Source organism: Delphinapterus leucas, chromosome 15, assembly GCF_059928025.1.
Source record: "Delphinapterus leucas isolate spDelLeu-1000000601 "Yukka" chromosome 15, BTC_Dleu_Yukka2, whole genome shotgun sequence".
NCBI lineage: Eukaryota > Metazoa > Chordata > Mammalia > Artiodactyla > Monodontidae > Delphinapterus > Delphinapterus leucas.
The window spans coordinates 15,289,853-15,358,173 of NC_143143.1; the positions used below are offsets into that span (position 1 = coordinate 15,289,853).

Below are 68,321 nucleotides of genomic sequence, written 5' to 3' on the forward strand. Positions count from 1 at the left end.
CACCCCTCGCAGGGCTATTTTGGGAAGCAAGCAGGTGTGGAGGTGCTCTATAAACGCTAAGGCCCCAGTGGGCTCGGAGGGAGGGGGTGTCAGTAATACTGTCTCCCCTGGGCTGGCCCTGGCTTCTGGACATGTGCTTGGACTCCATCCAGTTCTGTCTGATCTCACCCAGTCCTGGGAGCCCGGTTCCTCCTCTGAGCCTGGTGGGCGGTACAGAGGCTGGTGCTGGGCAGTGGGTGTAGCCCCTGGCTGGCAGCTGGAGTCGCACCCACCCAGAAGCTCAACAGTGGCTGGCAGGTGCTTTTTTTTTTTTTGCGGTACGCGGGCCTCTCACTGTTGTGGCCTCTCCCGTTGCGGAGCACAGGCTCCGGACGCGCAGACTCAGCGGCCATGGCTCACGGGCCTAGCTGCTCTGCGGCATATGGGATCTTCCCAGACCGGGGCACGAGCCCGTGTCCCCCGCATCGGCAGGCGGACTCTCAACCACTGCGCCACCAGGGAAGCCCCATGGCAGGTGCTTTGAGAGGTGCACTGGGGACGCCGGAACAGCATCCCCCCCTGCCCCAAGCCAAAGTCCCTCCCTCCCTCCCTTCCCTAGACATATTCCAGGAGGACAGGGACTCTGCATTGTCCCTGTTGAGTCCCCAGCATCCCACATGGGGCAGGTGCAGAACGCCTTGAGGAAGGTCTGATCACACTGCTTGGGTGATTCGCAGCTTCTCTTCCCTGGGATTCAGGATCACTTTCTGTTCTTTCTTCTTCTGTTCTTATTTCCTGCCAGTTCAAAATGCTTCTCTCTCTCTCTTTATTCCTAAATAATGTGGATTTTCTAAAAACAAGGAAATTATCAATGATCCAGTACTGTCATCTAATGAACAGACTTTATTACAGTTTCACCAATTATTCCACTAATAGCCTTTATAGCGTAAGAAAAAAAATTATGGTCCAGGATATAATCCTAACTAGATGCGCATATTGCATTTAGTTTTCATGGTTCTTTAGTCTCTTTTAATCTGGAAGAATTCTTTAGTATTTTAGGACAATTTCTTTGTTTTTCATGACCTGGAAAAATGCTTACATCTCTTAATGGCCAGCGTCCTCCTGGATCTGAATTAGGCACAACACATTCAAACCTCAGTACAATCTTTGTAAATTTAGAAACTCTTTGGGCACCAAGAAGTTTTCTGCAGGTTCTTCCAGCTCACCCGTACCAGCGTCTTCATACCACTCTTTGCCCACCCCCACTCCCCAATCACTTCCATTCTCTGGGCCTCAGTTTCTTCAGCTGTAAAATAAGCAGATAGGATGAGATGGTTTTCAGGGCCCCTCGCAGAGCTTTCTCTCAAAGAGTTTATGATTCTGCTATGTGTAGGGTGTATGTTTGCCAGCATGGGTTTATACCTGCATTGAAACTTGGCTTTCCCATAGTTTGGGATGTCATTTGACACCCAGAATCTATTCTCACTTCCTTCTAAAGAGGCTCTCTGGACTGTAGTTGTTGGAAAACTAAACACTACATTTCTTAGATTCCCTTGCATATTAGGTTCTTCCAAGGTCCTTGCATGAGATTTAGAAGGTGTGAATGAAATGGGCCACTTTCTTGCTGCTATTTTCTGATGACCAGTAAAGTAGAGGAGGCATGGGGGTTTTCTGCAGTGTTGCAGTGTCTAATCTTCAGCCTTGTGGGTGTCAAGAATCAGGTTGGAGGCAATGAAGCAGCTTCCTAATCCCCGGTTTGCAGCTATGATCCAAGTCTCCTCTAGCTTATATGACACCACGTGAAGAAAAAGTTGCCCCTTCTGGGAAGACACAGCTCTGGGGGTCAACAGAGGGCAAGGTGGAGCCTGACTGGCCCAAGGTCACTCAGGCAGCTGGTGGCTGAACTTAGACCAAAATCAGGGTCCTTTCCAGATGTAGTCCACTTCTGGGTGCCAGGGCAGATATGTGGCTCCCAAAGCTGAGGGGACTTGGCAGAGGGGCACTAGGGTTAGATGAGCGAGGCACCAGCCTCTAGTGCAAAAGTTAAGGGAGCATGAAAATACTCGCAATCAAGATAAATGATACATCTATGCGTACATATTTTTTTAAAGGTTTATTTATTATTTACTTATTTAATTTGATTTATTTTTGGCTGCGTTGGGTCTTAGTTGTGGCACGTGGGATCTTTGTCGAGGCATGCGGGATCTTTCCTTACGGTGCGTGGGCTTCTCTCTAGTTGGAGTGCGCAGGTCTTCTCTAGTTGTGTTGCGCGGGTTCTAGAGCGCATGGGCTCTGTAGTTGCTGCACCCGGGCTCTAGTTGAGGCACGTGAGCTTAGTTGCCCCGCGGCATGCGGGATCTTAGTTCCCTGACCAGGGATCGAACCCTTGTCCCCTGCATTGCAAGGTGGATTCCTTACCACTGGACCACCAGGGAAGTCCCCCTATATATACTTTTAAATCAGAAAGCTACCACCTGTGCCAGCTACCTGCTTTTGTAAATAAAGTTTTATTGGAACCAGGGCCATGATTAGGGTGAGTTGAGTGAGGCAGGGTGGAGAAAATACAGGGTTGATGCCTGTCTTTATTTAAATCTTCGATATTTTGATATTTTGTTCACCATGAATTTTTTGCATTCATTTTGATTTTTTGAAATATCGCGTTGCAATGTCTTCTCTTGATTACTGAGTTTGGGGGCGTTCCCTTAAATTCTCTGCCAGAGGCCAGCTCCTCACTCTCCGTCTTTCCTTAGCGAGAGGTTTTAGGTACCACCACACCACGTTAGGCCAGGTCACCTCCACCAGGGCTCGCTCGCCCGGGCGCCCCAGCCGGCTACTTCCTCTCACATTCTAGTTAGGGACTGGGATGTGGTTCCTCGGTGGCTCTTTATGGTGTGCTCACTGCTCTGACCGGTTCGGCCCATCTTGGGAAGGCCTGGGGACAGGTGGGGCGGGTTTTGGGGAGGAGAAGCAAGCAGGGCGGCGGGGGATGGAGCGCCCCCTGCCGGAGGTTGAGTAAGGATGCCCGGGACCCTCCGCATCCGGGTCTCGGCCCCTTGCGGGGACTACATTTCCCAGAAGGCGCCGCGGAGGCTGCCAGCCGTGGAGGTTTGGCTGCGTCCCTCGCAGCCGAGCTAGGCGCCGCCGCCGCCGCCGCGTTTTCTCAGCCTTCTCTCGGGTGTCAGCCCTCTCGGGATTGGGCCCTCTGCCACGCCACGGATGGCTTTCCCGGAACTGGGGTCTGGCCCTCTCCGGAACGTGGGGGCGACTGGCCCCGTCTCGGCTGCACCTCGGTTGTGTCATGCAGGAGACGCGCAGGTGCGGGGTCTCAGTGGGTAAGAGCTGGCGATGGGCAGCAGCCCGGCCCGCCGCCTCCACCTAGAGCAGGGGGCGTTTCTGAACACACGCCTCCGCCGAGCCCCTTTGAGGCGGCACCCCATGAGCCCCGAAAGCACACGGGTGTTATCCGGGGTTGAAAGGGCGGGACGAGCACCTCCACTGCCCTTTTCAGCTTTCCACCTTCCGTTCTCTTCCTGGAGTCCAGTTATTCTATTAACTCCCTTAAGCAACCACAGCCCCTCCCGCCTTAATATCCGGGCCTCTACTACTGTTCCCAAGGTGTCCGCTGCGTTCTGCCTTCACCACGCTACCCCACCCCGCGCACCCGCCTTCCGTCAGGTTAAGCTTTCTCAGCTCTCCACTAGGCCACTGTGTACCCCCAGCCCGGACACAATCATGTAGGCTTAGACGGTTTGGTTAAGTTAAATTTTATCATCATGTGACACTGAGGCCAGCTACTGAGGGCTGCACACACCCAAGTTCAGGACTCGATCTTAGTCTATTGATACCCTGGACCCATTGCTCAGAAGGGAAACACTGCAGTGAAGGAAGGAGTAACCTGTGGAGGTTACTGAGGATAACCTGAGATATCCCTTTAGTTCAAAGGTTCTCAACCTTGGCTGTACGTTATTGTTATTACTCTGGGGTACAGCCTAGGCAAAAGAATTTTGTAAAACTTCTGGTTAATTCTAGTGTGCAGCCAGGGTTGAGACCACTGCTTTAACCCCTAGGACAGATGGGTGGGGCCTGGGATGGCCAGAAGCACTAGGCCAGGCCCCTCCAGCTGGGAGCAGCCTCAACCCTTTATCCCAGTGTGCTGCACAAATCATTGTTAACATTTTCTATGTGTCCCAGGCTGTGGAAAAAGGAAGCTCTGCCCTACAGTAAGAAACGTATCTGACAGCCTTATGTAAGGCAGTTGGAAGAAAGAGACAATAATCTCAGGAAGAGGTAAGGAAAGCCCAGGCTAGACAGGGAATGAAGGAGGGGAGAGCTATGATAGTCACAGAGTGGTGGATTATGGTGGCTAACAAGATCGAAGTTTTTGGCAACCTGTGGCACTTTCAATTGTCACAAGGGCTGACTGCACTGACTGTGTCCCAGCTGACTCAGAGAGCATTGCCAGAACTGCTGTGGTTTTCCTAGGGCCCCCAAGACCATGAATGGGCCACGGTCATCAGGCTTGGCTCAGTCTCAGACACGAGCAAATTGAACTGTGGCCATTCAGATTTTCAGAAGAGTGTCTACTTTATGAAGGCCAAAGGCCCTTTCTTACATAGGGCATCAGCTGCACTCCTGAGGACGATTTCTACACAAGAGATTCAAAAAAAATAAGCTCTGTGCGTGGCCTGAACATGCTCATGACAGCATTTTCTGTAGTAATGACATTCCAATAATAAAAGAAATGAATAAAATGTGGGATTTTAAATAAAAATTGTATGTAGCCATTAAAATATCCTTATGAAAGAATATGAATGAGCCAGAAAATGTTCACAAGTGAAAAAAGAATGCACAAATTCTTTTTGGAAAGCAAAATTAGATTCATCTTTTGCTTGGAGTAGTTTTCTCTTGTTCAGTAGCTAAACTATGACTATAGAGTAGTCAGAATATGTAGGCATGTTGGCAAAGCCTGAAGAAACATGCAGACATGATGATATTATTCTTAGAAGTGGTGGGATTATGGAGGAAAGGTAGTTTCTTTTTCAAAATTGTCCTAATGAGATAGGCATTATAGCAGAGAAATTAGCAGGAAGCTCTCTTGAGCCAGACCGTTTGGGTCCTGGTTCTGCCACTTATCGTATGGATGAGCACTGGCAAGGTTAAAACCTTTCGGTGCCTCAGTTTATTCATCTGTAAAATGGGGTGATAGTCCCTCTCTTGGTTAGTTGTGAGGTTTAATCAACGTGCGGAAATTCTTAGAACAGATAATCTCATTAGTACAGATGTGTAGATGAAATGCACTGGACCCAAGTAAACAGCATTGTTTTTAGTTGCTTTTCTCTGTTATTGCTATAGAAATAACCATGATCTCATTGACTGGCGGGCAAAGTGACTGGGAAGACTTAGATTGGGTGTGGTCACTTTCATGGTCCCTTTGGTTAACTTTCCAAGTGTGTCCACATTGTAACTTGGGAGGACAACAAAGATAAAAGAATCTGAGTCTTAGCATAAGCAAACCTGAGCAGCCGGAAGTGGTTCCTTGATTCAGTTACCATTTATTGGGGGCCTACTGTGTCAGGCACTAGGCCAGAGCCTCTGCTCTCGCGGAGCTCAGTCTACTGGGGAGTCAGACATGTGACCAGACGTTCCTGATGGTTCTCAATGCCACTGCAACAGTCACCACACCAAGTGTGATAGGAGAATTTGGGAAAGCTTTCAATGGAGCTGGGGCTCACGTGATAAGTAGGACAAGTTTAGGTGACAGGAAAGGGGGAAGGGCATTCTGGGCAGTTGGAAGTAAAATAAGTACAAAAGCACAGAGGTGTGAAAGGCCATGGCGATTAAAGCTGCAGAGGGGGGGCAAAGCCAGGCTGAGCTCTGCTGTCTGTACTGAAGCATTTGAACTCTTCTGTAGGCCATGTTGTGGGTGGCGTTTAGGCACAGGTGCTTTGAAGCAGGGGAGTGACATCAGATTTAATGCTGGAGTCTGGGGTTTAAGGGAGAACTATCACTGGTGGATTATATGGATGATAAACCAGAATGCAGGGACTGGAAGCAGGGGAGGCTGATAAGGAGTCTTTTGCAATAATCCAGGCAAATGATGACAAGGATTTGCACTTAAGGCAGTAGAACTGGCAACAGAGAGGAGAGGATGGAGTTGAGAAATCTTTCTGAAGTAGAACAAAAAGGATGTGGTGCCTGAAGAGACTTGAGTTGGAGGTGCAGAGCTAGGGGAAAAGCGGAGTCAAGGACTTGGGTAGGGGAATTCCCTGGCGGTCCAGTGGTTAGGACTCCGTGCTCTCACTGCCGAGGTCCCCCGTTCAATCCCTGATTGGGGAATTAAGATCCCACAAGCCTCACAGCCAAAAATTAAAAAAATAAAAAATAAAAAGAGTACACATGAAAAGATAAGAATAATAAGTAAAAAGAAAAACAGGACTTAGGTAGCAAACCTGGAAACGGGATGGGTGATGCTCTGAGGCACTTCTATGCTGTTGGAGTTCTCATCGAACTCCACATTTTTTTTATGCTAATGGCACATGGTTGGGAAGACCAACAAAAATTTTTAAATAGTTTTTATAAAACACAAGGGAAATAATTTATTAATCACTGATGTTGAGACATCACTTAATATTATGCTTGTCCATACCAAGGATATAAGGATTTCTGTAACATACCTTCGCCTACTACCTCCCTAAATCCCTCTGTAAATTGTGAGATTTGAGGGACAGGAGAGAGGAGAAGTTGTTCCTTTTGAATCTCAAAATGATGTTAGACAAGAGAAGCCAGTCACGAAAGAATGCATAATATGCAATTACATTTAGATGAAAATTTACAATAGGCAAAACTAATTTATAGGGGCAGAAAGCAGATATCAGTGATTATCTGAGGCTGGGTGGGAGAGAGAGTGGCTGACTGCACAGGGGCGTGAAAGAACTTTGAGGGGTGATGGAAATGTTCTATACCTTGATTGTGTTGGTGGTTATGCCAGTGTATACATTTATCAATATGGGCTCATCAGATTTTCAGCAGGAGGGGTACTTGGGCAGGTGCGCCACAAGAGGGCAACAGTAACAGAAGATGCTGGCAACCCTCAGGCCATCGACAGAGTACCAGCTCAGTGGGAACTTCCAAGCTGAGGCTAAGGGATGGGAATCCCCAAGGAATTGTTTGGTGACGACCAGCAAAACTGAGTGGAGAGAGGGGCGCCTAGAACCTTTTCAGGTAAAAATACCCCGTTCATTTTTGTTTTCTCCAAGAGCCATAATCATTCAGTAGGGAGGGGGCTTGAGGGGACTGTGTGTGGACAAAGAAGCCAAGTAACTTTAACTGGAATAAGGTCCCATCTTCTCAGCAGCAATTCCAAAATACAACTGGGAAAAAGCAACTGTAGGAAGAATTCTGTTATAGCTCAGTGAGGGCGTGGGAATAATTTAGCAACACTATATAACATTTAACTGTTCAACAAGGTTACTAAAAACAAAACAAAACAAAAAGCTGAAGAAAGACATGTAGAACCAGTTTAGACCCATCAGGAGGAACAGGTATGGAGACCCTTCTTGAAAATATACCTTCCTCATTTTTCTTTCATATATTTAGATTAGGTATCAATACATAAAACTTATTTTTCTTTCATATATTAAATTCATATCAGGTACATCAGCTCTTGATCAAAGCTGGGGGCATCCTGTTGGACTGTAGCTCTGAAAAGGTGTTTCTATAGCGTTATCCAAAGTAACACGGTCCAAACATTCATTAAATACACCTTTTTAGAGCACCCACTTCATGCCAGGTTCTGTGCTGGTGCTGAGGAAAGAACCACGGACAAGGCAGACGTCAGCCCTGCCCTGTCTTGCAGTTTTCTAGAGCCTCTAGGGTTCACACAGCCCTGCATATTCTTTCTCCTTTTTCCTCCAAGTAGTCTGATTTTTCAGACTGAAATAACATACTTAGCAGTAGACACTTGTCAAGTTTGTGGCTGTCCAACATCTTTGGAATACTCGTCCTACATTTTCTCCAAGATACAATTCCTAACCTCCTGAAGGCAGAAGCCAGAACTAGATTTCCCAGCCTTTCCCGAAGCTATGGCACAGGCAATGACCTAGGTGTGGCCAGTTGGTGCCCACATGATTCCTTGATTGAGAAGAGAGCAACTGAAGGATGCAAGTTTCATGAAGAATCCATTTTCAAGAGGGGATGAGGGTGGAAGAATCTAGCTTTTGATGAAATAAAATGTTTAAGGCGGGACAAGGAAATTTTTAAGCATAAAATTCTCGGCCCGTTTGAGCCACTACCCCCTCCCCTTTAGTGTGCATTGTGTATCTGCCTTATACATTAACTAGATACCCTTAGACGACACAGGAATGCCTACTCGCTCCCCTCCACCCCCCAAAAATAGCAATTTCCTCCTGGTGCCAGCAAGGTAATTCCTTGGAGATAACATTCCTTTCTCAATCCTGTAAGGGGTCACAATAGCCCACTACATGCCTTGTTGGAGTATGTAAACTGTCAGTATGTTACATTGATGTATAACCCTTTGTCTCAAAAACCTACATAACTGTATCTCGACCTCTAACAGGTGGAACAACCCTCAGAGCTTTCTGAAAGACTGTCTGCCAGGTTATAACCCTCAGGTTGCCTCCAATAAAATTTTCCATTTCTTTTTTTTAAAATTAATTAATTAATCTATTAATTAATTTATTTATTTAGGCTGCTCCGGGTCTTAGTTGTGGTATGCGGGCTCTTAGTGGCAGCATGCATGTGGGATCTAGTTCCCCGACCAGCGGTCAAACCCGGGCCCTCTGCATTGGGAGCGGGGAGTCTTACCCGCTGGACCACCAGGGAAGTCCCTATGTCTTTCTTAGATTGACTACTGATTAAATTTTGGTGACACTTTCCATGGCAGCATTGATGACGTTTTTGGCACTCAGTGTCCAGCAGTGTGAACTATGTCTGCACAGCTGGCCCACAGAATGGTTTGTTTCTGGCGGTACCAGAGATACTGCGAGCTACCTAAGATTCACAATTGCGTATCTTTTTAAAGCTAGTTAAAGGGAGTTCTGCTCTTTGCAAAGAACTGTGACTAATACATATACTGAGCTCCTGTTCCGTGCCAGACTAGGCTGGCACAATCCTCTATTGCTTTACCTAAACTTCATAAAGATCATTTAAGGTACAAATTATTATACAGTTTACACCTGAAAAAACCTGAGATTCAAAAGGACACAATTCATTCTACAAATATTTATTAAAGGCCTACTGTGTGCCAGCCACTGGGAATACAGTATTGAACAAAATATTTCCCCACAACTATAAAAAGAATGGCATATTGTATTTTAAATGTCCCCTTACCAAAATAAGACGCACAGCACAGCAGCCGTCTGGAGAGAAAGACCTCCAGGCAGGCCTCGTTCTAAATATAGAAACCCCCTAAAAATAGCCACCCACGTTACAGACTCAACAGGTGATTGGCCGGAACAGAGGGAAGGGGAACCGAGGCCTCAGTGAAGGAGAAGGAAAGGACGGTGCCGTTGTCCCCAGCTTCTCTCACTGACATGGCTTTGCCTCTGAGGTCCTTGGGTCGGGGCTTGGCCAGTGCGGCCAAGGGAGACCACGGAGGGACAGGAGGTGAGTTGCAGCCAGGGCCTGACCCTGTGGCTTCCTGACCTTGTCCATCTGTCCCCCACTCCTGCCTCTGGGACGTTCCAGGGTCCTGGCGACGCCTCCCCCTCCCGCCCAGTCCGTCTCTCTCTCAGCCCTGCCTTTCCCCGCTGCAGCCCGCACCTGGCGCCTCCTGACCTTCGCGCTGGCGCTCCCGAGCGTGGCCCTCTGCACCCTCAACTCCTGGCTCCACTCGGGCCACCACGAGCGCCCAGAGTTCATCCCCTACCATCACCTCCGGATCCGCTCCAAGGTACACTGGCCCGCGCGGGCGTGAGCGAGGGGGTGCGGGGGACCCCCAGGCTGACGCCTCGCTCCCCCCTCCCTCTCTCCACAGCCCTACTCCTGGGGAGACGGCAACCACACTCTTTTCCACAATCCCCGTGTCAACCCTCTGCCCACGGGCTACGAAAAGCCTTGAGGCCTTGGCCGATGCCCCCAGACGCAATAAAAGTGTGGAAGCCGTGTGTGGCCGCGGGCTCCATGGGAACCACGGGGCGGGGCGTCCATGGCTAGAGCTGGGCTTGTGCGCAAAGTGCAGTGGGCGCTCCACGTGGTCTTCCGGAGACCTTGACTTGGGAGGGACTTGAGGGAACAGCCTCGATGGACAGGTAGGAGATGGCCCCTCCCCTCTCACCTATTAATAATGAGGGCTCTAGGCTGTAAAGGGCTTTAACATACACTGACTTCTCACAGTAACTCTGGGAGCAAGGTCTAAGTTTGGTTCCACCTTCTCCAGAAGAGGAATTTGAGATTCTCAGAGATTAAATGACTTAAATTCAGGCAGCTCGTCGGAGGCCCGGTGGAGACTCAGGGCTGCAGATCCTGAGGTACCACTCTTTTCCTGACACACATTCAGGGCCTCTGTGATTTCCCGCTGTCTAGAGACAATTGTGATTTCAAACACAGGATCTACAGCCCTCTGTGTAGATCTTCATGACCTAATTCTGCATTTGGAATATTTTGGTCATTCTCTATGACCACCTTTAATGGGTCTTCTGTATTAGTTGGGGGAAATTAGATGCTCCCTTTCTGGAAGCCTGGTTCTCCTAGTTTTGGGGGACCCCATTCAAGGGGGATGTTGGTTCAGACAAGCTCTGGACATTTCATTCACCTCCTAGGACAGTCAATTCACTTGCCATTACCAAGGAGCCTGACGCCTAAGCTGAAACCCATGACCAACACACACACACACACACACACACACACACACACACACACACACTGAACTTATTTTGCCCTCCTCTCCTAAAACTACTCACGGCACCATTAAGAAAAGATGCTCACAGGCCCCAGTCACCTGAGAAAGAGAGAACATTTTCTGTACCCACAAGCAGCCCCTCCCCCCTTACTAGAACAGCATTCAGGTCCCTAGATTAGAGCTCTTTCATGCAAGGAAATCGTGTTATAAACATCCTCATTTAATGTGACAGTTCTTATACATATGAGAATTCATGCTGGCATCACGCCCGCTTCTGTAAAAAGTGGGTCATCACTGAAGAAGTCTGGTAGATATGTAAAAATATAAAAACCTTTCGATGCCTTGGGAAGATGGCTTAGCACCTGGCAAGTTGCTCAGGCCAGTCCAGATCTACACAGAAGTTATTCCCATGGAAGTCAGCCCATGGGGGTACAGCTAAATGGGAAAGTGGATTCTTAGGACAAAGGCTGATTGGGGGCCTCACAGCTGAGATACTCCCCACTGAATGTGACAGTGTCTTCAGGGTTGTCACCCATCATTTCTTTGTATTGACGTTTGAAGAAGCCACACTGTGAGGGGAAATAAATCAGAAAATCTGGATCAGAGGGCAGGGTAGGAAGTTGGGAGTAGGAAGAAGCTGAGACAGAAGAAGGAAGCCAAACTGACTTGTATTTGTGTGCCAGAACACTTATGTGAACAACAGCTATCACGTACTGAGTGTCTTCTCTGTGCCCAGCTCAGTAGCCGTACAGATCATCCATAGCAGAAAAGCAAAGATTCTGCATACCCTGGCCTCATGTTTGTCTCATTTCAGTCACTCTATGATGTAGGCATTATTTCATTTTGAAAATGATGAAAGAGCCTCAGAGAGGTTGAGCAACTTGCCTGACATTGTACAGCGAGTAAGAGCGAAAATGTGTACCCGGACCTGCCTGACTTCACTGTCTGAGTTCTTCCTGCTATACCCTCCTGTCTGTGGGAGGGCTGGGGTCGGGTGCTGGTGGTGTCAAGAGTGAGATGAAAGCACTCACCTTGTACAGTGTAGCTGTGATGAGAGCCAGCACAGCAGTCCTCCCACAGAGCTGCTCACAATGAGGGGGATGGGGTTATAGACCTCATACTCTTCTAGCACCATCTCCACCTGATTTGGAGATCAGAAAGCATCAGGCCTCTTGCTGTTCCAGACTCCTCCCAGTTTCCCAATCTTTAACTCCCTCCCTTTCTTTATCAGTCTCTACTCCAAGGGGTGAGATACAGAAGCACTCATGGGCTTAGAACAGTTGCCTGCCTAGGGACCTCCATTCTTCCTCCCTCCAGGCTTGCAAGCCCCCCACCCAGCATCACAGATTTAGCATCAGGAGCTCTCTGATCAGCCTGGTCACTGCCTACCACATGGTCACTACCTGGGCTCTCAAGAATGCCTCCTGTCCTTGAAGCTGGGAATACACGGATCTGTTGAAAATTATTTCAGCCACACTCACGACACGTGTCTTCTTCTGCAAAGTCTACAAAAAAGAAGGGGAGGGCTGGGAACTAGCTCTGGGGAGGGCTTGGGCTTAGAGAAACACCCTGGCTTGAGGTGGGCACAGACACATCAGGCCCCACCTGAGTCTGGGAAGGGACACACCTGGCTGGCCCAACCGAAGCTGAGGTTGCCCTTCAGAATAAAGTCAAGTTCCTCCTGGATGCCAAAGGAGGGGATGTCACAGCAGAACCTCAGGCAGGCAGCAGTGGAGCAGTCCTGGGGACAGGAGAGGAATGAAACTGAGGAGGGTCTTCACTTAAGGAGGAACCACAAGAGAAAATGAAATCTATCACATTTGGGGTGGGGAATAGATGGACAATCACAGAACGTAAACATGGTGATACAGCTAGCAGTACATTTCCCTGGATCCCCCAGCTCCTAGCTCGTTCTGCAGTGGGATCCTTCTCACCAGCACGAGACTGCTTGGAATCTGGGTCTGGAAGTCAGGTTGCTGGGGAGGTTCCCTCTCTGACACACAGGGGAGACTCTAGGAAGAGAGGGGAATAGCCATAGAAGGATCCACAGTCCACTGGTGAGAGGGTATGAGGCACTGTGGGATCAGATCCTGGAGAGTGACAAAAGACAGGCAGGCACCCATGAAGGGGCCACCATAGCCAAATCCCACACAGCCACACCTTTCAGCAGGACTGGGACCCAGAAATGAATGCTGATGGCCAGATCTCTCTGACTCAGGTTACTCACCTGCAGAAAGTAGAGACAAAACATTACTGTGGTCCCTGGAGCATCCCAAATCCCCCGCCACCTTTCCTGGCTTCAGCCCTCGACTCCTCTCCATCCTTGCCCACCAGCTTCCTACGTTCACATGGGAGGGACAGACGTGGATATTCCCCAGCCTCTCACACGATATCGATGCTCGGCCTCTTTTCTGCTCTTCTGGTCAGAAGCTGAAAAATTGAAGTACTTGGTGGATTCTTCCTGCCTGGAGAGAGAGAGGGCTTGTTGGTGAAGAACACCCCTGGGACCATCCTCAGTTGCACGCCAGCCTGTGCTGAGGCCTCTGTTGGGCCCAGCGGATGACCCAGGGGAGCGATGATGGTCCCCCTGTGACTCTGCAGCCTCAGCTTCAGCCCCTCTCCTTCGTGGCCTTTTCCCCCGTCCCCCAGAACTGCTAGCTTGTCCCTTGAGACCCCGGCCCTTTCCTCTCCCCATGACTTTGCTCAAGCTCTTTTTCTTCCTGCTTGGAATGTCCTTACCCACTCCCCTTCTGGAAATTTTCACTTAAAGGCCCAACTTGAACATGACCTCTCATCATGTCTGAACATTTCCCACGGGAAAAAGGCGTTCCCATTGCTTTCTCTACTAGGTACACGGTTGGCCTCCCGTAATGCTTGCAGAGGCAGCTGCCAGAGCAAATAACCCTAAGGGGACTTGAGGGAACCAAGGCCTGGAGGTGGGGTGCAAGCCCTTCCATGATGGGAATGAAGAAAATAGATCCGGCTCTCCTGGGGCAGTTAAGTAATTGGGAGGAAAGATGGTGTGTGGACGCAAGCCCACAGAGTGGACATAAATGTTCCAGGCTGCAGGTGGCTTTCCATCCATGCATCCATCCATCCATCCATCCATCCATGCATCCATCCATCCATGCCTCCATCCATCCATGCATCCATCCATCCATGCATCCATGCATCCATCCATCCATGCATCCATCCATCCATCCATCCATCCATCCATGCATCCATCCATCCATCCATGCATCCATCCATCCATGCATCCATCCATGCATCCATCCATCCATGCATCCATCCATCCATCCATGCATCCATCCATCCATGCATCCATCCATCCATCCATCCATCCATCCATCCATCCATCCATCCATGCATCCATCCATCCATGCATCCATGCATCCATCCATGCATCCATCCATCCATGCATCCATCCATGCATCCATCCATCCATCCATCCATGCCTCCATCCATCCATGCATCCATCCATCCATGCATCCATCCATCCATGCATCCATCCATCCATGCATCCATCCATCCATCCATCCACGGCCTCCTTTAGTCAACATTCATCATCTGGTAGGCTGCGTGCTTGGCTCTGGAGACTCAACGGTTAACAAGCCATAACCCCTGCCTTCCCAGGGTTTAACATCTAAGGGCTCAGTGGAATCAGGCAAACAAGCAGAGGGACCTGCAGGTTTCACCAGCAGCTAGTGTGCAGAAGCCAGGCCAGCCCTACAGAAACTCCATGGGCCCCGCAGTTTTCCCACAGATGTGACTGTCAGCTTGGTGATTAAGCACATAGGCCAGACCACCTGGGTTCACATCTCAGGTCCACCGCTTCCTACCTGAGTAACTTAAGGCAAATTCCTTAACCTCTCTGGGCCCCTGTAGTTTTTCCCTCTTGAAAACGGAGATGCTAACAATAATGCCTGTAACAGACTTGTGATGAGGTTTGTAGCAGTGCCATGAATGTTAAAATCTATTTTTCCACTTAGTATACTAGCCTTCCTCGCCGCTCCCCATCCTACCCCTTTCTCTCTCTGCTTCAGTTTTCCCACCTTAAAATCTTCCAGTTCTAAACCTCTTTACAAATTTGAGTAAATCACTCAGCTTCTCCAATCCTTGGAGAGGCACGTAGTATATGGCCATGGGCACAGCTCTGGAGCCAAACCACCTGGGTTTGATTCCTGGTTCTGCCACTTACCAGCTGAATGACAGGGGTAAAAAACCTCTGGATTTCCTTGTTGGCAAAAAGGTGTATAACAATAACTATATCAGGACCTCCCTGGTGGTGCAATGGTTAAGAATCTGCCTGCCAGTGCAGGGGACACGGGTTCGAGCCCTGGTCCAGGAGGATCCCACATGCCGCGGAGCAGTTAAGCCCGTGCACCACGACTACTGAGCCAGCGCTCTAGAGCCTGCGAGCCACCACTACTGAGCCCAGGAGCCACAACTACTGAGCCCACGTGCCACAGCTACTGAAGCCAGCGAGCCTGGGGCCTGTGCTCCGCAACATTAGAAGCCACCGCAATGAGAAGCCCGCGCACTGCAACGAAGAGTAGACCCCGCTCGCCGCAACTAGAGGGAGCCCGTGCGCAGCAACGAAGACCCAACGCAGCCAAAAAAAAATAAATAAATAAATAAATTTACAATAGCTATATCACAGACCTAATAGAGTGGTTAAATAAATGTAAATACATGTAAAGTACTTAAAACAAGGCCTGGCATATCGTAAGTATATATGACTGTAAGCTCTTATTGTAAATTTCAGTGTTTTCCCATGGATAGAAGGGGACATTCACACATGGAATTTGGAAGGGCAATGACACTGCCTGAACCCCCTCTCTAGTTCCCCTAAAAATTGGCACAGCAGCAGCAGCAGCAAACTCTGTCCCATGGCAATATTATAAGCTTCTGATCAACTCTAAAGCCTCTGGAATTTAGCCAGGTGGGTGGGGCTCCTTGTCCTGCTCCCAGCCTGGCCCCTTCCCCAACCTTTAGAACCCAGAGCAGCAGCCCTACACTTGCCTTTCCTGTGGGCTGCTCAGCCCTGGGCTCTTAAAAACCGTCCCAACAGTTTCTCACATCTCTGCTGTCCTCTGAGTTTTGTGAAAACCTGACCTTCTCTTCACTCTGTGTGGTGACAGACCATATCCTGTTGGGCACAAGCTCCCCACTTCAGAGTGCTCAGAAAAGCCTCAGTCTAATCTAGTAGCTTCAATTCAGCGTATTCGTGTTTAGCACAAAGGCTGGAACTGGCTTCATGTTAAAGGAAACCTGCACCTTGGAGAGAGAGAAGAGGATACACAGTGGTGGCAAGATATGTGTGTCCCACCAGCAGGTCAGTTCGTCAGAGAAGAACCAAGAATTGTGGGATATGGTGCTATGGTATAAATATATGGCTGGTCACAAGAATCGCCATGTGGGGAATCAGAGTGGCTAGCTTAGATACCCATCCTCAAAAGAGCAGGCTGGCCTGCAGCGGGAGGTACTAGGCTTGGAGGAAGGTCCAAGGGGAGGGCCAGGAATTAAGTACCTGCTGATCACTGTGTAGACAGCATATTTCACTGGGAGCTCCAGCTGGAAGGTAGTGTTGTTGGATGTAGGCTTATTATTTTCACTGGAGGGAGAGAGGGGTGACTGGTTGGGAAGGAATTCAGGAGAGGAGTTTCTGGCTGGGGCATGAAAAAGGAGAGCGAGGGACACACCATATGTGGCCGGGGCTCACCTGCTTCCATTGGCCCTCAAAAGCAACTTGTCTCCCAGGGTGACCTTGTAGGAGACATCAAATGTGACTATGAAGGTGCCCTGAGGGAGGAAGAAAGAAGGGTTGGGGATAGGGAAGGCCATGGTGGAGTGAGGGAAGGAAATGGGCCAGGACGAGGGAGAAGAGTGATGAGGATTGGGGGGAAGCTCTGACCTTAGTGCCCTCTTGGAAGATGGGGTGGTTGATGCTACAGCTGCTGCTCCTCAGGCCCTCATTCCCAGTGGGCACTGCCTCACATGCCAGGCGCAGGGGATGCTGATGGGGTTGCTTCCAGAGGAGGAGAAAGAATTTTTAAAAATTTACCCACATGTATATATGGGCTTGATGTATAACAGTGGTGGCATTGCAAAGCAGTAGGGGAAATGACAAGTTTTCAGTAAATGGTCCTGGGAAAATTGGCCCATACAAAACAAACAAACAAGCAAATACTGGATCCCTACCTCACTCCATACATTAGAATAAATCCTGACTGGATTAAAGACTCAAATGTGAAAAGGCAAAATTAGAAATCTTTTAGAAGATAATATAAGGGAATGTCTTTATATATAACCTTGGAGTAGGGATATATTTCTTAAACATGAAACACACATAAAACACTAAATACAAAGGAAAATTTTGATGAAAATCAACCACAACGAAATTAAGACCATCTATTTATTAAAAGACACTATAAAGAGACTGAAAAGACAAGCAGTAGGAATGGAAAAGATATTTGAACACATATAACTGGAAGAGGACGAGTAACCAGAATATGCAAAGAGCTCTTACAACTCAATGAGAAAAAGAGTTGGACAAGCACTTCCTAAAAGAAGAAATCCAAACAACCAAGAGGTCCAAATGAAAAGTTGCTCAACCTCATTAGAGAAATACAAATTAAAACTGCAAAGAAATACAGTTACTCACCCACCAGATCAACAAAAATTTAAAAGTCTGACAATGCCAAGTGTCAGGGTAGCTGTAAAGCCACAGGAATTCTCATACATTGCCGATGGAAGTGTAAATAGGTGAAAATGGCTTGGCTTTACTTATTAAAATTGAAGGTACACATAGCCAATGACCCAACAATTCCACATGTGGTATATACTTTCCAAATATTATGTGTAGGGGCGCCAGGATACATGTTCAAGAATAGTCATGGCCAAAATCAGAAACAACTCAAATGACCATCGATCATCGAATGGGTAAATAAATTGTGATTTAGTCATGCAAAGGGATTCTAAATAGCAGTGAAAATATTCCATAGCCACAAGCAACAACATGGATGAATTTCACAAGCATAATATTGAAGAAAAGAAGAAAGACACAAAAGAACATACAACATTGTTATCACTTATATTTGGAATCTAAAAAAATGAAACAAACGAGTGAATATAACAAAACAGAAACAGACTCACAGATCTAGAGAATAAACTAGTGGTTACCAGTGGGGAGAGGAAGGGGGCAGCAGCAAGATACAGGTCGTGGTTTAAGAGGTACAAACTACTGTGTATAAAATAGATAAGATACAAGGATATATTATACAGCACAGGGAATATAGCCGATATTTTATAATAATTTTAAATGGAGTATAATCTATAAAATATTGAATCCCTATGTCGTACACCTGAAACTAATATAAGATTGTAAATCAACTATAATTTAAAACTTGCAGGAAAAAAGGAACATACAACATGTCTCCATTCATATAAAGTTCAAATATTGGCAAAACCCAACAGTATTACCTAGAGATGTATTTATGGGTGGTAAAACTATAAAGAAATACAAGGAATTGATCATTGCAAAGTCAGAATAGTGATTACCTTTGGGAAGAGTGTGAGGTTAGGATGAGGGAAGGCACATAGCGAAAGGGCTTCTGGAGGTGCTAGCATTGCTTTACTTCTTGACCCGGATGTTAACTGCATACACTTTTGCTTAATAGTTAGTCATTAAACTATACATATGCCTTATGCACTTGTGTGTGTGTGTGTTTATATTTCATTATAGAAGAAATTAAGAGGAACCTATTATAAACCAGAGCAGGAGAACGGTCCCAGCCACTAGAGCCCAAGGGAGCTGTTTACCTAGATTCTTAACACTCGTCGATAGGACAGCCCTGCTGGATAGTAGAAGCTGATCACAGTTCCATAGGAATCCTCACCCTCATTCCACACGGTCACTGTCACATTGAGCTCCAGGGAGCTCCCCACCACCAGGGTCTGCAGGCTGAACAAGGAAGGACAAGACTGGGACAGAGACTCAAGGAAGTAGATTGGAATTGAAGCAGGGCTGTGGGAACTCACGAGCTACAGGCTGATAACCATCCAATCAAAAGCATTTCTTTGTTAGAAGGAGAGCGGAAGGGAAACACAAGGACTTCTCATCCTATGAGGATGGGAGACCCAAAAGCTTGAGTGTCTGGCTATGAAAGGAGATAGAGCTCACTCACCCTGAGAAGCTGAGGCTGACACTCAGGTCCCCTTGCCCACAGTTCTTCTCAAAGGGGAGCTGCAGCAAAACAGTATATTCTCTTCCCATCCATGTCTTAATCCATCTCCAATCCCCTCATTAGGAGCACTCATCGACATTGAGTATTAGCACCCACCCTGCACCCAGCGCTGTGCTAAACACTGGCAAGTAGGGCAATGAGGGAGGGGCAGTTAGAATATAAAGGGAAGATAAGACAAGATCCTTGGCTTCAAGGAACAGAAAGCTTAGCTGAGGAGTCAAATCCAACACTCACTGGAACAACCATTCAGCAAACATTATAGATTGTCAATGATGGGACAGGTTCTGGGTCAGGAAAGGTGGGAACTACAGGTGAATGAGACACGGTTCTTGCACTCAAGGAACCTTCAATACCAAAGGAGCCACAGAAGTAGACACAGATGGCTATGAGTCCAGTCAAACATGATATTTGGCCTGGTATCACCATGACACAACAGGAGGCCAGAGAAGAGGTGACAGACTCTGAGTGTAGTGTTCAAAAGAGAGGGAGATCAGACTGGGGCTTTGGGGACTAGAGGAGATCTTTGAGGTGGAGAGAAGGTGACGTTTTCCAAATAAGAAATATGGCATGCAGGAAGGATGTAAAAATCAACTTCCAAACAATGTCTTAATCTGTTTATTATGTGCCCTTACTAGGAAAACTATGAGCAGTTCTAGGTACCTATGATCCCTTGACAGTGTCTCCTCTGAAAGAATAAGGGAATTGTAATGTGAAAATGGAAGGAAGGAAGGAAAGAAGGAAGGAAGGAAGGAAGGAAGGAAGGAAGGGAAGGAAGGAAGAAAGACGACATGGACAAAGGCACAGAGATAGAAATGAGAAAAGTTGGGAAGGGTCTGCAGAATGAGAACCAGAGAGTTTATGTTGGGGTGAAGTGGATAACCAGCTGGGATGTGTGTAGGGATCCAAGCTGGGCAGGGCTGTGGTAACTGGGTGGAAGCATTTTAGATTTGAAGTGGTTGGTGGGAGCCACTGTTGGCTCTTAAGCACATGGAGACACAGTGAAAGTCAGCACATCCCTGGGACTTCATCGGAAGACTCACAGAAGCAGTGAAGCGGTCCTGTGAGCCCACAGCCAGCACAGGGCGCAGGTTCTGAGATGAGGAGATGGGCTTCCCAACCAGGGAGAAGTTGAGTTGCAGGATGATGGGGTTCCTCCGCACAGTCCTGAGGGAGAAGGGGCATTCAAGAACCCGTTCTCCTCCTCCTTACTTGCTACTACTCGGGCTTCTCCTCCACTGCATCCATGCCCCGCTGTCCAGACAGCACCCCATCCACGCTGTGGAGCCATGTTCCTCGGGCCCGACTTTCCCCTCTCCAGCTGCAGGCTCCCACCCTTCCCACCTCACTCAGCAGGGAGTGGAGATGCCAGAGGCTAGCCTTGGGCTCCTTCCTCCCTCTCCCTTTCCCAGAACCCAAAGTCCTCACTGGTAGAAGCAGCTTCATGGTGTCACAGTGCTCTCCCAACCCTAGGGGTTTTCTTCGAGTCAAAGTCCAGTTCTTGGTCTCATCAAAAATGGCACGAGAAATCAGACGACCTGGGCCCAATGCCAGATCGTACATGACAGAGCTTCGGACGTCACTTGAAGCAGAAGGGGGAATGGAAGACGGAAAGTGAGAGAAGCGCAAATGTTCTGTTTTCATTTTTTCATGCAATAAAGACTTGCTGAGCGCTTTCTGTGAGCCATGAACTGTACCAGGTGCTGGGGATACATGTGGAAGGTGGAGAATTATGGTCCCTGCCCTCATAAGCTTACAGCCTAGAAACAGAGACCAGCACGTATGACATAACATCACAGCGAGATCCATGCAAGGGTGGGATCCTCAGTGGTACCCAGGAGGGCTTGTTAACTCAGACTGGGGGTCAGAGATGCTTTCCTGGATGGGCCTTGTCTGAGCTCCAACCTGGAGGATGAACAGGAGTCAGGTGAAAAGCGGGGAGGGGAAAATCCCAAACTCTAGGAATAGTGGCTAAGACCAGAAGGGAGAGGGAGGTTGGCACATTAATTAAAAAGGAGTTCCCTGGGGCTTCCCTGGTGGCGCAGTGGTTGAGAGTCTGCCTGCCAATGTAGGGGATATGGGTTCGTGCCCTGGTCCAGGAGGATCTCACATGCCGCGGAGCGGCTGGGCCCATGAGCCATGGCCGCTGAGCCTGCGCGTCCGGAGGCTGTGCTCCGTAACAGGAGAGGCCACAACAGTGAGAGGCCCGCGTACCGCAAAAAAAAAAAAAAGGAGTTCCCTGGAGGTCCAGTGGTTAGGACTCTGCACTTTCTCTGCCGAGGGCCTGGGTTCAAACCCTGATGGGGGAAGTGAGATCCCGCAAGCCACGTGGCCAGGCCGAAAAAGAAAAAAAGTGTATGGCGTAGGGGGAAGGGGACAAGGTGAGGCTGGAAAGGCAGAGAGGGACCAAATCATGGGGTCATTGTGGGCAAAACTTCTGGTCTTTATAAATGCAAGAAAGGGGCGGTTGAGGGGTGTTAAGCAGTGTTTAGTTCCCTGTGGAGAGTGCAGGGGGCGTGCAAGAATAGCCATGGGCACAGCTCAGAGTGGGTGGGAAGGCGAAGCCGTGTCCTCGAGGAAAGCGGTGGAGAGGGCAGACCTCGGATGTGTCCTGGAGACAGAACCTAGAGGCCCGGGTGTGGGAAGAGGGAGGGAGGAGGACAGCTGGGTGGGCATGGAGGTGAGATTTGGGTTCCTGGGCTCATTCTGTCCTGAAGATATAGGGCTGGGGGCCTCTCCGGGGCAGTGAGGGTCTGGGTCTACCAGGAGGAAACTCACCTAGCTGGTCCTGTGAGCTTTTGTGGAGAGACAGACTGTGGCGTCCCCAGCTTCCAGGGCGGTGGGCAGCTCTTCCCAGCACTGGTACACAGACTTTGTCACCTCCGGGGGGCGTGAATCTCATAGCCACCTCCACGTTCAGCACCGGCAGGCTCCTGAGGGTGCATGAGGGGCTGAGGACGGGCCTCTGGCCCCCAGAAGGAGAACAAGGGAAGGGGCAGCTTAGTGAATCAGACACAAGGGGCAGGCAAGGGGGGAGTAGGGGAGTTGTCACCTGAGCAGCAGCACGTGCCCCTGGGCCCCGACGGCCAGGTCCACCAGTCCATCCTGGGTGAGGTCCTGACCCCCGCTCAGTGAATGCCCGAAATACTGGAGCCTGGGGGAGAGCTGGGAGCCTGCAATCTGCTGGTCAGGGAAGGATAAAAGCAGTGCAAATCAAGGAAAGGGGATTGGAAAGGTTGGAGAAGAAAGATTTGGAAAGGACACTGAGTAGAGAAGTTGAAGAGCGGGGAGGAGGGGAGAGCAAGCAAAGTGAGGACCCCACAGTCCACAGGCAGAGAGGAGAGCACTTTGGGTCCAATGAGGACCACGAAGGTGCAGGTCAATGACAAAATCAAAGCGTAATGATGGGAGCATAATAGATTCATTTATTCATCGTTTACACGTTGATTCATAAATTACGTATGTTCATTCATAAATATTTGAGGAATGGAGTGCTTAGTGCTCTCACTGAGTTATCTTTACAAGAAGCCAATAGAGTTTGCTCATCCTTCCATAGAAGGAAACCAGGGCTCACAGAGGCTAAATCGGTCACTTGACTGAGGCCACGCAGCTCACAGGGCTGGTCAGGCATTTGACCTGGGGCCTGTGATCTCTTAACTACTAAGCTGCCCACACACTCTGAAGTCTGGAGTCAAAGGAGAGAAAAGAGAATTTGTGCTTAGCTGGGCCTGGGGAAATTCAGGAAAGTAAACCACTAAAAGGAGGAATGGAATGGTCACTGCCGAGGCTGGTGACAGGAGGCGGCGTCAGGTGAATCTACGACAGGGCGGAGGAGGTGAACAGAAGAGGCTGAAGCAGAGAGGCCTCACCTGGCTGTGGACGGGGCTGATCCCCAGTCCCGAGGTTCCGTGAAACAGGTAGACAGCACCCCGGTTCTCCTGCTCTCCCGGGGCCCCGATGGCCACGTCCGTCAGCCTGTCCCCGTTCACATCCCCCAGCACCGTCTGAGCTGCCCCAAAGCGGTCTCAGGTGTGGCCTTGCTCCCCTCGCAGGACAGCACCACACTGCCACTTAGCCCTCTGCAGAACACAAACAGTGTCAGGTCCCACCCCAGGCGACCCCTCCACACCCAGACCCCGCCCAGTCCGAGTCTCACCAGCCACTCACCCCCCGAGGAAAGGGGCACACGGACACCTGCCCGCCCCGGCTCTGCTCATAGTAATGGGGGGCCCCGATGAGAACCAGGTCGGAGCTGCCATCTCTGTCCACGTCCACGGAGCTGAGGGAGGCCCCGAAGTAGGAGCCGATCTGGAGAGCAGAGCGTGGAGTCATCCTGCCTACCCCTGCACCTGCTCTGGGCCAGGTTCCGCCTCTCCCCAGATACCGGCCCCTCCCTGCTGGACCCCACACCCCCTTCATCTCCCTCTCTGCCCCTGGAGACCCTCCTCCACACCCAACCTGGGTCCCTGTGACTTCAGCCTTCGGCGTCCATTGCCCGGACACCTGGGTGAAGATGACAACCTTCCCGGTGTGCTGATGGCGGGGGGCCCCCAGGACCAGGCTGTGTAACCCCTTCCAAACAACCAGCTCTGTGGAGTAACCTGAGGGGACCAGGCCTCAGCACAGAGGCTTCCACTCCCCATCCCCGGGCCCCTGCCCTTCCCAGGCAGCCCGTCTCCCGCCCGGCCCTCCGACCACAGCCTTGCCTCACCCAGGTAAGAGTCACTCATGTCCGCGTGCTCCTGAGACATGTTGATGAAGGTGGGGCTCCTATTTGGAGGGTACAGGAAGGCACCTCCAGACCAGCTGAAGCTCCCCACAGCCCCCAGAACTGGTCCATCCTGGGAGGAAAGGATTCCAGAGCAGGTGGGAAGAAGAAGAAGACAGCCTATTCCAAAGCAATGGCTGCCACTGACTCCGCCCATCATGTGGAATTCTCTTTGCTCTTCCCTGGCTCTCACCAGCAGCCTCCGTGTCCCTGATTCCTACATGTCTCAGTCCGTCCCCACTGCCGCCATCACGGTCACCCCAGCACCTCTCACCCACTGCCCTTCCTGCCTCCTAGCTTGCTTTCCTCTGTTTCATCTACTGCCCCAGAGTTGGGTTTCTTCCAACCCAAACGTGCAGCCACCACCCTGCTGGCAAACCAGGGTGGCTCACTGTCCCCAAGCTCCTGAGGGTGGCATTTAGGATCCTTCCCAATCGAGCCTGCGCAGTGACACTCTGTTCCAAAATACACCAAGCCTCTGGCCGGGACGCTCCTTTCTCCTCTTTCTGGGACGCAGCTCCTCTCTCTGGAAGAGTCAGCCTCTAAGTCACCTCTGTGAGGTCTTCCTAAGCTCGCTCAGGACAGGATTGGCATTTCCTCCTCTGAATGCTTATTGCCTTTTCAAACTTTTGCTTATGGCTAATTTAGGACACATACAAAAGTCGAAAGAAATGTGTAATGAATCCATAAGAACCCGTGACCCAGCGTCAGTGATTAACTCATGACAAACCTTGTTCCACGTCTACGTCCACCTCAATTGCCCTCAAAGTTATTCTGAAGCAAATCTCTCTGGATATTTTGAACACACATCTACTTTCAGACAATTGTCTGTCTATATTGTCACTTCTTTGGTCTGCACGGGCTTCCCATCTCTCCCACCCTCTCTCCATGCTGCCCTTAGCTCACTCTGCTCCAGCTGTGCTGGCCCTTCTATCTCTCTAGTACAGTAACCTTGTTCCTGACTCAGGACCTTTGCACTTGCTTTTTCCTCTACCTGGAGCAATCTCTCGCCATATTTTTCCAGGCCTCGCCCTTTCTCATCATTCAGCCTCAGCTGTTACTCCTTAGGCCTCCTCTGACACCTCTCTTTCTCTATCCCAGTGCTTAGCACAATCTGAAAGTCTTTCGTTTGTTTGTCGTTTGTCACCTCCTCCCACTAGTTATGCGATCCAGGAGAGCAGGAACCTCCGCTATCCTGTTCTCTGTACCTACATACACTGCCTGTGTGTCTCTCCTGGACTAGATGGTGAGCTTGAGGACAGGGTCTGCGTTCTTGTTTATTCTGGTTCCCAGCTCCCAACACAGGGCTGGTGCCTGATACTCGTTAATCGAGCACACACTCCACTCACCGTTGTGAGGACGGAACTGAAGCCTTCTTGAGACATCTCATGCTAGAAGGAGCTACTTGTCTTTGACTGCGTTCCTGTGGGGAAACGGGTCAATCAGGCTCCCGGAGACCTTGAGGCCATGAAGATTCAGAGCAGAAAGAGGAGAATGTGGTCTGGGGCTTGGGTTCTGGGGGACAATTTTGGGTGAGCTATGAGCAGGAATGAACTTTCAGGACTGAGGAACACAATTGGGTCGCGACTCTTTCAATTCCGAGACCCAAGGTCACGCCCCATTTACCCTCGACTGCAAAGATCTTCTCCTGCAGCTGCTTCTGGGTGTTGCTGAGTGCTGCAAAGTTGTCCACCTTGAACACGTGGTCCTCCAAAGGCACTGAGCCAATGATGTTCAGCTCCGTCCTGGCAGTGGGATCCTGGAAAGCATCTCCCACCTGTGGCAGAGAGGCAGCCGAGGAGGAGGAGCCCGCCAGCCCTTCTGCCTGGGGGAGGTGCAGGCTGAGTCTGGGGGAGCCATGAGGAAGGGGACGCACCCCAACGGCATAGCGGACGATGCGGGCTCTGTCTGCCTGGGGGATGACGTCGCTGTATTTCAGGGAGTCTTGGCAGTTTTACAGGCCCCATTCTTACTGTGAAATAGTTCTTTCCTATCGAGGAAGAAAAAGGGGGCGACTCTACTGAGATTCTGGGAAGAAATCATTTGCAGCACTAGAAGCTCCTCTGGAAAGACTGGGGAGTCCTGGCACCCTGAGACTCAAGTATGTTAAGACATGGATACATACTGACAATCATTAGTGAGACTGAGAACAAAGGTACTCATATTCCTTGTCCCTAAAGTTCCATCCACTACAGAACCTCATTCCCAGGAGGCAACAAGGCAAGTTACTTCACCTCTCTGCGCCTTTGCTTCTCTCCATGCAAGATGAGAGCAATAATTGTACCATAGCTGGTCTCCAAAGATGGTCCCCAGTGAACCACACCTGGTTCCTTTCCCGTATTGAGCCTGGCCTGTGACTCCCTTTAATCGGCAGCATGCAACAGAAGTGACCCTGTGCCAGTTATGGGCCTAAGAAACCTTGGTAGCTTTTGCACTTTGCGGAGCCCTGAGCCGCCATGAGAGAAGTCTAGCCAACCTGTTAGAGGCACCCCGTGGAGCGGCCACATGAAGAGAGAGGCCCAGCCATCCCAGCTGAGCCCAGCCTTCCAGCCAATCCTGCCAAGGCAGCAACCACGTGAATGAAGCTCTCATAGTCCAGCCTCAGGTGCCACATGGCCACAGCCACATGAGAGACCCCACCTGAGAAGAGCTGAGCCCCAGGATCATGAAAAGTAGTAACAAAAGGGGTGTTGTTTAAGCCACTAAATTTGGGAGTGGTTTGTCAGGCAGCAATAAATAACTGAGACAAATAGTTTCAGGTTATTCTGAGGGTCAAATGAGGTGAAGCTTTTCCAACAGTGACTGGCCTACAGGTAAGCATTAATTCTATGGTAGCTATTACAAATGATTAAAAATGTAACATATATGTTCATGCAGTTCTACAAACTCAGAATAAACACACACAAACACACACACATATGCACCAGATAACATACACACACCAGATATAATACTGAAGCAACCTAAATGTCCCGTGTTAGGGAAGGGGTTTAGCAAATCATGACCCAGCCCCTTGGTGGAAAAGTACACAGCCATTTCAAAGGAAAACAATAAAAGCTGTAGAGAAGCATGGAACAGGTTTATGGAACAGATGGAAAAAAATGGCAGGATGAAGATAGTTTCTGCCCTGATTGTGACTATATAAAATAAGTCTAAATAAAGACAAGGATGGAAATGACACTGTGCTTTTTGAGAGTAGGATTTATTTATTCATTTGTACTTATTCTTTCTTGTTGCCACAATACTGCAAGATGGTTGGCTAGAGGAACTCTAGGTAATATTTCTTTTTTTTTTTCAAAACTTTCCTTAATGTTGTTGCCTTTTTGTCTTTTTTGTAATGAAACTTCTAAAAGAAAAAAGAAAACAAACACAGCAACCACCCAGTCAGTGGCAGAGCTGGGCTTGGCTCTAGGGAGCAGGGAGGTGATGGGAGAGGATGGATTTTGATGAGAGCCACACCATCGCCCCCTGCTGGGAGGAGCTTTAGGGACTGGGAAAGATGCCTCTCCTGTGTGACTTTCAACTCAAGAGACAGAGGCTTTCTTCCTGGTTGTCCAGTCCCAACAGGTCAGTGTTCAAGGCAGAAAAGCCACCCAAAAGTAAAGAGAGTGCCTTTGGAGAGATCATCCCTTTTTCAATATTTCTCCAGCACCATCCCCAGGGCAGTGCCCAAGGGTGTGCAGGAAGTCAAGGATCCCAGACATTCTACCCAGTTTTTTCCCATGGGAACCACACATTCCACTGTGGTCCCACCACCTAAGCCATTTTCTTCCTGGACCACCTAGCCCCCAGTTCCGGGCAGGCACATGGTACATAGAGACTTGAGTGGATGAGGGATGAGAGGATGAAGGGATGAAGGGAGCTGAGTAGGGAGAAAGGCACAAAGAAGACACTTGGAAATAATTCCTGAGTCCCTTCCAGGGAGGTAAAGAGGAGCTGCACCATTTTTTGGATAAAATCCCCAACCATTTATCTCGCACTTCTTGTGCGGAAACACCTCACCCATGTTATCTCGCTTAATCCTTCTAACCAAGTTGTGAGTTTTTCCTCATTGGACAGTTTCCTGAGACTTAGAAAGAGTCAGTAACTCCAAGGGTGGCCCAGGTAGCTAGCGGAGAGCCAGGATGGGAACCGAGAAGCAAAGCCCAGGTGGGCTCAGGGTCCAGCCAAGCCAAAGCCAGGCAAAGGGGAAACACACTGCAGAGGAGTCCCGCCCTAGATCAGGGGATGGCAATGAGCAATGGGACCAGAAACACTCCAGGGAGGACTCTGCCTGCAGCCCCCTCGCTCCCCTGTGAGCCCCTTTCCCCAGAGCCTCCCTCAGCCTCTAAGAAGGGCTGTGCAGACCCAGCAGGAGGCAGCAGTGGGGTAGCAGCTCATTCACAGGCAGCGTGGGGCGGAGCTTACACCGCTGTCTGGGTGCCTGTGGCTGTGAACGTCAGGCCACCCAGTTGGACGATGGGATCCACCAGGCTCTGAGGGCTCCGGCTGGTCTGAAATTGGCTGAAGGTGAAGTGGGTCTTCAGAAGGTTTGAGTATTGCATCAGCAAGAACTGTGAAGGCCAAGAAGAGGGCCCTGGGGCTCAGGAGTTGTTTTTTAGGAAGTTTTTTATTTTGGAATAATTTTGTATTTACAAACCATGTTCCATGTGGCTTTGAGGCCCGACAAATATATACTGAGACCCAGAAAAAACTAAATGGCCCCAAAAGAAAACTGGAAAATCAAAACCAAATAATGTTTCTTTCATAGTTTACAAAGAATAGCCTTGCCAACCACAATATTTGTTAAACTTAGATTTTTAAAAAAAATTTATAATACATGAAATCAACTTGTAGGTTATATTTCCTTGCTTCTCAAGAATTTGTATAAATAAATAAATATATATATATATATATATATATATATATATATATATACACACACACATATACACACACACTGATTACTGGGAAATAAAATAATAAGATAAAGAAATTGTGAGTTACATGGAAAACATAATAAAGAAATCATCATTTGGCCAAGTTACCTTCAGTCAAATATCACAGTAAGTTGATTTGATAATCCTTTCAATATATTTAAACAGCAAAAACATTGTATTTCCTGTGGCATGTGGGGACATAGTACATGTGATGGGGGTACCTCCTCAGGTTAGGGCTCAAATGGGCCCTGCACTGGGACCATACCTTGACCTTGGACCCTGGCCTCCTCATGGCACAAGTCCACTGAGCCAGCCCCCAGCGATGCCAGGCCCCCTCCCAGGTTGGCCTTCCCAGAGGTAGGCCCTCCCTGATCCCAATCCCCAGGCCTCGGGGGCCCAGCCTTCACCAGTGTGTGGGTGCCCTTGAACTGGTCCATCACAGCTCTGACAAAGTTCTTCATCCGTTTAAAGTCATTTCGGTCAATGCTGCCAGAGCCATCAATCAGGAAGACAATGTCTATCTCTTGATTTGGACACTCTGCAGAGAGGGAGGGAGGAATCAGAAATGCATGGGCAGGTCCCAGCCACTTCCTGGGACCAAGAAACCCTTTCTGCTCCACAGAGCCAGGGGGCCATCCTTGGCGTAGGGATGCCAAGGCCTCCTGGCCCACCCAGTTTCTGACACCCTCCACCGAGGAGGTCCAAATCTGTTGCCCAAGCCCCTTCTCCCTTCAGCAGAATCCCTGTTGCTCCCCTCCCTCCACAAGGCCTACAGAAGGGGAGGAAGAAGTAGAGGGTGGGGCCCGGGTGGGTTCCTAACTCATTTAGTCAACAAATATTTATTGAATACACCACCAGGGATACTGTGGGGCTCAGTGGAAGGCAATTTAGCGAAGTGGTTCAGAATGTGCATCCTGGAACCAGCATGCCTGGGCTCGAATCCCACCTCTTCCCACCTCTTAGTGGTGAATGCAGGCAAGTTACATAACTTCACTGGGCTTCAGTTTTCCCCATCTGTAAAATGGGTAATAGTAGTGCCTACCACATGGGATTATTGCAAAGATAAAAAGAATGAATTTGTACATAAAGTACTTAAGACAGGGCCTGGCACCCCATAAGAGGTAGCTGTTATCACCATCATCACCACACGCCAGGCATTGTTCTAGGCCCAAGGACACACCTGCAGCGGATGCTAAGGTGTGCCACCAAGACCTGCCCCCCATCAGGATGGAGGTGCTCATTCCCAGCTGCAGGAAGTTGGCTGTTGATGGCTTCCAGCAGAGTTCCTCCCTAAGTGTCACCCCACTCAAAAGGGAGGTGCCTTACCCAAGGTCACCTCCTGCTCCTGCGGGCAACCCATATCCGGCCATGCTCTGAGCTCTCCGTGGGGCAGCTAAGGCCTCTCACAGTGTACCCTCTCCATCTGCCAAGTCCTGCTTCCCTCACACTCTCATAAGTGTTGCTCCCGAGAACATTCCCAGGTGAGCCTCTAAGTCTATCTCTGGGGAAACCTGACTGAAGACCATAGCTTTAAAAAAGATCTCGTGGGCTTCCCTGGTGGCACAGTGGTTGAGAGTCCACCTGCCGATGCAGGGGACACGGATTCGTGCCCTGGTCCGGGAAGATCCCACATGCCGCGGAGCGGCTGGGCCCGTGAGCCATGGCCTCTGAGCCTGCGCATCCAGAGCCTGTGCTCCGCAACGGGAGAGGCCACAGAAGTGAGAGGCCCGCGTACGGCAAAAAACAAAACAAAAAGATCTCGTCCCTGCCCTTGTGGAGTCCACACCGTAATGGAAAGACACATCAGACGTAAATGAACAAATAAAACATTTCAGGTTGTCCCCAGACTTACATAGGGGCTTGTGGCCTGCGTGCAAAACCCGGTTGATGCCTCCACCAGCACTCCACATCCTGTGTTGGCCCCAGGGTGCTGGAAGATCAGACCACCACAGCTATGAGGTGTGATGCTGAGCTGTGGTACCCTGCCTCAGGGCACTGAAGCAGAATGCCTTCTCCTATCTCCTCACTCCTCACCCATCCCACCTACTCAACCAACATCACCAGTGCCCAGAAGAAATGGAAGATCACTTCCCTCCCTGCTTCCTTGAAGACCAGGAAATCCAGCCACCGACACAGCAGGCCGAGAAGCCCTCAGGTGCTCCCCTTCTCACCCTTGATCTGTCCCTGACAGCTGGGTAGCTGGCGTTCCCTGCCACCACGTCTTGTACTTGGGCCCACATTTTTAGCTGCATCACAAAACCACCCCCACATGCTCTCTCAGACGAGGCCTGGGGCCAGCGCCCTCGCAATGTTACTTCTGTTTCTTGCTTCTTTTATTGCATGCACTGGGCTTCCCATAGCAGGCAGCTGGCTGTAGCTGAATGGCCTTCTGAAAAACAACTGAGCCAATCAGGAAAGGTTGGCTCAAGCTCTGGGCTCTGCCACTTCCTAAAGTGGAAACTCACCTCTCTTGAGCCTCAGTTTTCTCTATAAAATGGGGATCATCCTGGCCTCCACAAGGATCTTGAGAGGATGCTATAAGGTGATGCACACCCAGAACCCAGTACCCAGTACTGCCTGGCACACAGTCTTGCCAAATCTATTCAAACCTGCCTCGTCTGGACCAGTTTTACACATCTGTGTCCCATTTTCATCAGGCATCCCACCTCATGAGCCCCAGAAACATCTAGGGAAAGACATTTACCATCTAGTAAATGTCTGGCTGCACAGACATCCCAGGTGGGGCCTGGTACCCACAAGAGTCTTTTCCACTCTCTCTGTCCCCTCTGTAGACTCTGCTCTCACAATTTGGTCTGGGGGCTCTTTCTGCTGCTGTTTCACTTTCTGCTAAAAGCCCACCAAAGCTGGCATCATGGTTTCTCTGGTTCACATCATGCCTTGAGTGGTCCCTGGATCTCATTTGGGGCCCACTATTCCCTCTGATGCCACAGATGGGGCAGTTTATCTGTATCTTCCTCCTAGACGGAACACATGGTCTTCAGCTAGAAAATCAGTCATAATGGCGATCACATACATGTGCCAGAAAGGAGTCTAAGCACTTTATGTGTATTAAATTTTTTAATCCTAATAGCCACCTCGATTATTAAGCTCCATTTTACCAATGAGGAAACTAAGGCCCAGGGAAAGAAGCCACTTGCCCAAGGACACAGAAGATGAACTTGTAAAGACAGACTCTCAGAGAGAAGCCACGGCAGGGCCCCCAGTCACCATTCTCTGTGGATGACAACAGTGCTGCAAAGCTGTGCCTCACACTCCCCATGGCCGGGCCATTTGCTCCCCTTGGAAGGGGAAGAGTGAGTCTGGGGCGGGTCCTGGCAGTTCAGCAGTGAACGACCCAGGACTGCTTCTCTCTTGGATTCTTGGATCTATCGTCCTCACGACACATTTTCACCCCCCCCCCCCCAAGGACCTTCCTCTGGAAACCAGGAGGCATTCCTGCACCTGTTGGCAAATGTAGGGCCCTCATGCCTCCTGCAAGAGCTGGACTCCCTCCTGCCCCATCAGAGCCATTACCACTTGGCTGGCTCAGGGCTGCTGCCATGAGCTACCCCTCCTGCCAGGCCAGACCATGCTCCCAGCCCCTCCTGTGCTTGCTGAGGCCTCTGGGAAGGGACCTGCACACAGGAGGCCCAAGAGGCCGAGACCCAGGCTTCATGCTCTGCACGCATGAGCAGTGCCAGCACGTGCTCCACACGGAACTGCTGTCTCTAGGGGACCTTAGGGTGGCGGGGACTGTCCGGATGATCTGCAGGTGGGAGCCCAGCAGGAGGCAAGCGCCTTTTGCATACATGTTCTCCCCACAGGCTCTGTGCATGGTCGGGCCGCAGGCCTGAGGACAGAGGCCTGTGTGGGCGAGGGGGCCCCCAGAACGCTTCCCCTCCTTCTCGCCCAGCCCCAGCCTCCTCTGGCCCCTGTTCCTCCCTTGAGACCCTCCCGGGGCCCAGAAACACTCACCAGCAGCCAGGAGAGATCGGTGGAGGCCACCAGGGACAGGCCCAAGGACGTGTTCACGGCCTCTGGGGGTGCTGAGAGGGCACACACACAGGGTCACACTCAAGGGCACACCCTTGTTTGGGGGGACAGTCCGAGCTGGAGGCTGAGGAGGGGGCGGTCTGGTGTAGGAGGGTTGAAGGCCCTGATTCCTGGGGCGAGTCACTCACTATTCAGCAAGATGGGCCGACACAAGCCGGTGGCAGCCAGGCAGTCGTACAAACGTCCTGTTTTGTTGACTGCGACCACCTCCAGGGGGGCTTCCACCACGAGTCTGGAGGCACAACCAGGACAGACAGTCACAGGAGGGGTTGGGGCACAAGGCGCTTCGGGTGAGGAAGTGTCACGGGGAAGTGAGACTTCATGAGGGGAGCTCTTGGTTTCGGCCACGTGTGAGGCTATTAAAAATCAGGGCCCGAGTCTAACCCACGTATGTTGAAAGGCCATGCTGGGCTTTTTGTTTATTTGTTTGTGTATGTGTGTGTGTATACATAAATATATGTGTGTTTGTGTATGCAAATGGTGTGTGTGTGTGTGTGTGTGTGTGTGTGTGTGTATGTTTTAACATTCACCCCAAATAATACTATTCAGAACAAAGACAGCATTTCCCAGCCACAGGTCAGCGCAATTTGTTTCCTAGGAGCCATCATTCGGAGCCACCCAAGAAATAGGTCGCCTCAAATAGAAAAAACGGAAAAATGTCCCGAAGCCATAAGCTTTTGAAACCAAATAGATAATTCTGTCATTAATTGGACAATTTAAATATAAGATAAACAATTTAAATGGGACCATTTTAAGCAGCTGTGTCAGAAGCCACATCTGTATCTGCAGTCATATAAATGCAACCATTTATTTGCAAAATTCCTTGAGAGGAGAGAATTTTTTAATTTGGAAAAATGTTCTCACTAGCAACAACCTCGCTACTCAGATGAGGAAACTAGACAAATACTAGTGTACTTTAACTAATTAGCCAAGCAAGTCTTGTTAAACTGTCATTTAACAAGATTCCTTCTAGAGAGCCATTTCTTTATGGAAACCTGAACTCCCTGTTTGTCTAAGGCTTGAGGATGAAACTGAATCAGATGCTGGAGATGTAGCCGTTTGGGACCTGCTGGCACAAATGTGTGAATAAACTTTTAGTCTTAGACTATTGATCTGCATGTCTTTCTTCACCCCAACCCATTCCTTAGACGTGGGCTCAGTCTTCTCGTATTTGGATAACAACTCAGCAGAAACGAGGAAAAACATTAACTTTGTAGCAGTCAGAATAACATCCAATATATATTATTTACTTTACTGTAAATACTGGTGAACAGCAGTCAATCAAGAGTTTTATATTCATTTTTTTAAAAAAATAGGACCCCAACACAAATTGGTGGTGATGGTAAGTGGTACAGAGGCTCTCTTTGGATTTGTTCGGTGTTGTGTGATCAGGAGAGTCCCAAGGGAACCCAGGCGAGAGGGGGCTGGAGAGGTTCTACATCTTGATCTAGGTGGTGTTTACCTGGGTACACACATATGAAAAATTCATTGAGTTGGATTTGGGATTTGTGCATTTCAGTCTCTGTGTTATATTTCAACACAAACAAACAAAGAAAAAATAAAACTCTGGCTCCTGGCACTTGCTTCCACATTCCCAGCCTGCCAGCAGGGTGAGGAAGGAGGAGGGATGTACATTTAGAACTCAGTGACCTCTGTGTGCTCCCTCTTGGCCAAGTGAACTGTCCTGTGCTCTCAGGCTCATTGCCAATGCCACCTCCTCTGTGAAGTCTTCCTGGAATTCCCTCCTGGGTTTGAGGTCTCCCTTCTTCTGCCTCTCAGACTTTGGTTATTCTTGCTTCACACTGTGACTTCAACTCCTTGGGTCCCTGTCTCTGGGACCCAAGAATGTGCACTTCTGGAGGGAGGGCAGGTACATAATTTGCTGGTCCCAGTGCAAAATAAAAATGCGGGGTCTCGTCATTGGAAAAAAGTGTTTCCCCCTTTCTTCTGCAGTGCCTCCCTCTCTGCCTGTCCTGGTGTTTCCTATTTGCTATTTGGTGTCACACTCCTTAAAGCACGGGGATCCTCACAGGGCCAGCACAGACCCTTAAGGACTGGGCAGGCTGGGCACGGCTGACCCTGTCCTTGCCCAGCTCATGCCAGGGGTCAGTAGTCAGTGGTGTCATGTACAGGCTCCTCGCCCATGCTGCCCTTCCTCCAGGGAAACTCCTGGGCTGCCACATGCAGCCACCTGCCTGCAGGCCAAGGGGGTGGAGCTGGGGAAGTGGGCGGAGCCTACCTAGATCTGCCAAACTGGACCACGCTCTGCCCAAAGCCGGCTCCATCCTCTTGGAAGACCATGGGCTCCTCCACATACAAGTTGAATCCATGATAAGAAGCCAGGACTGAGGAATTTGGGAAGGGGAGGTGAAAGGGACAGTCAGAGAAGCCCCTTCTCCTCTGGACCCCTGACTTCTTGGGGTCTTGATACCCACCCTGCATAGCCTTGGTTCCCCATCTGCCCGGGAGAAGGGTATTCTTTCCTTCTTTGTTTCCTGGTTGCCTTCTGTGTGGCTCCCATCTCTCACCCTCCGTCAAAAATAGTCAAATCACAATGCGACGGGCAACAATCCAGAGAAATGCCCCATCATGGGCACTTCAAATACATCCACAATCTGAAATCAGGCCAGTCACCTCCTGATAGCTTAGATCAGGAATGTCCTTTAAAGAAAAAGTGACCGTACATTTACTGTCTAAACTGGGACCTTCTGAGAGTGGAAGGGGCACCATTAATAATTACACCAGGGATATTGGGACTGCCCCCAGGTCATCCACTTAAAAACTGTCGTGCCCCATCTTCTCGTTATGCAGAGACCCTAAGATCCAGATTGGGGAACAGACTTAGAATTCTGAGATTAATTATTTGTCATTATGTGTCCTCCATGTCCCCGTCCCTGGTGCCAGGCTCTAGGAGGGCAAGGACTACTACATCTCTCTTGTCTTGGTGCCTGGGACAGTGCCTGGCCCTTAGCAGGGGACATGTATTTGCTGACTGACCCAGAACTGCACAGCAAGTCACTGGCACAGCCAGGAGTCCAATTCACTCTCACCAACCTTGACTCATCAACGTCCCCCTTCCCAAAGGCTAAGCTAGAAAGCCTCAGGGAAGACCCCCTACATTTCAAGGGCTTTTTCCAAACCCCGCCCCCGCATTTGTCAACCCCAAACACAATCCATTGCTTGGAATTGGGATGTTCAGCATCACTAATTGGTGTGGGGTATGATAGAAAGGCCCTGGCTCATGGTAACAGGTGGCTTAAGAAGAAAAAGGTAAAAGGGCAGGGAAAGACAAACCCTTGATCCCTGCATGTCATTCATCCTATGAAACTACAACTATGCTGCAATCTGTTACTAAAGGTAAAATTTACTAAATAAAGTTTAGAAATAATAGTAGCCCGACTCCCAGGGAGTTGGCTATTGGATCTATAAGGAAATGCAAAATAATAAGCATGCTAAACATACAGTCCCTTGATGATTATTATCCATAATAGCTAAAATGAAATTAAAAGAAAATGTGGGTTGGGCCTTGATGCTAAACCAACCTCAGATTTAGGTGAGTCTGAGCTATGGCCACTAGCCTCAAAGACATACCTCAAGGAAAAAATTGTGCAGGATGTTAAGAACAACAGGCCCGGGGAATTCCCTGGAGGTCCAGTAGTTAAAATTCCGTGCATTCACAGCAGGGGGCGCAGGGTCGATCCCTGGTTGGGGAAATAAGATCCCATCTGTATCTCCCAGGCCATTGCTAAATGGGTGGTAACATTTCAGACTGCTGGATTCGTCATCAAAAACTCTGATCTGTCCATTATGCTAGAGAACCCCTGGTCCCTTTCCCCGTCTCTGGTTAACAACACAAGTTTGGAGAACTTTGCATCCAGGCTTTATGCAAAGAAAGGGACACAAAACAAGGGTCATAAAAAATTAAAAATTGAATTAAAAATAAAAGGAATAAAACTGCCTGTATTGTCTACATACCCCTAACATTTTGTTGGCCTTCATGACTGTCACATTTCCAGTTCTGAGCCATAGATTCAAATGGAAATTATCAGGAGGCATTCATGATTCAAAATTAGCTCCCTTTACTAGATTCCTACTTCCCTGGTTATGCATAAATGCAAATGAGGAACCTCTCCTTAACTACTGACAATATTACAGAATCTGCTGCAATGGCAGTAGCTGCCCAACAAAAATTCTTATACTTTCCGGCCAAAGTTGTGGAGGGTTTTTTCCCCAAAGTTGTTCTTGGTAATAGGATAGCCCTTGATTACCTTTTAGCTGAGGAATGAAGTATGTGTTCCATGGCCAACACCACCTGTTGCACCTGGATTGACACTTCTGGGAACGTTGACACCCAATTACATAAGATCACTGAGCAAGCCACTTGGCTTAAAAAGATGACTCCTTCAGCAGGGTCATCTTTGACTTATTTGACTTTGCTTGGTTTGAGTCTTAGGAACCATAGTCCAAAGTGCACTCCAGACACTGGGGATTATCCTGCTTATTTATAATCTTAACGCTCTCCGAGGTGCATTGTATTCTCTCAAAAGCTCTAAGTGCATGGTTACAGCTGCTAACCACCAAGCAAATGATCTCCTTAAAACTGGGACATCTAAAAAGGAAGAAAGAGAATGACCGACTTAAAGATTGTAAACTTGAAGCTGTGACCTGTAAATATCACAGGGATTAAGCAAAACTGTTATGACCTATGGACACTACACAAATGACTGACAAAAATTGGAGAACTTCAGAGCAGTAGCTGAGAGTGGCACTAATGCCTTACAATTTTTATCACGTCTTTCAGCTAAGCATAGAGTCTGATCAAAAGGGGAGAATCATTAAAAAGGAACAACAGGCCCAAAATGGAGTCACTTCTGCTAGGCCCCACATCAACAAACCAAGACTTAATACCTAACCTAATAGCAGTTTCAACATTTCCCAGGAACGTAGTTTTAACCAGTCGGTCTGGAATTTTCTGGTCAGCGCCAGTGAGGTGCCACACGGGCCCTTCCCATCCCCCAGAGGAAGGCGAGGTAATCCACTCTCTGCCTAGAAAAGCCTTCCTTTTAGTACAGCTCCTCAGAGCTCCTCTCTACTTGCTAGATGGGATGTTGCCCAAATCATGAATGGTTCAGTAAAGACAATTAGATCTTTAAAACTTATTCAGTTGAGGGACTTCCCTGGTGGTCCAGTGGTTAAGACTCTGCACTCCCAATGCTGGGGGCTCAGGTTCAATCCTTGGTCAGGGAACAAGATCCCATGTGCTGCAACTAAGACCTGGTACAGCCAAATAAATATTTTAAAATAAATAAATAATAAAATTTATTCAGCTGAAAAAAAATTTTTTTAAACAAGGGACAACAGAAAGTACCTCTAAGATCCCTGATCATGAAGAAGGTAGTCAATGTGAAGGAAGGGCAAAACCAAGCAACTATTAAAACCAGGGAGTAGAGTGTGGAGGAGTTGTTTCATTTTGTGAATTGATATTCTCAGCTTCCTGAGGAAACTTTACTAAAATGGATTGTGAGAGTAATTAATTTGGGGACTGGTCACTGGTTGAGTGCTGCAGAGTAGAAGAGCATGTTTGGGTTGATACAGGACACACAGCTCACTATAGAACAATCACAGATGGCTATATGTGATCCAGACACACACGAGGTTATTCCTGAGGGCTCCGCCAGCCTGGTGGACTGGAGAAAACATCTGTTAACCCTGAGAAGGGAGACTGCCCATCACCCGCTATGAATGCCAAGTGGAACACCCCAAATGAAGCAGCTGTTATGCTTCATCTGTAAGCCATGTGGGACGGGCTTTGTGATGACTGAGATATTTACCTGATGAATATGCCCATTACCCAGGACATGGTAAATGCTGTGGTTAAGGGGTCCCCTTTCACATAGGCACCCCATATAACCCTATTTTTGCAAAACCAAAGAACAGTGCAGGAAGCTTTATCGAATTTCCTGTCTCAGCTTCCCCTCATAGGTCTTACAGATGTAACCAAGCAAAGCGCTCATGTACCCAAGCGCAGAAAGCCAAACTATGACAGCAGGTGTTTGCAGCAAGGTAAGGACTTACTGCAGGGTGCCAAGAAAGGGAATGGGAGACAAGCCTCAGATCCACTCCAACTTGATCTTTGAACTAAAGGTCTTTTGGGGTTTTTTTAAGGTGAGGAACAAAGAGGCTGGGATTAATCATTTCTTATGACATTTCTTAATCATAGTTTTGGAAGTCAAGATGTCTCTGATGTATGATTCTCTGACCAGGTGGTCCATGGCTTGGGAGTCTGTGAGCTTATCTTACCCCGAAGAAACAACCTGAGTCTGTACGTTAATGATGATATCTATAAGAGCAATTTTAGTACATTAAAGACTTTATCGACAACAGCAAAATTTTAGTCATCTGACTCTGGTTGGCTAGTGTTCAGTTAGCACAGAATTGAGGTTAGAGGGGACAAGAAGGGGAATAAAGTTTTGCATAAAGGGATTAATCATGAACTCGGTAAGGGAACTTGGTTTTAGGAGAACTCAGTTTCACAGATGGTAATAAAAACATTAAGTTAATTAACAAGAGAATGCAAAGAGGCTGAGGGGAGACTCAAAGGACTTCCCAACAGAGTGGAAATTTTTGAATGGTTATTAAGAAATAAGGTGAATAAGCAAATATTGATAGGAGCAAAACAAAGAGGAAACAGAAAGGGGAGAGTCATGAGACCCGTCCCAGCGGGAGGGAAATTTTTAGATGATTTTGGAGAAATTGAAAAAGTCAGCAGCTATATTTGTCTCGAAACATTAAACATAATTTCTTCCATTTGTACGGGGCTAACGCACTGTATTAAATGGGTACCGTCTTATCTACATGGGTTTGATTACAGAAACTAATAAAGTATTCTCTAAATAATGAAAAAAAGAAAAGAAAAGTAAAGGTCAGAATGCAGAAATTACAGTGAGAAACCTGGCCAGTCATCGTTTGGGACAGTGGTTAGATTAATCAGGTTAAAGATTGGCAAAAGCGCCTTGCTTCAGTCCCTCACTGGTGACCAAAAGACTTTGGCACAAGAGTGGGCAAAGTGGTCAGAGGGTGGAGAAAAGTTTCCAGGACTCCTTGATACAGAAGCCACACCTATTGGTGAAGCCCCTACATGGGCAACAATTAGATCGAGAGAATGTAAACATGTAATGATTGATAGGATTATGAAAGTTGGAATGCTTAAACAGGTTATACGTAAAGAATTTGTGTCTCCTTTTATGGGAATGGATATTATCTTTGGCTGTGGAACACTTCCCCTACCCAGTATTGCAAACCAAAACCTCTGGTTGAAGTCCTAATGGAGGCTACAGTTAGAAATGTAAGGTAAAAATTTGTAGGAAGATTGATATGTTCCAACAGTCTTTATAGTGGTTGCATTTCTTTTACTTGGTTGTATTATGAGGGTGGACATCTACTCTCACAGGGGAATATTTCCCCTACCTAGTATTGTGTAAAACAGAAGGCATGTAAATCCGCCCTTCCAGCAATGCTAATTGGACATGCTAAATGGGAATCAGGAAGATTCCCTGAGCTCACGCATTGTAGAATAGAAGCTGGCGTGTTGGTGCAGACAAATTCTCCCTGTGATAGCCCTATGTGAGATAGCCCTGCATGGAGCACAGGCTGGGACATATGACAAAGCCTATGAGCAATGCCTACTGGGACTTAGGACTGGAGAGTTGAAACACTCTAATGAAGATGGCGGTGCCCAAAAGAGTTCCATAGTAAAATGGAAATTGCTTATATAGGGTCTTATTTTGGGGAGAATGCAAGGAGGACATAGATACCAGCAGGGAGCCTTTTCCCCGCTAAGACTGACTCTGGAACTGTGTGAGGAGTTGATGGATTCTATTGTCACTTGGTCAGTGCCCTATAAACGACTCTCCTCTGACAGACAAAGAGCTACTTGGTTTGTAGATGGCAGTTCCAAGTAAATGGACAACATTCTGATTGGAAGGTCACCAATCTGATTGAAGGAGGTAAAAAGAGATCAGCCTGGTGTGCTGAATTGCATGCTGTTTTCCTAGCAGTGATGGAAGAGTTGAACAGTGGTAAAAGCCCCTACGTTTGGGTTTTTAATGACTCATGGGCAGTGGCCAATGCCCAGTCCATTTGGTCAGGTGGGAGGTTAATGGAAACCTGACCTGTTAAAGGGATGCCCATAAGGGGCGCAACCCTATGGAAATCGGAGGAGTGCATTAAATTAGGACATGTCTATGCCCATCAGAACTCCCTTCCAGGTTTGGAAAGTGACTGGAATTAACAAGCAGACATTCCCACATGCTCTCTCTTTTTCTTTTTTTTAATATATTTATTTATGGCTACATTGGGTCTTTGTTGTTGTGCTTGGACTTTCTCTCGTTGCAGCGAGCAGGGGTTACCCTTCGTTGCAGTGCACGGGCTTCTCATTGCGGTGGCTTCTCTTGTTGCAGAGCACAGGCTCTAGGCATGTGGGCTTCAGTAGTTGTGGCGCGCAGGCTCTAGAGCACAGGTTCAGTAGTTGTGGCACACAGGCTTAGTTGCTGTGCAGCATGTGGGATCTTCCCAGACCAGGGCTCGAACACATACCCCCTGCATTGGCAGGTGGATTCTTAACCACTGCTCCGCCAGGGAAGTCCCCCCACATGCTCTCTTGAGATGGCCCCTTGGGTCCAGAAATGAGGGGACATGGGGGCACTGCAGCAATGCAGAGATGGGCTGAATCTAGACGTGTTCCTTTTGTACCTGTTCAATAACAAAAATTCAAACAAGTAAATTTTAAAGATCTAATTGGCTTTATAAAATGATTCATGAATTGGGCAGCATCTCATCTAGCAATAGAAAGGAGCTCCATCAACCTGCAGAAAACAAAAGGTCTTTAAAGGTAGAGAGGGAACAGAAAAAAGGAAATTATCAGCAAAGTAAGCATTGTTTTAGGCAAGATCATCCTTCTAAGTGGGAATGGAAGGGGTTTATCAACAGATTTCTTCCTTGTGCTGCCCAGGAAATTCCAGGTTTGCTGGCTAAAGGTTGCATTCCTGGGGAAGATTGAAACTGTAATTAGTTATGTATTAAGTCTTGGTTTGCTGACATGGGAACTTAACAAAGGTTACTCCATTTGGGGACCACTGTCTCCTTTTTATCACACTCTCTAAGGTACAAAATGTCAATAAGAACTGTACTGTCTTCCAGCAAAAGAGACAGAGACTGCAGGCGGTTAGAGACTGCAGATTCCCTGGTGGGAAGGCCCTGAACATAGCTTTCAAATCAGACTGATTCTCGTAGCCCTGGGGGCTGCAGATGGATCCTGACAGGAATAGACACTGACTCTGGAATGGGCTTTGCTTACTTGGTGGTAGATGCAAATGCTTAGAGCATGACGAAAGAACTGGAAGAGAAGATATTATACCAATATGGATGGCTAACCATCATTTCTTCAGACCAAGGAACTCACTCTAGAGCCTATAATGTCCAACAAGGGGCAGAGAGATATCCTCCTTGGAGTACTAGTTTGATAGAGAATTGGAACTGACAGTTAAAGCATTGGTTGTCTAAAACAGAGTGGGGGTGGGGATAAAGGCATGAAAAGCTGGCTTACATGCCTTCACAAGTGTGTACTCACATCCAACACAAAAACAAGTGGGGCTAAAAGAGTGTCCCTACTGGATATATTTCTCCATTTTTTTGGTGGACCTGTTACAGAACTGAACTTGAGTCTGCTCACCCGCTACACAGCAAAGCCAGTCTACTGGTTATGGTGAAGGAATATTGCAGGGCACCAAGCAAGGAGAATGGGCAGCTCATGCTCAAAAGACCTGAGCTCCCCAGTGGCTTTCAGGGAAGGGTTTTTAAAGGTAACACTTGGCGTGAGGGGTGCAGCTCCTGCACTTTCTTCTGATTGGTTGGTGGTGAGGTAACAGGGTGATGGTTCTGGAATCTTAATCATCAACCCTCTGGTTGCAGCCAGTCTGGGATCTATGTGCTTGCAGTCAGCATGTAGTTAGCATCCTCCACCTGGGTAAGAGTCTTAGTTTCTGCAGAACAACTCAAAGACATGTGTCAGGTCATTATGTATGTTCCTTGAGGAGGAACTAGGACTCTGTTTTATCACTGAACTATTGTTTAAGCTATCGTTACTTTTCTTGCTTGCCTACTTTTCCTTTGTAGCTGCATTCCCTCACTTCCCTAATTAGCAACTGCTTGAGTCTGCTCTTTGAAACTCAGGGAAGTCTTAGGAGACGAAAGCTTTCTTTTTACAAACAAGAAATGAGGGACTCAGAGGGGCTTTTGTACTTGGGAAGGCCCCCCAGGGTCCTGCTTGGTTTCAGATCTGGGGAAAGGAGGTTAGGGAAGGTGCTGTTATTCTCTCTTCCTTGCATCACTTCAACTTTTTTTCTTTCCTCCCCTTCTTGATGCACTGGTTATAAGACCAGGGCTGCAACTACAAAGGCAGGAAATGGAGGTGATTCCTAAGCAAGAAACTCTGACTGTGTTTTTAACCTTTATGTTGGAATTCCTAAGGGTCTGATGGGGCAGTACATACCTTCACCCCATCTGACAAAATTGGGGCTAACAATAAATACAGCTATATTGCCTGGTGGTAAAGATAGCCCACCAGTTCTGTGCCTGTGTAACCTTACGTTTTCTGAATAGAAGTGGATTGAAGGGGAGGTATTTGCTACACCAGTGCTGCTGGCTGCAATCTAGACCAGCACAGTGGCCAAACTTAATGTCTCTTCTGAAGGTGGAAAAGTTTGGGTATAAAAGGAGAGAAGGAAAAATAGTAGTTCCGGGTAAAGGAATGAACAAATGGGTTATGTAACAAGGGAAATCTAATATTACATTAACACCTCCAAAGGGGCTCAGAGCAAGAGATGATGTTGTCTCTTAGCTCAATTATACCAAAGGCCTGAAAGGGTGAAGCCACATGTTGCTGACTCCACTTCTGCTTTTGGAGCCTCACAATGTTAAATGGAAGCCTGAGAACCTGAGTGGCCTCACCCTGATAGGCTTTTTCATACCATAGGACGATGGACTGGATTGTTACCAGTAGCTGATACTTATTAATAGGGATTCTAGTAATATACCAGTACTTCTGACTTTTCTGGTTGTTTTACTAGAAGAGAGCCATGTTGGAAGACCAGCGGTTGGACTGCGATATTATGATTTACAATAAGAAATATATATTTGGTCATGGCCCCTGGCACAGAGCTTCTAAAACTCTTGGAATTCAGTGATGCGAGTGGCAGAGGTATCTTTTGTTATGTTAATGAGGCGACTTTTGGAAAGCACCTAAGGATGGGGGCTGTTTGCCAGTAGAGTGGACCAAGTGATTACAGGGTTGGAATTTTCAGCCCCACCGAGAGGGGAGAGGGGCTGGAGATTGAGTTCAATCACCACCGGCCAATGATTTAATCTACATGCCCATGTAATGAAGCCTCTACAAAAATTCAAAAGGATGGAATTTGGAGAGCATCCAGGTTGGTGAACACGTGGAGATTTGGGTAGACTGATGCACTCAGAGAGGTCGAACACTGTACCCTTTCCCCAAACCTTGCCCTCTCTTCCATCTGGCTGTTGCTGAGTTACATCCTTTTATATTAAACCAGTAATCCAGTGAGTGAAATGTTTCTCTGAATTCTGTGAGCCACTCTAGCAAAATTAAGCAAACCTCAGGAGGGGGGATGGTGGGACAGTCTAATCTACAGCCAGCTGGTCAGACGCACGGGTGATAGCCTGGATTTGCAATCAGTGTCTGAAGTGATGGCGAGGAGCAGACTTGTAGGACTGAGCCCTTCACCTGTGGAATCTGATGCTCTCTCTGGGTAGTGTCAGAATTGAGTTAAATTGCAGGACACCCAGCTGGTTCCGAGAATTGCTTGGTGATATGGAAAACCACACACACACACACACACACACACACACACACGCACGCACACCATTCAAACTGGGGTGCTCAGAACCGTCAAAGCTATACTTAAAAAATAATTAAACAAGGGTGCGCCTGCCCCCCCCATGGATGCCACAACTGTTGGACTTTGGGGGCCCAGCCTAGGGCAGTGCTGCGGGGCCGCTGATCCCTAGTGCTCTTATTGACTGTATGTATGGACCACCCACCCTCCAGCCCGGGGCTGCTCAGGCCTGGTTGCCTTCATGGAGGAATCCTCCCCAGGAGGGCAGAGATGGGTGCTGGAACCTTAATTCCTCAGCCTCCTGGGATTCGGCCAGCCAATGCTCTCTGTCTCAAATACTGTGTTGTGAGTTGTTTCAATAAAGAGCCCCCAGGGCTGAAAAAAATAATTAAACAACACATTTAATATTCTCTTCAAATCAGTGTGAGGGAGGATATTTTTACAGCCTTTCACCAGAATGATCTGTGCTTGCCTCAGTAACAGAGGCACGGACACAGGTCCCCACAGCTTAATTTCCGCATCCGGTGGGTTTTTTTCTTCTTCTCCTACTATTTATTTTGATTGAACAAGAAAATCCTAATTCGGAACTATAGGTCAATAGAATGGCTGCATGTGTTGACAGCTGTGCATGATAATTCTAGATTTCCAGATAAAACATGAACACCTAAAGTCATAAAAAAGTCTCTCAGATGACTTTTATTTTTATTTTATTTTTTATTTATTTATTATGGCTGTGCCGGGTCTTAGTTGTGGCACGTGGGAGCTAGTTCCCCAACCAGGGATTGAACCTGGGCCCCCTGCATTGGGAGTGTGGAGTCTTACCCACTGGACCACCAGGGAAGTCTCTCTCATATGACTTTTAGAGTTTCATCAGGTGCTAAGTTGATGAACATTCCAAAGAGCGGAGCTTGAGTGTTGGGATTTAGGAAGAGCAGCACTGGATTCCTAGCTCTCTCTTTGATTGCATTTCCTCAGACTCTGTGCTCTGCTACAGCGTTAAGATGTAGTTTTGAATCATGCCTACCACGGTATTATTTGTTATTTGTTTTTCTCTGATGAGTAAAGAACATCTTGAAGTCAGGGCAAACACAAAAGTGCGTAACACAATTTGGTCTTAAGAAATCCCAGTGGCTTTTCCTTCACCTTGAAAATTGTGATATTTTGGCCTTAGGTTTAAGCTATTTAAGATACTAAATAATATATTGCTGAAATGTGAAACTTGAACAAACCACTTGAAATTTTAAAACTGGGTTTATGGTCATCATCAGAGTCTGATAAAAATTCTTTGTCTCATTAGCCGTTTAAAAATCGCATGGAATTACAGTGGAATGCTACTGTACAATAAAAAGGAATGAAATATTGGTACCCACAACAATATGGATGAACCTCAAAATCATTATCCTGAGAGAAAGAAGCCTAACAAAAAGTAGCAAATCCTGTATGATTCCATTTACAGAAAATCTTTTAAAAATGCAAAACTAACATATAAGGACAAAAAGAAAATCAGTGGTTGCCTGAGATTAAAAAGAGGCATAAAGTTGGGAAAACTGGATCTCTACATGCAAAAGAGTAGCAAGGGCAATCCAGCATCCTTGGCAATGTACCATCCCACTCGGGCACTATAACTGAAGGGTTCGTTGTTAGGGCTCATATCCGGGCTACAGCAACAGCTTCCTCATTGCCAAGGATGTTGGTGCCCTCTGAGCCGGGACGTGGAGGACAGTGAGGACTGACTCAGGCTCTTGCAGGCACACCCAAATGTCTTTCCACATATCCTGACCCCACAAGTGCTCATTTATGATCATCCGCCCCTCAGCTTCCCATTTTCTAAGCTATAAGGTTAATCCCTTTAGAACAGCCCAAGTGTAAGTGCAAAGTGTTAATGGCCAGAGCTCATGACTGATCACCAGGCAAACCTCTCTGAGTTCTGCCCACTGGTGCACCCCAGCCAGACCCATCTGTATACCAGGCATCAGCAGGCATCTCCCCCACTCCCTCCTTACAGGCCACAGGGGCAGGATTAGGGGCAGGAGAATTTGGAGGACAGGGTGTCCCTCTGCTGCGGACGGGTGAGCCCTTTTGTCAACGTGAGAGTTAGCGCCAGGCAGAGGTGGGTCGGTGACACATGTTGTCAACCTTCCCCGTCAATAGGAAGGGAGATTCTTACCATGATTGCTGTTCCTTCATGAGAGACTCCACTTGGACGAGTGCTGTGTGCACTGCTAGGAGCTCGTGCTATATGCAGGTTTATTGGGTTTCTACACCCTTCTAGAACTGGGACCAAAATCCTAGGGGTACTCCCTCCTGTTGTCTCTGAGGCTGTGCCAAACTCATACCCCCCAGAGTCACAGACGCATCTAACTCCAATGGTAGTCCTGCTTGGGGGATGCCTAAAGCTTTAATCTGCTTCACCAGTGTCTTGCCTTCTCAAAGGCGGCTTGTTGCTCTGATCCCCTGTACCACACGTGCCCTTCCTTTATCAGGCAGTATAAGGGACGGAGGCACTGTGCAGGGTGAGGAATACAAGTCCTCCAAACCCCAAATCCTACAGACACTTGTGCTTCCTTCCCATTCTTAGAGGTTGGATAGACTTGCACCTCATCCATCACAGCTTCTGGGACAGTGTGCCCCTTCCCCCAACAAAGGAGTCCCCAAAACTTTACGGCAGTGCCTGGGCCTTGAATTCTCTGTGGGATCACCACCCATCCTCTCCCTCACACATGTTCCAGCAAAGTCTGCAGAGTGTCCTGAGCAGAGGCAAGTCTTCCTATGTTAATATTCTATCATCAGTGTAGTGCGCCCGTTTTACTAACGTGGGGAAGGAGAACAGGAACAGGTCTCGGGCTACCATCCCGTGACATACGGTGGGGCTGTGCAGGTAGCCTTGGGGAGCACTAGAAAGGTTCACTGTTGCCCTTCCCACGTGAAGGCAAATTGATCTTGAGACTCAGTGGCCAAGGGTCTACTGGACCTCTTGTGTGAAGGCCTTTTATATGCCTTTATGTACTCTGTGGGTTCCTGTTACTTGCAGCCAAAAGCAATCTTCTGTGGAGACATTAACCTCACTGCTGGTTCTGTAAGCGTCTTCGAAATTATGTGACTCGCACATGCTTTTGCTATCAAAGCAACTTTGATTTATGCCACTGGAGTTTTTCTGTCTTCTCTGCCTTCCGTGATGAAATTAATTGATTTTAGATGGGAAAGTGATATGTTGCAGTTATTCTAAGAAACCTCTGTTGCTTTATGTGAGAGGTCATTATACTTTGTTTGAAAATGACACAAAAGCTTTGATAGTTTCATGGTACGATTTGACAAAGTTTCATAATGGACAACAGCCTAGGAACAAACAGATACCTGACCCAATAAAATCCAATTTTCAGCTGGTATATTTTCTAGATAGATTTTAATTTTTTAGCTCATAATCACTCATCCCAGCATTCATGCATCCGTACACTCAATGTGCACTAGAAACTTGTTCAGTACTGATTTTGATGACATTATTCTAAGTTGCAGCAATTATGTTTTATTGATTTAATCGCAACTTTTATGCTTCAATGAATAATTTTTGAGCCATTGATCCTTTTTTTTGATTTGGAGATATAATACAATTAGATAGCAATCCTGAAAAAATGCAAATATAATGCAGGGGAGCAATAAATCATGAAGGAAAATTATGTAAAAATAGCACCCATTGCCTGCATGTTAGACAAGAGCCCCCTGCAGTCCTTGGAGTCCAGGGACAAGCTTTAGGAACACAATTATTAAGGGTATAACAGGGTTTCTGTGAAAGTCACCAGCTTCAGATGTGTGAGATACGTGGGTTTAAAACTGCTTCTTGCTTTTTTTTCCTCTAAAACATAGCACTTAGGAGACCGTTGGAGACTGCCACAGGTTCGTGGAGCACCTTTTGAGAAATAATACTCTAAAGCCCAATCCTCATAAAGTCTAAATGGAGCCCGGCTTGAGGCAATTTCATCATAATTGGTCCTTCTGAGTTCCCAAAGCTTCCAAATCCTAAAGGGTTTTGGACCCTGTGATGGATGGGGGAGATAGTTTTGCGACAGAAGGGGATACAGCTGACCGTGTCACCTCAAGTCACATGGTTAACTGCCTCCCCTTCTGCTTTTCTAACTAAAACGTCCACGTGGCCCAGGCACCTCGGTCGTGGCAGCAGTGGGATCTCTCCAGGGCAGGGAATGGCCTGCTGTGTGTTGACTCCCGGGTCAGCACAAGGCACCACTTTGAGCGTTATGCTGAGATGGGCGGCATAATAATAAGAATGACCTTATTGGGGGCAGCACATCTCTGATAGAGGACTTCAAAGTGCTCTCCAATCACTAACCATATGCAGACAATGTTCCATTCAATACATCCCAGGGTTTTTAAGAAACATCTGTGTATTGGTTCACAAGCTGAAGAGTTCAGAAGTTACACTGCGAGTAATGGGAAGCCACTGAAGATGGATGAGGATGAGAGCCTGGTTCAGAACTGTATTTTAGGAAGACCATCGATGGTTAGTGGATGAAGGGAGACTGGAGCCTGAGGCTACTGTCCATCTATTTCTAGGTAGAAATTCCAAGTCAAGTCCTCAGGAGAGGCATGTCAGGGATCCTGTCCTGGGATTTCCAGTTGGAGCCTTGACAAGACCAATGGCCCTTCCCAGGCTAGGTGCTTTGTTCAAACACACTGCATCCTCCAGAAGAGAGAAAGCAGCCTGATGCCAGCCTCCCTCAGTTGGAATGTTCTTCCCCTCAGGCCTGACTTGGGTGAAAGTAAGAAGGCCAGGGAACCTCTCAGGGAAGAGAGCAGATACAAAGGAGAGCAGGAGGTAGTTTCTTACTGGGCAACTTGGGGGTCTCCTGTCCCATCTTCTGGAGCAGTCTGTCCATTTGCTCCCTCCATCATTTCCTTGTACTGACGTTTGAAGAAGCCAACCTGTTGGGGAGGAAGGAGAAGAAAATCAGGAAGTCCAGTGGAAGAGAGGAAAAGAGATGATGGGGAGGGGGAGCAAGCACCATTTCTGGAACCCTCCTATGTTCCAGCACTGCACTAGGAACTTTATACAAATTGTGTCATTTAGACTTTGCCACAGTTCTGTGAGCTGGGTAGAACCACCTTCAGAATGAGAAACTGAGACCGAGCATGGACCAAGCACATGCCAATGGTCAAGGAAAGGATCAGTGATGTCAGCATCAAATCCAAGGCTGTGCCCTCATGTTCCAATTTGTGTTTAAGGGAAACATGTAAAGAGGTGGAGAAGAGTGAAAAAGAAATGGAGACAGGTTAGAGGAGGCTTGAGAATCAGATAGAAAGACGTGGGGTCAACTGGGGACTGGTTATGTCACAGGTGGGAAGGGATCTCTTACATGCAGTGACTTAGGAAGAATGTGTGTCTGGCTCCATGGTGAGTCTTTCTTACACGGTAGAAAGTGTGGTACCAAATGCTGGTGGTGTCAGGAGTGGGATGAAAACACTCACCTTGTACAGTATGGCTGTGATGAGAGCCAGCAGCAGCAGTCCTCCCACAGAGCTGCCCACAATAATGGGGATGGGGTTATAGACCTCATACTTCTCCAGCACCAGCTCCATCTGGAGTGGAGATGACTCCATCAGAAAGTATCAGGACTCTTGCTATCCCAGACTCCTCCCAGGTCCCCTTTAACTCCCTCCCCTTCTTCATCAGGCTCTGCTCCAAGAAGTGAGATACAGAAGGATTCATGGGCTAAGGGACAATTGTCCTGCCCAGGGACCTCCATCCTTCCTCCCTCCAGGCTTGCAAGCCCCCCACTCAGCATCACAGATTGAGCATCAGGATCTCTCTGATCAGCCTGGTCACTGCCTACCACACGGTCACTACCTGGGCTCTCAAAAATGCCTCCTGTCCTGGAAGCTGGGAATACACGGATCTGTTGAATGTGATCTCAGCTACACTCACAACCAACACCTTCTTCTGCAGTGTCTGCAAAAGAGAAGGGGAGGCTGGGAAATAGCTCTGGGGAGGGCTCGGGGTTAGAGAAATGCCCTGGCTTGAGGCGGGCACAGACACATCAGGCCCCACCTGAGTCTGGGAGGGGACACACCTGGCTGACCCAGCCGAAGCTGAGATTTCCTTTCAGGATGAAGTCAAGTTTCTCCTGGATGCCGAAGGAGCGGATGTCACAGCGGAACCTCAGGCAGGCAGCAATAGAGCAGTCCTGGGGAAGAGAACTGGCATCAGGCCCGAGAAAGGTGGGTTTGAAGGTAGAAGACCACATTCAACTGTCTGATTTGAGGGGAGCAGTCACATCTGAGCTCAAGCAGGCTGTTCAACAGACATCCATTTAAGGTAACATGCATTCCTGAATTAAATTCATCTGAAGTGTGGCTTCCAGTGGGGGACAGCCCAGAGCCCTCTCACCAGGACAGGCTTCTTCTGAAAGTGGGTCAGGAAGTCGGATTCTGTGGGCACTGTTCTCTCTGAAGAGCACTGAATGGATGGGTTCTAGGAAAAGGCACAGGGAGAAAGCATGTGATGGGGTCATCAGGGATTCATGAGGACCAAGGAATCCAGGGAGAGGGCATTAGTGGAGGAGCCATACAGTCTTTGAGTACCTGAGGGTGGAGGACCTCCATATCCTTCCACACGGTCAACCGGTTCAGCTCCACGGGCACTGAGAAGTCAATGCTGACAGGCAGGTCCCTGTGTCCCAGGTTGTTCACCTGCACGGAGGACAGTGAGGGCAAAGGTCATGTCGAGCCCCACATCCCTCCCGAATCTCTGGCTCCCGGGCCCCTGCCCCAGCCCACGCTCCTGAGTCACCATCACGTGCCTGGTATCTGTGCTGAGCCCCGCTGCTTTCCTCCTCCTCAGAGGCTGAGAAGTTGAGGTACTTGGTGGATTGTTCATGGCTGAGGGGAGAGGAGGCGTGGGCGGATGGGAAGTTCCCTTAGGGCCTCCTAAGGAGGCTCTGGCTGGGACCATGACAGGACAGGTCGTCAGAGGCCCCTGGGGTGGTCTGGAATGAGGTCTGTGGCTGATCTGGGGTAATGGGAGGGTTTAGGGAGCAGGGCTGGGCTTCAAGCTGCGTGCAAGGTTCTTGCAGAGGTTGCCCACATAGGAGACCGCCAAGGCGGCTGGGCTGGGGGTGCGGTGACAGGGACTGAGAGCTCTGACCCGGGGGGAGCGGGGGCCAGGGTCTGTCCTCTCTGTGCCTGGGTTTTCCTTCCAGGCCTTCATGGACACGGAGGATGCCGGATGGGCAGGTAGGACACAACAAAGGTTTAGGGAGACTCAGGCGGATGCTGTTGACAAGTGTCTACTGGACCTGCCCCTTCTGGTCTCCCAGAGGCCTTCCCTGGGGCCCTTCTCTCCTGTTTCCTCAGCTTTTCAAGCCCGCACCCTCGACCATGAAAGTGCAGTGTCCTAACCACTGGACCATCGGGGAATTCCCTCCTCAGCTTTTCTAGACCTGAGGTTTGGAGGTGAGGGTGGCCCCAACACAGACTCTTCCCTGGGTCTTAGTGTAACAACACCTTGAGGCTGCCTAGGCCCCTCTGGAGACCCAGTGGCCAGCCTGGCCCCTCGCTGGGTGGCTGCTCTCACTTCTGCCCCACCCCCCTGCCCCACTCTACTCTTTGCATACCTGCCCTTTACCTGTACCATTCAAATTCTAAGCCCCACTCCGACTCCAAAGTCTCATCCCTCCTCTGTGAGGGGCTCAAACACCCCAGCCTTGTCCTGGGAGCCCCTCGGAGTGCCCCGACCCACAGAATCACAACTGTAGAATACAAGTGTAGAGTCACACACACCTAGGCATGGCATGTCCTGCTTGTGGGTCCTCTGCAAGCAGGTGTGATAACCCCGGTGCTCACACCAGCAAGCAAGCTCCGAGCTGACAGCTGCCTGGGCTGCTGAGAGCCCCCAGTGTGCAGGTGTGAAGGAGAGTGTGAAACCCTGGGCAGAAGGAGGTAATCCAAGGAGGCCCGTGGGCAGAACTAGCAGGGGAAGGTACCCAGGCTAAGCCATGTGGGCCTGTTTCACACCACGAGTGTGTGGATCTCACAAAGGCAGGGGCTTATGTCTGGTGTTGATTACACATAATAGGGGCTCAATAAATCTTTGTTGAATGACAAATGAATTTATGGAAAGTAACCACAGCACTGTGCCTGGAACATAGCAGATGCTAGGAAGGTATTTGTTGAAGGGAGGTATCTGCTCAAGCTCTTGGCTTGGCTCCTTAGTGTCAAACACCATGTGTACCCCTCTTTGGGCAGCATTTAAGCCCTTTTCCTTTCATCCAGCTTTTCCCTGATCCCCAGTCTCTGCAGCCAGCAGGTCACTTCCCCCTGTCCTTCCCAAAGGAGACTGGGAAAAAGGGGAGGGGTGGTTCTAAAAGCCCTGCAGAGTGTAAATCTGTTCCTTGTGGTGAGGAATTGTCCTGCCCAGATGCCAAGGCTAAAGCGCAATGCCATGGACACTTCAATGTTTAGCTGAAGCCTCCCCTGCCAGGAGACCCTAGTGTCCCCTCGCCCCCTTGAAAACTCAGGTAGCCTCAGGAGACAGAACCACAGGGAGGCCCCTGATGAGATTCTTCCTTGAATCAGGATAACCTTGCTCCCCAAAAAGGCTGTAAGAACCTTGAAAACAGGGTCACATCTCGTATGTCTTAGGGAACCCGGGACAATCTTGAGGCTTTTAAGAAAGGCTCCTGAGAACTGAAGCCTCTGTTAAACGTAGGATGTAGTGATAATAATATCACAATTACTATGATCGTCAATAACCCACAATAAGCACTCGATGATTGATTAGTAAGTGCTGCTAGCAGTGTCATCTACCGATTGAGGGGGTGGTGATAAAACTTAAATATCACAGATGTTCAGCTGCTGCAGCGTGAGAGCTCCCCGAGCCCCACAGAGTGATGGAGGAGGAGCCCTTGGAGGTCGTGGCGTGGTACCTGCTGATCATGGTGTACACGGCATACTTCACCGGGAGCTCCAGCCGGAAGGTGGTCTTGCTCATCTTGGGGGCGTTATTCTCACTGGAAAGGGAGGAGGATCCCAGCTGGCAAGTTCCCCAGAGGAGGAGGCTGAGCGGGACGGAGCACTGCCCTGGGCCTGGCCCAACTCACCTGCTTACATTGGCTGCAAGAAGCAGCCGGCCTCCCAGCATGGCCGTGGGGGAGACGTCAAAGGTGGCCCTGAAGGTGATCTGAGGAAGAGGTAGGAATGGGGTGTGGGGGAGGTCACCGAGGAGTAGGACGAGGCGGGGGTAGGGGAGTAGGGGGGGCTGAAGCAAGGCTCACCTGGGCGCCCTCACGGAAGATTAAGTTGTTGATGCTACAGCTGGTGCTGAGAGTGCCCTGGCTCCCGGTGGGGGCACTGTCACAGGTCAGGCGCAGGGCACGTGTCTGCAGCTGGTTCTAAGGAAGCACAGATGAACCAAGGCCGGTGAGCATTTGCTAGTGTTCCAACGAGACTCCATAAACTACTGACAGTTTCCTGAATCTACCTTAAGGTTATGTTTCTTAAAAAAAATCTTTAAACACTATCTGGTCAAACTTCTTCCTAATGTAGAAATCCCAGATTTATTAGCATTTCTTCCTTTTTTTTAAATATCTTTATTGGAGTATAATTGCTTTTCTTCCTTTTATTTATGGTTCTTTTTAAAAGGTTGTACTATGAAAATTTCAAATATACTCAAAAGTGGAGAGACTAGGTAAATCTACCCAAAGTCCCCATCACGCAGCTTAAATTATCAACATTTTTCTACTCTTGTTTTATTCAGCTATTCTCCACTCTTTTTTTTTCTTTTCCTGATTAATTTAAAGCACATTCCTAACATCACATACTTTCATCTTGAAAGACTTCAGTGTGTATCACCAACAGACAAGGGTATTTTTTAACATAAGACAAGACTCAACAAATCATACTCAACAAAAGCTGATCCCTAAGATCAGCTAATATCCAGGTCATGTTCTGTCTTCCTAGATGGTCTCCAAAAATGTTACATTACAGTTCATTTTTAAACGCAATATCCAACAAAGGTCCACGCATGGCATCTGGTTGATGTGTCTAGAAGTACCTCCAGTGATAGGGTGTTCACCCCTCACACAGCTGGAGTTTGCCGCTTCTAGTGTATTTCTTCACGCATTGATCAAAATATGCTCCCATTGGGAAGACTAGCTTAAGAGAGACATGGGAGACCAACCAAACATTATGTGCAGACCTAGTTAAGATGTTGGTTCAAATAAACCAGTTAAAAAATATTTTTGAGACAATTAAGGAAATTTGATTATGGTCTAAATACCAAGGAATCATTCATTTCATTGGGTGTGATAATGGCTATGGGGTCACGTAAGATGTCCCTACTGTCCATAACAGTGAAATAGGAAGGTGTGTGATGACAGAATGTCTGGGATTGGTTTTAAAATATTTGAGTAAAGGGAAAAAAAAACAGGTGACATAAATGTGGTGAAATGTTGATCATTGTTGAATCTGGGGGATAATTTTGGGGGAGGTTTGTTGAACTACTCTCTTCTTTTGTAAATGTTTAACATAATTTTTCATAATAAAATTTTTGTTAAAAATCTGTTTCTCTTTGACTCCCTGTGGTCCTAGTTCTGTCCTCTAGAACAGGGATTGCCATATGACAGTCCAGCACCAACTTTTATAAATAAAGTTGTATTGGCACACAGCCATGCTCATTCATACACATATTGTCAATGGCTGCTTTCACCTTACATCAGCAGAATTGGGAAGATGTGAAGACACTCTGTGGCCCACAAAGCTGAAATATTTACTATCTAGCCCTTTATAGATAAAGTATACCAAGCTCTGATCTAGAGTAACCAATAAATCCAACTCCTTCTTCTACAGAGCAGTATTTTATTTTATTTTACTTACTTTTTTATTTAATTTTATTTAATTTTATTTTATATTTTCCACGCTGCACAGCTTGAGGGATCTTAGTTTCCCAACCAGGGACTGAACCCAGGCCACGGCAGTGAGAGCACCGATTCCTAACCACTGGACCACCAGGGAATTCCCCAGAACAGTGTTTTAAAGTATTTGAAGGCCGAATCATCAAAAAATCTACAAACAATAAATGCTGGAGAGGGTGTGGAGAAAAGGGAACCCTCTTGAACTGCTGGTGGGAATGTAAATTGATACAGCCACTATGGAGAACAGTATGGAGGTTCCTTAAAAACTAAAAATAGAACTACCATATGACCCAGCAATCCCACTACTGGGCATATACCCAGAGAAAACCATAATTCAAAAAGAGTCGTGTACCACAATGTTCATTGCAGCTCTATTTACGATAGCCAGGACATGGATGCAACCTAAGTGTCCATCGACAGATGAATGGATAAAGAAGATGTGGCACGTATATACAATGGAATATTACTCAGCCATAAAAAGAAACAAAACTGAGTTATTTGCAGTGAGGTGGATGGACTGTCATACAGTAGAGTCTGTCATACAGACTGAAGTAAGTCAGAAAGAGAAAAACAAATACTGTGTGCTAACACATATATATGGAATCTAAAAAAACAAAAAATGGTTATGAAGAACCTAAAGGCAGGACAGCAATAAAGACAGAGATGTCGAAAATGGACTTGAGGACACAGAGAGGGGGAAGGGTAAGCTGGGACAAAGTGAGAGAGTGGCATGGACTTATATATATGTTACAAATTTTAAAATAGATAGCTAGTGGGAAGCAGCCACATAGCACAGGGAGATCAGCTCGGTGCTTTGTGACCACCTAGAGGGGTGGGAGAGGGAGGGTGGGAGAGGGAGGGTGGGAGGGAGACTCAAGAGGGAGGAGATATGGGGATATACGTATATGTATAACTGATTCACTTTGTTATAAAGCAGAAACTAACACACCATTGTAAAGCAATTATACTCCAATAAAGATGTTAAAAAAATAAAATAAAGTACTTGAAGGCCAAGGTATGTTTTCCTTTAAAAGAGGAATATTGATAGGATGTGGACTACAAAGAAATGTAAAGCAGGGTCCTTGCTCTCTTCACATTAGCAGCCTCCTGGGAACTCATTCCTGATGGTCATTCTTAAAATGCAAGCCCAGAGTTGAACACAGAATGAGCCAATGCATGCCCCAGCCAACACAACCACATCCACCCAACCACGATCAGCCCAGCCCTCTTGGTTTACAAGAGGCTGTTAAACAACGGAAGCCCTGCCTGAGCCTTGAACCCAGCACAGGAGTCTCTGCTGATCCCCCGCCATCAGCCTTTCCTTCCCCAGAGAGGACAATACCTGCCCCCCTGCCACACGTCGATAAGATAGCCCCGGCGGGTAGAAGAAGGTGATTGTGGTTCCATAGGAGTCCTCTCCATCATTCCACACTCTCACTTCCAAGCTCAGCTCCAGGTTACTCCCCACAATCAGGGTCTTCAAGCTGGGTGTTGGGGTAGAGGGGAGGAGGTGATTCTGTGACTGAGGCTGGAAATGGCGTGGGGATGAGTAGGAAAGCAGGGGAGAGATGGGGACAGGATGTCTGGGTCCAGAACACTGGGTAGAGATGTTAGGGAGAGCCAGGGGCAGGAGTTCCGGGTTCCAGGAAGGGGGGATGGGGGACCAGGGGAGGTCTGAGGGGCTGGACGCTCACCCTGAGACCCCAAAGGAGATGCCGAGGTCGTCCTGGCAGACGTGATCGGCACCACAGTTCTTCTCAAAGGGGAGCTGAGAGTGAAGGGAAAGCAGGGTTTTCCCCAAGATCTGGAGTCCACACCCTCCACCCGCTCTGGAAGAGCCCAGCACCAGGACTCACAGAGGCCGTGAAGTATCTCTGGGCATCCACTGCCAGCATAGGCTTGAGGTTTCCAAAGCCAGAGACAGGCTTGCCCACTAGGGAGAAGTTGAGACGCAAGATGATGGGGGTCACCGAGTCCTCCACACAGGCCTGGCGAACGGACATTGGAGGGAGCAGTTGGCTAAGAAATGCACCATCGCAGCCACTAGCTGGGTCCCATCTCCTCATCCGTAAAATGAAGTAACAGTGGTACCTACCCACCCCCCATAAATGCTCATCCATAGGATTCTGCGTGCAGAACCTCTGCTGTGGTTGTCCTTGGTCTTGAACATCCTTCCCGCAGCCTCCCACAGGCTCACTTACTCTACTCAGGGTCTCCCCAAACTGCTCCCGGTGACCCCCGACCCCCTCTCTGTCCTCTCCCCAGCTTTATCTCTCTTCATAGCCTTCATCACTACCTGACATCTATTATTTAGGAATCTGATCACTTTTGATCTTCTCCCAGAGCTCCCCCTGGGCATGATTGCTTTGTCCACTGCGGGGTCCCTGGTGACAAGGACAGGGCCTGTCTCAGAGGAGGAGTTGGATAAAAGAATCCCATCCCCATCGCCCCATGGCTCTCTGAAGCAGCCGTACCCTTTTTCCTGAAATCCAGCCGTGTAGCCTCTGGCAGATGAAGCCAACCTCATCCATCCATTCACTCACTCACTCCACCAACATGTGTCAAGTACCTCAGGTACCTCCTGCATTCCATGTGCCATGCTGGGGCAGAGCGAGGACCAGAACACACCCGTTCTTTCCCTGCCCAGTCCCCTGACAGCCTCAGAACGGCCTCTATTCCCAGGACTCTGAGGCCCCCTCACCGGCAGGAGCAACCTCACGGGCTCACAGTGCTGTGTCAGCCCCAGATCTCGAACACGAGTCAGATTCCGAGTCCTTGTCTCCTCGAAGACAGCACGAGGACTCAGGCGGCCAGGGTCAAGGGTTAGGTCAAAGGTCACAACGCTTTGGAGGTTAGCTGTAGGGGAAAGCGGGGAATAGAAAAGGCTGAGAGAGTGAGGAACTTCCCAGCTGGGCAAGGGGCAAGGTAGGAGACAGGAGTCCTGGCCTTGGAGACTCCCAGGGTCAGGGCATCCTGGGTCAGAGGGGAAATAACTCACCCAGCCGGTTCTTGGGACTTTGAGAAACACGAAGGCAGACAGTGGCCTCACCCAGAGACTGGGCAAAGGCCAGCTGCTGGTGGCATTCATACACAGACCTAGTGATCTCTGGAGGTGTGATGTGGATGTTTGCCCACACCCTAAGCACAGGTCTCGTCCTGCGGGCAGAACACTGAGCTGAGGACAGGCCCTTGGTCCCGGGAGGACAACCTGGGAGGGCAGGTAGGGAGGCTGGTGTCCTAGGCAGACCCAGGACCACCAGGGGAGTGTCTGGGGAAGGCTGTTCTCACCTGAGCAGCAGCGCGTGCCCCCAGGCCCCCACAGCCAAGTCCACCAGTCCATCCATGGTGAGGTCCTGACCCCCGCTCAGCGACTGCCCAAAATACTGGAGGCTGGGGGAGAACTGGGCGCCTGTGACCCGCTGGCCAGAGAGGGAGAGGCAAGTCAGGTTGGGGGTGATGGGAACAAGTTGGACAGAAGAACGAGAGGAGCAGGGAGCTGGGGGTATGGGAGACAGAATGAAGGGGTGAGCAGTAAAAAGACGTCTCCAAGAAGTGCCTAAAGAGAGAGGCGGGGATGGGAAAATGGTGACGAGAGACAAGGGAAGATTTCTAGGACAGAAATGAAGAAGTGGAGATGGAAAGACTGGCCTGGTGACCTGAGTTTTTTCACTCACTCAGCTGGTTAGTCTTGGGTTCTGATTTTGGCTCCTTCACTTATGAGCCATGGGACCTTAGGCCAGGAGTCAGTCTTTCTGTGCCTGTTTCCTCATCCCTCAGCTGGGATAGTAACACCTCAGAGAATTAAATGAATTAATTCATGGAGTTCTTAGAACCACACCTGACGTATGGTCACTAGTCAGTAACTTACTATTATGAGTATCAGGGCTCCAGCCCTAGCCCCCACATTGCAGATGGTGCCAAGGCCATAGGGCCTTTAAGAGGCCAATTCCAGACTTGAAATCAGACTCTCTGACCTCATGCCCAAGACCCCTTTTTGCTCTCCGTAGCCACCCTGTCCCTTCAGAAGACAAGGTGGGACCAGGTCGGGATGGGGAGGGGCTGTGCCCATATGCAGATTCTACGCTCCTGGACCACCTGCCCTGTGGGTCCCTCCCCCTTTATTTACATGGCTCCTGTAACGACCAGTCCCTTTAAGAATATGCCCTTTAAATCTCTGGGCACTGATGGGACTGGCAGACATTGAGAGTAGTAATAATAAAATGAAAGAGAAATTTACCAATTACCAAGGAAGAGGGGGTAGAAATAGTGCAAACACAGCCAGGCAGCCTTGTGCACAGGAGAACCGATCTCACCACCACGTCATCCCCACGCCCCTCATTTTCCTCTACACCCCAGCCCCTGACAACCACTAACCTCCTTTCTGTCTTTATGGATTTACCTATTCTAGACACTTCATGTAAATAGAATCATACAATATGTGATCCTTTGGGGCTGGCTTCTTTCATTTAGCATAATGTTTTCAAGGTTCATCCATGCTGTAGCATGTGTCAGTGTTTCCTTCCTTTCATGGCTGAATAATATTCCATTGTATGGGTATACCACATTTTATTTATCTGTTCCATCAGTTGATGGGCATTTGGGTTATTTCCACCTTTTGGTTATTATGAATAATGCTAATATAAATAATCACGTATAACTTTTCTGGTGTGGTCATGTTTTTAATTCTCTTGGGTGGAACTGCCAGGTCATACAGTAACTCTGTGTTTAACCTTTTGAGGAGCTGTTTTCCAAAGTAGCTGCATCATTTTACGTTCCCGCCAGCAGTGGATAAGAGTGCCAGATATTCCACGCCCTCACCAACACTTGTCATCTGTCTGTCTGATTCTAGCCATCCTAGTGGATGTGAAGTGGTTTTGATTTCCTGACAACTGGTAACTAATGATGTTGAACATCTTTTCATGTGCGTATTCGGCCTTTGTATATCATCTTTGAAGAAAAGTCTTTTCAGATCCTTTCCTTAGTTTTTAATTGGGGCTTCCTTAACTTTTGCCAGGGGAAGTAGCCCTCCCTTCTCAGAGAACCCTGCCCCCTTGGGTGAAAGGCTCCTGCCTATGGGCATTTGGCAGGATTACTGATGGCAGGAGAGAATAAAGTCATGGCATCCAGGGAGATGAAGGGGTGAGTGGACAGGCAGACTGAGGCCACCAGAACTAAACTGACTGGCAAAGGGGGGCTCCAAGAGATGGAGCATTGGGTTAGAGTCAGGAGGTTGGAACCTCCCTCATCATCACTCTTGATCCACTATAAACCTTGGACAAGTCCAGGCACTTATCTTCTCCATGCCCCAGATTTCATCTCTAAAATGCGTTTGCTAATGCCTGGCCTATGTACAGTGTAAAACTGCTGGGGGACTAAAAGGCTTGGGTGGAGAACCCACTCAAGTATCAAGTCACCATGCAAAGCAGAGAATGGATCAATGTTTCCATTTCTCAAATTCCACAGATTTTTCTTACTGTCTACTAGGTGCTCAGTGCTGGATAAAAGAGATAAGATAAGGGAAAAAAGAATTTTCCAGGCAGCAGTGTCAAAGACAGGGAAAAGCCTGGAGGGGGTTGCTGTGGCAACAGCAACAATGACCAGGCCTCACCTGGCTGTGGGCGGGGCTGATGCCCAGTCCCGAGGTTCCGTGAAACAGGTAGACAGCACCCTGGTTCTCCTGCTCTCCCGGGGCCCCAATGGCCACGTCCGTCAGCCTGTCCCCGTTCACATCCCCCAGCACCGTCAGAGCTGCCCCAAAGCGGCCCCAGGGGTGGCCTTGCTCCCCTCGCAGGACAGCACCACACTGCCACTTAGCCCTCTGCAGAACACAAACAGTGTCAGGTCCCACCCCAGGCGACCCCTCCACACCCAGACCCCACCCAGCCCGAGTCTCACCAGCCACTCACCCCCCGAGGAAAGGGGCACACGGACACCTGCCCGCCCCGGCTCTGCTCATAGTAATGGGGGGCCCCGATGAGGACCAGGTCGGAGCCGCCATCTCTGTCCACGTCCACGGAGCTGAGGGAGGCCCCGAAGTAGGAGCCGATCTGGAGAGCAGAGCGTGGAGTCATCCTGCCTACCCCTGCACCTGCTCTGGGCCAGGTTCCGCCTCTCCCCAGATACCGGCCCCTCCCTGCTGGACCCCACACCCCCTTCATCTCCCTCTCTGACCCTGGAGACCCTCCTCCACACCCAACCTGGGTCCCTGTGACTTCAGCCTTCGGCCTCCATTGCCCGGACACCTGCGTGAAGATGAAAACCTTCCCGGTGTGCCGATGGCGGGGGGCTCCCAGGACCAGGCTGTGTACCCCCTTCCAAATGGCCGGCTCTGTGGAGTAACCTGAGGGGACCAGGCCTCAGCACAGAGGCTTCCACTCCCCACCCCCGGGCCCCTGCCCTTCCCAGGCAGCCCGTCTCCCGCCCGGCCCTCCGACCACAGCCTTGCCTCACCCAGGTAAGAGTCACTCATGTCTGCGTGCTCCTGAGACATGTTGATGAAGGTGGGGCTCCTATTTGGAGGGTACAGGAAGGCACCTCCAGACCAGCTGAAGCTCCCCACAGCCCCCAGAACTGGTCCATCCTGGGAGGAAAGGATTCCAGAGCAGGTGGGAAGAAGAAGAAGACAGCCTATTCCGAAACAATGCCTGCCGACGGTTCCACCCACTCGCCTTATACTCACTCTTGCCTTCCCTCCTCCCATCTCTGCCTCACCCTACATCAGTGGCCTGAAACGGGCCCCACTCACAGGCATGAACACAGCACTGAAGCCCTCCTGGGACATCTCCAGTTCGAAGGAACTACTGCTTATAGTCTGCGTACCTGGGGAAAAGCATGACACCTAGGATTCATGGGGAAAGACAGGCTTTGCCAGGTTCAAGAAGGATCTCAGCTTTAAGAGGATCTCATGTGGAGACTAATACCCAAAGGGAAAGACTGGCCCATGACATAGGAGTCCAGGTTCTAGAAGGAAAAACATTTATGGGTGAGGGCTTCTGAAGTGGGTAGTTCCATCTCTGACTTACCCTCAATGGCAAAGATCTTCTCTTTCAGTTGGTTTTGAATGTCTCTCAAAGCATCAAAGTTCTCCACTTTAAATATATGTTCATGGGAGGGCTTCGATGCGATGTCCTTTAATTCTTGCCAGGAATGTATATTTTGAAAAGCCAATCCCACCTGTCCCCAGCAAAGACCAATTCAGTGAAAATAATCATAACTATAATATGCCTGCTGGGTGCTGGGATCCTCCAATATAACCCTGCAGGGTTAATATTATTACACCCAGTGTACAGGCAAGAAAAATGAGGCCCAGACAGCCTCATCAAGGAGCTTAGGGAAAGGATGAGGATACCCCAGGCTGAAACAGAGTTTTCATCCTGAAGTAGAAGCTGAGAGAGCTGGGGTTTCTGTCCTTGAAAGGGAAGGTGGCTTAAGAGGACGCGAGGGGGGGAAGCAGTGGGAGGGCATCCCCACATCCTACCCCGATTGCATAGCGGATGACGCCAGCAGCCTCAGCACTGGGAATGACGTCCTTGTAATCCAGAGGGTCACGTTTTTTCTGCCCATCGGTGATGACGATGAGGATTTTGGAGGCATCTTTTCGGGCCCCATATAAGGCACTGAACAGCTGTTCTCTGTCAGAGAAGATGAGGGTCCAGAGGCCAGTGAACAGAGCTGCTGCTTAGCCTCTGATGCCTTTGTGAGAACAAGGAGATTCTGCTTCCTCTGTGATGCCCCCATCCCACCCAGAGGCCCCCGGCTTGGTGAGGAGACCACAGGCTGAACTCCAGTACTCATCTCTCCCTTCCTCTTGGAGACAGATGCGGCCCAAAGGAAGACCCAGATGCTTTGGGGGAAGACCTGGGAGGAGCCAGGACTCACGTGACCATCCTGATGGCCGTGGCCGTGTACGTGTACCCACTCAGCTTCTGTACGGAGTTCAGCAGGCTTAGTGGGTTTGAGCTGGCTGCGAAAGCTTTGAAAGTGAAGTGCACCTGGAACTTGTCGGAGAACTGCACCAGGGAGAACTGGGGGAACCACACAGGGCTGGGGGCTGGGCCAAGGCACCAGAACCCTGGGGTTCCTCCCACAAGCTTCCCCTGGGGAGGGGAGGGCGAGGGGGCGGCTGCACCCTTTCCTTCCCTCCCCTGAGAGCACACCTGGGAGCTGGGGCTCTGGAACTGGCTCATCATAGCCTTCACGAAGTTCAGCATTTTGGCAAAATTGGTGGAGGAGATGCTGCCTGAACCATCGATCAGGAAGGCAATGTCCTGCTCCTGCCTCGGGCACTCTGGAGAAGGAGGTGGCACCAGTCCCCCGAGGGACACTCCCAAAGCCCAGGCCTCCTGGCCACGAGAACCCACCCTCCCAGGGGCTGCCCTAATTCCTGCCTAGAGCAGGGCCCTTTGGTCTCCTGAAGTCTCTAAAGAGGACATATCTGTGATTCAGTTGCTCACAACTGGTTGATAAAAAAGTAACAATTCCTCCAATCCAGATGGTGAGAGGCTGGGGGCCCCTCCTTCTTCCTCGGCTGTCTGTGCCCCGCGCCCTGACCCTACCCCACCTTCTCCCCCAACATGCCCCCCATCCAGCACTAAAAGGACCTTGCTCCAGCCCCTGGCCCAGTACATCCCCAGTTGGTCAGCACCAAACTGTACTTTTGCTAAATATTTTTAACGTCATCCCTGGTAACAGCGGCACACTGGTCCTATGCTGTCCTCAGCTTCCATCTGGACCCCACTCTCCTCAGAGTGAGCGAAGAATCTGTCCTCAGAAGCGGAAGCTCTCCTGGCTTGGCTTGCTCAGGGAGATTCCTATCTAGCTCCCAGCTGCCCCCTTCTGCCTCCAAGGCTTCCCATCAGAGAGAGGGGTGTCCTGATGGTAGCCCAGGCACCCGTGGATGAATCTAGAACCTAGGAGGTGCTGGGAGGGGCACCCCATTCAGGCCCCCAGACGTCAGTCTCCCCAACGGCCTGAGTGTGAATGTGAAACCAGGGAGGGGCCTCGGCCTGCCCCGGGGTGGGGGGGTCTGAAAAGCTCACGTTCCACCTCTTCATCCCCCTTCCCTATCAGCACCAGGGAAGCTGGGCCCTGTGCCTCAACATGCACACACACACACACACACACACACACACACACATACACTACACACACACATACATAACACAACACACACATATACATGTATACATACATCACACACTCACACACACACACACACACATATACACACATACATACACACTGCTCAGACTGCCGGCGCCCACGTCACCCCTTCCCAGCTGCTGCATGAGCCAATGGGCTGGGTAGATGCCCTTCACTCTAAACATTCTTGCAGCTGGCATTAACTGAGCCCTCACCACACGCCAGGCACTGTGCCAAACCCTGGCCGAGGACCACTGTGTGTTACTCTCAGTGTTGGGTGTGATATTATCCCACAGGCAGATGAAGAAACTGAAGCTCAGAGAGGGAAAGGTCCTAGGAAAGGTCCTGCGGTGGGACAGTGATGGGGCAGGTGTAAAAGCAGGCGGTGACCCCTCCAGCCCATGTTTGGAATCACAATACCATCCAGTAAATTTTTTTTTCTGGATCCCTCTTTTTTATCCACTTTGGGGTGTCTCTGACTCCACTGCAAACCAGAGTCAGAGGTGTATAGGTACCTTGAAGGACTCAGTGGCCCCAAACACTCACCCTGCAGGGCAGCCGGGATCCTCTGGGCCTGCCGGGATGGGGAGACCAGCAGGAAGCAAAACCCGGTCAAGTGCATGTTCTCCCTGCATGCATGGTGCACGGTGGGGCCACAGGCCTGTGGACAGAGGGGCCTGGTGGGAGGGGTTGCCCCTGCTTCTGTCCCACCCTCCCATCCCAGCACCTTCCCCCTTCACGAGACCCCCAGCACCAGCAGCCCCAGGTCCCCACTCTTTCCCTCAGATGCTCCCATGACCCAGGGCAACTCACCAGCAGCCGAAAGGGGCTGGTGGTGGCCACCATGGACAGGCCCAGGGACATGTTCACAGCCTCTGGAGGCACTGAAGGTACAGATGTGTGCATGGTCACCCTCAGGACAGAGGAGGCAGGGAGCATCTCCTCTCTGGGAGATTAGGGGTTCTGACAGGTGAAGGGGGCTCTCAGGTCTTGATGGAGGTATGGGGGTACAGGGGTGCATTGGGAAGGGAGACTCTGGGTGGGTCAGGAAGCCTGTCTGAGGGTAAGGGTCTGCAGACAGAGCTGAAGCCAGGAAGTGGGTCTCCTGTGCTCTCCACAGGCCCCCAGAGCACGGGAGCCTGGACCTGCGTCTCAGCTGGGAACAGTGACTCACCCGGAAGGAGGATGGGTTCACACTTGCCCATGCTGTAGTCGCACTGGTAAAGGCCGCCCGTTTGATTGGAAGCCTTTATCTCCTGGGGGGCTCCAACCACCAGCCTGGGGGGAGAAAAGAACACGGCAGCTAAGAGTGTGGATGCCAGAGCCAGACTGCCGCTTGACCAGTTTGTTTCCCCTCTCTGAGCCTCAGTTTCCTCATCTGTAAAGTGGAGATTAACAACAATTTAAATTCCGCATGGGAGAGATTTTTGTCTCTTTTATGCTCTGGTGTATGCCTGGCTCCTGAGACATTTAGTAATAGATGCTCAATAAACATTTGTTGAGTGATGGATTCCTACATCATAAGGTTGCTGTGAGGACGAAATCAGTGCCCACGAAAGGGTGCCTGGCACTTCGTAATTGCTTAAGAGATAAATAAAGTTAGCTGGGGTCCTCGAGATGGCAAGCTGGCCCTTCTTTCAGTCCAACTCTTCAAAGCCTTGGCGGGAATTGCCATGGCAGACAGGGGAGAGTTTGTGAATAAAGAGAGGGACGTGGGGAGGGACAGAGAAAGAGTAGATGCGAGCCAAAGGCCATATACCACACAGTCCTCACCAGTTGGCATACTGGACCACGCTGTATCCAAACCCAGCGCTGTCCACATGGAAGGTTGTTGGCTGGTCTATGTCCAAGTTGAAGCAGAAAGAGGAAGCCAGGGCTGGGGAGGAGGGTGGGGAGATACACTTTGGTGAAGGGTCTCCCTTCTGCTCCATCTCCCTGGCCCCCAGCCCCCTGCCCCACTGTCCCCTCCAGGCGCAATGCCCCAGCATCTCCTGGTCTCCTGGACCCCCAGGCTCAGCTCTGCTTCTCTCCTTCAGATGGTCCAGAGATAGCTGTTCACCCACTGGTCTGCTAGCAAGTTTCAGTTCTTCATCTCCACAGAGCAACGCCCAAGCTCTAAAGATGCTCCTTTCCCACCCCTCCCCCTGGGCTCCTATGAGGAAAAATCCAGTAAAACTTGGGGCCAAATGGATGCAGTGGACAGAGTATAAGATTGACTCGTTCTGACTACTTGAAAAACGTTTGGATTGCCCAGGCAACTGGCCTCTCTTCCAGAATCTCTTGAACTTCCCTAAAATTGGTTCAGTATCCTCTCGATCTCCACAAACTCCAGATCCCAAACCCGCTATAACTCCAGATCCCTCCCCTAATGTCTGAGTCCAAAGCATGCGTTCTCAGCTCTCCCCTTACCTGGACCCCCAACCCCTCCTCCCCCTTCGTCGTGACTCTCAGCTTACCCATCGACAGGAGGAGGAAAATCCTGGTCCTGGTCATGACTGGGAGGTCAGACATCGGCATCGGAGCGTCTGAGCCACCAGGGAAACAGCTGGACAAAGGTGCCAAGAAAGCAAGTAAACAGAGAGGGACACAGGAGGCCGGAGATAGGGAGGGAAGTTGTCAGCATGACTCAGAGGAGGAGGGTGGAGAATGCAACTAAAATAAGAAAAGAAAGGGGCCAGGCAACCCACACACTCTGCGTCCAGAGATGACATGACTTGCTTCTCTTAGTCTCCCCACCCTAGGCTCGGGTGGATGCAAATCTCCTGCCCTGCCCTACCTCTCCAGGTTCCCTTGTTGTACTGGCAAAAGTTTCCCCTTGACCTTGAAACTTCAGTTAACTTGGGGAGGGGAAGGGGTAGATGCCAAGGTGGGGTCAGGGCCCTAAGAGAAACTCTGGTAGGAACTCTCCTTTTTGGACCTGGAAACCTCTGGGCCCAGGAGTCAAGTAGCTGGACCCTAGGAGGGGGTACAGCATGGGTATTTGCTCATTTGTTCATCGTTTATTCAACAAGTCAATTTGAGGCTGATTATGTAAGCCCTCTGTTAGCAGAGGGAGAAAACACAAGCCACAAGGCCCAAGCCCTGGGGTCAGTGAAGAAGAAAAATATGTAAACAGCAAGACATTGCTGTGAGAGGAGATGGTACCCATCGGTCACAAGGTATCTTACCCAGTTTGGAAGCATGTGGATTTCCAAGAAGGCTTCACCGAAGAGGTGACACTTGATCTGAGTCTTGAAGGCAACTGACTAGAGGGGAGCATATTTCAGAAGCGTTGGCCAACTGTGGAAGAGGCATGAGACAGGAGGGCCTCTTAGGAAATCAGTGATAGAAACCAGAGAGTGGGAGGTAGAAAGTGACAAGAGATGAGGTCAGTGGGGGAGGAGGGAAGGGGAAGAAGGCCCCAGGCCCAGAAAGTCCCCTTAAGGCCTGTTGATTTTATCTCGAGGACAGAGGGAAGCGTAGAAGCAAATTATGAAGACTGAGATCTTCAATTTTATGTTTCAGAAAGCTAGAAAAAGGGGCT

At 49.2% G+C, this 68,321-nt stretch overlaps 3 protein-coding genes across 5 annotated transcripts; 1 reads left to right on the plus strand and 2 right to left on the minus strand.

The window, feature by feature from the left end:
- The first annotated feature begins 826 nt into the window (after nucleotides 1–826).
- COX6A2 (cytochrome c oxidase subunit 6A2) lies at nucleotides 827–11,086 on the plus strand. Its single transcript, XM_089895854.1, has 3 exons — nucleotides 827–9,603; nucleotides 9,753–9,889; nucleotides 9,974–11,086. Exons 1-3 carry the CDS (start codon nucleotides 9,531–9,533, stop codon nucleotides 10,055–10,057), a joined length of 294 nt encoding a protein of 97 aa, XP_089751980.1. The 5' UTR covers nucleotides 827–9,530; the 3' UTR covers nucleotides 10,058–11,086.
- On the minus strand, nucleotides 10,190–35,359 carry ITGAD (integrin subunit alpha D). Its single transcript, XM_089895855.1, is given in 33 exon segments — nucleotides 10,190–11,406; nucleotides 11,869–11,900; nucleotides 11,903–11,978; nucleotides 12,241–12,342; nucleotides 12,465–12,578; nucleotides 12,772–12,849; nucleotides 12,957–13,064; nucleotides 13,224–13,302; nucleotides 16,368–16,451; nucleotides 16,560–16,639; nucleotides 16,752–16,865; nucleotides 18,659–18,800; nucleotides 19,024–19,082; nucleotides 20,124–20,232; nucleotides 20,234–20,247; nucleotides 20,509–20,662; nucleotides 21,855–21,882; nucleotides 21,885–21,969; nucleotides 21,971–22,013; nucleotides 22,133–22,260; nucleotides 22,950–23,159; nucleotides 23,248–23,388; nucleotides 23,539–23,681; nucleotides 23,792–23,921; nucleotides 25,198–25,271; nucleotides 25,475–25,795; nucleotides 25,798–25,838; nucleotides 28,256–28,401; nucleotides 29,175–29,308; nucleotides 32,509–32,617; nucleotides 32,743–32,813; nucleotides 32,949–33,052; nucleotides 35,060–35,359. Coding segments are annotated over 33 exon segments (3,570 nt in total). The 5' UTR covers nucleotides 35,263–35,359; the 3' UTR covers nucleotides 10,190–11,292.
- Nucleotides 35,360–41,177: 5,818 nt separating this feature from the next.
- Nucleotides 41,178–68,078, minus strand: ITGAX (integrin subunit alpha X). 3 transcript variants are annotated; one of them, XM_089895859.1, is made up of 32 exons: nucleotides 67,966–68,078; nucleotides 67,255–67,343; nucleotides 66,572–66,674; nucleotides 65,973–66,076; nucleotides 65,612–65,682; nucleotides 65,345–65,459; nucleotides 63,814–63,944; nucleotides 63,536–63,681; nucleotides 63,135–63,288; nucleotides 62,680–62,830; nucleotides 62,403–62,476; nucleotides 62,108–62,237; nucleotides 61,855–61,997; nucleotides 61,564–61,704; nucleotides 61,266–61,475; nucleotides 58,946–59,076; nucleotides 58,656–58,813; nucleotides 58,359–58,513; nucleotides 57,514–57,645; nucleotides 57,352–57,425; nucleotides 57,000–57,141; nucleotides 54,020–54,136; nucleotides 53,846–53,925; nucleotides 53,672–53,755; nucleotides 51,548–51,626; nucleotides 51,330–51,437; nucleotides 51,136–51,219; nucleotides 50,819–50,932; nucleotides 50,596–50,697; nucleotides 50,217–50,327; nucleotides 49,579–49,673; nucleotides 41,178–41,571 (listed from the first exon to the last, which is right to left on the minus strand). In XM_089895859.1, exons 1-32 carry the CDS (start codon nucleotides 68,055–68,057, stop codon nucleotides 41,439–41,441), a joined length of 3,753 nt encoding a protein of 1,250 aa, XP_089751985.1. In that variant the 5' UTR covers nucleotides 68,058–68,078; the 3' UTR covers nucleotides 41,178–41,438. The 3 variants fall into 3 exon arrangements, with proteins under 3 accessions (XP_089751985.1, XP_022443920.3, XP_022443921.3); XM_022588212.3 differs by lacking the exon at nucleotides 67,966–68,078 and having other exon boundaries at nucleotides 41,179–41,571; nucleotides 67,255–67,380; XM_022588213.3 differs by lacking the exon at nucleotides 41,178–41,571 and having other exon boundaries at nucleotides 48,125–49,673.
- Between the last annotated feature and the right edge of the window lie 243 nt (nucleotides 68,079–68,321).

What these genes read in the sequence shown, in the direction of transcription:
- COX6A2 (XM_089895854.1), top strand. Translation starts at nt 9,531, where the DNA reads ATGGCTTTGCCTCTGAGGTCCTTGGGTCGGGGCTTGGCCAGTGCGGCC. An exon ending in AGACCACGGAGGGACAGGAG is followed by an intron (nt 9,604 to 9,752) that starts GTGAGTTGCAGC and finishes TCCCCGCTGCAG; the next exon opens with CCCGCACCTGGCGCCTCCTG. An exon ending in ACCTCCGGATCCGCTCCAAG is followed by an intron (nt 9,890 to 9,973) that starts GTACACTGGCCC and finishes CTCTCTCCACAG; the next exon opens with CCCTACTCCTGGGGAGACGG.
- ITGAX (XM_089895859.1), bottom strand. Translation starts at nt 68,057, where the DNA reads ATGCTCCCCTCTAGTCAGTTGCCTTCAAGACTCAGATCAAGTGTCACC. An exon ending in GATCCCGGCTGCCCTGCAGG is followed by an intron (nt 63,945 to 65,344) that starts GTGAGTGTTTGG and finishes CTCCTTCTCCAG; the next exon opens with AGTGCCCGAGGCAGGAGCAG. An exon ending in TGTGCCCCTTTCCTCGGGGG is followed by an intron (nt 61,476 to 61,563) that starts GTGAGTGGCTGG and finishes TGTGTTCTGCAG; the next exon opens with AGGGCTAAGTGGCAGTGTGG.